Source organism: Carex rostrata, chromosome 6, assembly GCF_964058835.1.
Source record: "Carex rostrata chromosome 6, lpCarRost1.2, whole genome shotgun sequence".
NCBI lineage: Eukaryota > Viridiplantae > Streptophyta > Magnoliopsida > Poales > Cyperaceae > Carex > Carex rostrata.
The window spans coordinates 214787-286875 of record NC_135923.1 but is presented as its reverse complement, the minus strand read 5'-3'; the positions used below and the strand labels follow the sequence as shown (position 1 = coordinate 286875).

The window sequence follows — 72089 nt, the reverse complement described above, 5'->3', positions numbered from 1 at the left end:
TTATGCTTAATGTTTTTTTTTTGTTATGCAGAGTAATATACAACATATGGAGTTGGTTGATATTGCTCGAAATGTACCGTATTTGTTTACCAAATATATCAAAGTTTGTAGATGGATATTTTTTCCAATTTGTGTTCATGACCACTGGGTTATTTATGCTGTAGACAAAAACGAGAAAGCAATTAAGTATTACAACTCACTTTTACCACTAGATAAAAAGGATAGGTTGAAAGATGCGTTCAGTCATACTTTTTGTTGGATTAAAGAATTCATGGCTTGGCGTTTCGGTAAGAATTGATTTTTACATATTCATAGTTGTTATTTTTACAGAAAATCATTTATCTAGAGCTCGTTACTAATACATTTTTGAACACAGAGGATGATTCATGGTTAAAATCTCCGAAGATTGAGGAATGTCCTCAGCAAAATGGCAGTGGTAATGATTGTGCAATTTTTATTTTGCACTATGTCTACTGCTTGATAACCAAACAACATTTCTTTTTCAATCAGGGGAGCTATATTTTTATTTTTATTTATTAGGTTTATAGTGTAAATTTTACTTTTTATTGTTAACTTTTTTTTTCAGGACGATATAAGTAAGGAACGTCTTAATCTGGTGTATCGGTTGTTAACTCATCATGATAATAAATGTAGTATAACCGCGAGTACTTCTAATTAAGTTGATAGTTCAAAAACGTGTTGTGTTTTAATATAGGTTTTAATGTTTTAACTGAATGTATTGTTCTTATCTAGTTGTTGTGATATGTTAATAGATATTGAGTGTTTTGTTTTGAAGAATTATGGTGATATGTTAATAGATATGGAGCGATATGTTCACAGAATATTGCTAATATATTTATAGAATTTAGGAGTTGTTTTTATAGAATCACATGGTATTTTATTGAAGTTTATATAATTGAATGTTTTTTGTGTGATGATAGCAGTTGATTTGGATAATATCGAATTCAGAAAATTCAGAAGTACCATGTAAATATCTATGATTGTATGAATTATATTTGTATGTAAACATAATTTTTTTAAAATGTGTACGTTTCAACTAGAATGAACCTGTAGGGCGCAGAAAGTTGCACGGCGTCAGGTTAGCTAACGGTGCGGGATGTCTTAAGTGTGGGTGAGTGGAAATATTCCCAGCTGGGTTCAATGCTCTGTTTCTTTGAATGTGAGCAGGTCACCAAACTCAGGGGAAGGGATTCACTCGGAATTTGCTTCCTGCATTCCTCCTGGTTCACCCCTTGTGACGAACTTACGTTCATGATCGGTTGTCGGAGGTTTTATTATTTTCGATTGTGGGGACGTTTTACTCCCGACGGGCGCAAGCCCCCGCCGTTAATTACATCAGAAAGACCTTTCGGGTCTATCTAAAGACCTCATGCATTCCAGGATTTGTGCCTATTTAGGTTGAATTGAATAACGGGGCTAAAAGGGCTCATGTATAGTTTGTTTTGGTCATGTGGTTGGTTCTCATTCAATTTATAGGCATGTTTTGATTGATTGTCATGATGTATGCATGAAGACATGGATTTCATATGTTTAAAATGTGAGAAAGTTATTGAGAAATATCATTTATGTGTTTTTAATATGAAAAGAGCATTTGGATGTCATTTTTATATTTTTATTTATAAAGATATGTCGAGAGAGGGGCATTTTGGTCATTTCAGATTATTTGTGGGACATGAATATGTTCAAATATCATTTAAGATTATAGAAAATTGAATTTGGGTTCATTTGGGACTGATTTGAGTTGATTTGGAGTTAGTATGAAAAAGTTATGGTCAAAAAGGACTTAAAAGGACTTATTTGTGAGGATTTTATACTTCCAGGGACTTGTTTGTAAATTTCCAGGGACCTGAGGCTGTGATTTGGGCTTTTAACAGGGTCTGGAATGAAATTTGGGCCTTCAAGGGCTTGTTTGAGAAGTTTTTATTCTGACAGGTGCCTCTTTGTAAATTTATAGGGGCTTCTCTGCATATTTTAAATAAACAGAGGGGTTTATATGTAAAAGAAGTTTGTTTAATCATTTCTGGGCTTTGAGATTGGTGTTGGGCCTTCAAGATTCGGGCTTTGGGCCTTTGAGATGTGCACTAGGCTATCAATTAATGTACAGGGCTTTAGATTGATCCATTTGGGCTTTGAGATTAGTGCCATGTCATTTTAATTCACTTGAGCCACTGACAGAGGGGTCCCATGCTGTCAGGAGCCGTTTGATTTATCAATTTGAACATGGGCCGTTAATCACAGAGATTGCTTCAAGATTCGTGCAGAAGGGTTTCTCAGCTAGGGTTCTTCCCCGATGAATTCCTTCCGGCTGATCTAGGCCACGGCGGCGCCGGCCAAAGACATGGTTGTGATCGTGAGGCTGTCAGGAGTCTATTGGTACCATTGTCGGCCGTCGGCGACCATCGGAGGCGGCGGAATAGGCATCTACAGTACCAATCGGTACCGATTGAGTCCCAGATCGATTTCTATCGATTTCTTTGCGATTCCTTTCAATCAATTGGTTGTTTAAGATCGTATGAGACTATAGAAGGCTCTAGAGGCATCAATTTCCCATTTAAATAGGTTTTGGGTATGATTTAGGTTTTGTCACTTCGGTTCCAGTACCGAATTGGTACCAATAGCAGGTACAATGGATTTCAAGTCAAATTGGACATTCAGAGATGCCTTTTATGTCATTTAGATTGTATTGGAAGAATTTGGGAGCTTTGGTTTGCATTAGATCAGAATCTGGATCAAGTTGGCATAAAGAACATATATATTTTGATATTTCTAAATCATTTTCTCTTGAATCTTGTACAGGACATGTGGTTTTTATTTCACAGATTCAAAGATATACATGTTAGGGATTTTTGTTCCAAATTTGGGGTTTTTTCTGAGCTCACTTACTCAGTCAAATGGCTTGATCAAGTTCAGGGGTATTCATGGTAATTTTACCATTTTAAATACAGAATTTCCATTTTAAAAAAGATGAACTTTGAAACCTCATAACTTTTCATAGGAATGTCCAAATGAGATGAAGTTTATATCAATTTTGTGTGTTTTTATGTGTTCTATCTAGCTGTGAAGTCCAATTTTCATTTTGACTTTTGTACTGATCTGAGCTGTCAGATTTATCAGCAGGGGTCATTTTACTGTTTTTTTTTATGCTTATGTTGTACCAGTTGTGCTTCTAATGCAATTAAGTGCTGAAGCTAGGTTTGCCATGGTACCAGGGACTGGTACAAGTTCATTCAAGGTCTGGTTTGGTTCAATACAAGTTTTCAAGGGCATTTAGCCACTGTTCTCATACCAGAAAAGTGAAAAATAGAGATCAAAGGGTTCAAAGTTTATAAAATCATCATTTTAATGTACTTTTAACATGTCAGAACTTGTAATTTTGCAGGGAAGTCCCTGATTGTTTTAAAACCATGTTTTTATACCTTCTCACTTGATTTCAAGAGGCATTATCACCAAAACTTCATGGATTCATAGATGTAAATGACATATGGCAATACAATTGCTGTCTTTTTACACTTTGAACCTCAGTTTCTCACTATTTGCAAATAAACCCTTGGAAATAATGAAATTAGCCATTTTTGGTAGCATAACCTCACTATTTATCTAGTTTTATTTGCAATTAGGCCTTCTCAAGTGATCATTAGGTTGAGAGTTGCAAAGGATGCCTGTGGCTCACTTTAAACAACCCTTGTGTATTTATCTTTTATTCAAAGTCACTTTATTCCCTTATTTTGATTATTTTTGTAAAGAGATCAAAGGGTCAGATGAGCAAGGATGCCTGTGGCTCACTACACTCATCTTTACCTCTAATTAATTTACAAAAAGAATCAAGGGAGGCAGAGAAGAAGAAAATGAAAGAAAATAGAGAAAAGTGTACAAAAATGTAACTTTTTATGAAAGGTTTGTGTCAAAACAATACATTTTATGGTTTTAATGTTTAAATACATTATTTAAGTATTTTTAAAGAAGATCATTGCATCAGAACAGAAAAGAAGCAAGTGCTATAAGAAAAGAAGATCAAATGGCTAGAAATAAAGCTTTATTAATGAAAATAATGTACAAACAAGGTCCCTAGGGACTTTACATTGCATCCAAGCCCTAATTACCTATGAATTAGACTTGTACTCACAGAGGAAGCTTATGGTGTGTGTGTGCACCACTTGTATGTGTGTAAATGTGTGTAATGTGTAGTTGTATGCTCAGAGCTCAATGTGTGTGTTTTCTCTCTAGCTGTGGGGTGTCTTGAACTTCATTTGGGGTGCCCTTTTATAGGCTAAGAGCTCAGCTCAGGATTTGGTAGGGCTGAGGTGGTCTCATCTTGGCCAGAGGTGCTTGATCAAATGCCTCTGGTTGATTTATGTTTATTTGAATGCCATCAAGGCAGGGGATCACCCAATTATACTTTGCCATGTCATTTGAGTGTGTTGGATGCATTTGAGCCCTTAGATTGCATTAACAACAGCTCTGGGCATCAATAGCCCTTGATTTACTGCCATATGGATGAGGTATGAGGGAATGCGTGCTCTCAGCCTCCAGGAGTATATTCTCCTATTTTTTCATGACCTTAGGCCTATTTGCCATGTGTCCAGGGGACCAGGAAAGGTGTTAACAGCTGCATCGGCTATGTTGTGTTGGACCCGAGCCATTTCAATGCTTAACATGGTCATTTCTCGATTATTGAGCTTTATAGTATGTAAGAGTGACAGAGAGCATCGTGTTTCCTCCCTTATCATGTACTAAGGTCCAATTTATCATCTGCGTAACCAATTTGATGCTCTCAGCCATGGCAGAAGCTGAGCTGGCATTCTTTGTTCAATTCACCTTTCTAAGTCCATTGAACCTCAAATTGAGCACACAGGTAGTGTCGTCTATGATTAGTTGGCATCCCTGTTGAGTTTCAAAGCTTGATTGCATCTCTGGCTCAAGTTCACAACTTCACCCTTCTTCTCTTCTCGGTTCAAATTGAAGCTTGTGAGAGAGAGACAATCCTTGAGGTTTGGGCAGAGAGAAGAGGGAAGGTAGCTCTTTCAATCTTATATAAGCTTTGCTTCAATCCCTTCTTAATTTAGGCGAATTTAGAGCTCAAAAACCAGCTCAGGCCGCGAGAGGAGGGAAGGAGAAGATGTCAGAGAAAGGGGCCCGCATGTCGGCCTCACTGGCCTGTGCCTTCTCTCTCTTTCATTTCCTTTTCCCTCTGTATAAGCTCGGCGCATTGTAGGCCGCACAAGGGGGCAGTGTTATGGTGTATGGTGCTCTTAGCGCACTCAAAATGAAGGGTTCAAAGGCGCTGAGTTTAAACTCAGCGCTCCCTTGCTCATTTTGGCTGGTCTGGGCGCATGGTGCACCATTCCGCTGTCAGCTTGGTGTATGGAGTTCATTCTTCATGCACTGAGTTCACCCATATCCGAGTTTCAGCGAAAATAGCCATGTGAGGCTGACAATGGGTCCCAGGGGTTAGGTTTAGGTTTGGTATACCCCATATTGCACCCAGAGAAGCCAGGTTTAATGCTAGGGGTACCCTGTGCCATGTGGCACCAATCAGGAGCTGCCATGTCAGCATTTCCTTTGAAAATTCATAACTCTTTAACCATTTGGAGTTAGAATCTGTATAAAATATCAAAATTCATGGTTTTCAATGTAGAATATTACCATGAACTTTAATATGTCATTTCCCTTCATCTTGGGAAGATTTTATGCACATTTAGCATTGTTCAAGCATTTAAATTGGTGCCAATTTCCATTTATTTAAATTGGCAACTTTCTAGGGTACAACAGAACCAAATACATAAATATTAGAATATCTATTACAATATGTAGGTTCAAAGGATAATATGTGAATTTTCACAGGATTAGGACAATATGTTTATAGAATTTAACACATGTTATTATAGTTTTTTATATGTCAATTTCAACTATTCCAAATCCACGATGTAGATCCTATGACCATCTATATCTGGTTTATATGTTCACAAAATCTTTTCAAGTATATTATGGAATTTAGGAGTTCTTCTTATAGAATTATATGGTACTTTATTGAAGTTTATAAAATTGAATGTTTTTTGTTAGACGACAACAGTTGATTTCAATAATATCGAATATGTACATATATACTAAGGAATTTCATAATTTAAACAACTGACAATGTAATCAATTAGAAATGTACATTTTGCTTTTCAAATTGTAAAAAAAAATTTACAAAAGAAGAAAATAAATAAAAGTTTTTTTTGTTTTTTTACATTTTGCTGTAGTCATAGAGTTATATGTGGACCATCAATACATATTTTTTTTAATTAATGAGTGCATTACAAGTTGCATGTTAAGTAAGTGAAATGGAGATCTAAGTAGCTAGAGACGATCTTCTAATTAAACCACCCTCGTATAAGAAGCGGGAATTGAATTGTTTCCACATTTGCGCGACCTACTCTTCTCTCTCTCATTTTTTCTCTGTGAATTATTTCTTTCCGCACTGCTACCTTCTCGCTTATCTCATCATCCCTGATCATTTTTTTCGATGAAGAAAGCGAAAGTTCATTCCATGACAGCTGTCAGTCGAGCTGGCGTAGAACCTTCTCACGACATTTCGCAGAGAACTTTATCTGAAGGTTTTTTCATAACTTTTCGTTTGCAAACGAATTTATTCGCCATTATTGTATTTATTCGCTGTGATTGATCTAATCTTGATTCGCCAGAATCAATCTAAATGCCAATTTGTTTTATCGAAGTTTATTCAGAATATTGTTATTGATTGATTCATGACAGGATCGATTTAATTTTTGCTTACAGCATCATCCGTGTTAGATCCAGTAATTTTTTTTTTTTAATTTTCGTAGAATTGACCGGATTAGATTCAATAATTTTCTTCTCGAATTTATACACTAATTGAATGATTTACAGGATACGTTACAAACTGTTATTTGATTAATATGCGTAGTTCACAGGATCTATAATGTTGCTGGATTCAGCTTATCAGAATCCATTTTTATATCTATACAATTTGTTTTGAAAGATTTTTTTTTTAAACTTTTTTCACAACTGACAGTGTCAGATCTTCACATTTATAGGATCATATATAAATATTTAATTGATTTGTATATGTAGATTACATGATCAAATCTATATTATAGTCTTATGTTGTTTATTATGTAGTGAAAATGTATTGTTCATTTTACATAACACATGATTCATCTTATTGATAGGGAATGTGAAAGCTAAGAAGCCGGCAAAGTATACAATAATCAACAACAAATGTAAAGTTGATGTGGCAATGAAGTGGTTCCACACAAAAGTGATGCACCTACTAAATGTGGAGCATCGCAAGTTGTTGATTAAAACACCCTTCCTTCATCTGTTTGTTATTCCAAGGGGAGTTACCGCCCGAAATGCTATTCTGCATCACATTCTGTGTCTCTGGGATATTGAGAAGAGCTTGTTCCGATTCCATCACAGAAATTTAATGCTTAACTCAAAGGAAATTTCCACGATTATGTGCCTTCCAAGTACTGGAGATATGGTAAATATAGCTAATGTTAGGTCAAGTCCAACAAGGCTACGTCGGAAGTTTTTCCCAGGGATGAGAACAATCACAAGAATTCAACTGAAAAAAGTTATCAAGGCTGCTTTAGATAAGGATTTCCCAGAAATGAATTTCCTGGAAAATGAAGTTGTGAGCTTGTTGGTGTTGTATATATTCACTACCATTCTTTTCCCTAACACAGCTGGGTCTGTCCCGATCCATTTATTTCCTTATGTTGAAAATCTGAATAGATTGTACTCGTACCAACACAGGGAGGTGCTGTGTTTGATATGCTAGCTATGCATATTCCAAATGCTGCACTATGGTGTCATCTACAAGAATCTGACGAGTCAGTAGAATCCGAAGGGATAGAGTCGGGTTACCTTTCAGGATGTGCTCTCGCACTAATTGTAAGCTTCTTTTTGTTGCAGTTTTTATGTTTACAGGATTTATCTGTTTTGTTTATAGGATTCAACACATAGTATTATAGGATTCAAAATCATGTTGTATGAATTTTGCAGCAGAAAAATTAAGATTTCAAGTATAATATATAAGTTCAACGGATAATTCTAGGATTAAATGTGAATGTTCACAGGATTATATTTGGATGTTCACAGGATTAGGATAATATATTTATAGAATTTAACAAATGTTATTATAGTTTTTTATATGTGCATCTCAACTATTCAAAATTGATGATGTATACTCATTAACTTTTTTGAACAGAAAAATTGCGGATTTCATTCTTTCTTCGATATTTTTTCATTCCAATGAACATATGTTGGTAGCTTCAAATTAATCTGTTATGTTTACAGGATTTATCGGTTATGTTTACAAGATTCAACACATACTATTATAGGATTTATCTGGGTTTTTCATCTGTATGTTTTGAACTGAACTGAACTTAATTAAATTTTTTTATTAAGAATCTAACTGGATAGCAGAACCGTATCATCTTCAAAATCTTATCAAATTTCCATTTTACAGGTGTGGTTTTTTGAGAGAATCCAGTTCCAAAAGCTACGCTGGTACACTGGGCACGTACCGCTCTATTTAGACTGGGTTACCACTCTATCAAAGAAATGGTTCAGGAACACTTTCGAAGACGAATTGGTTGGTTGTGCGGTCTCTAGAGCTATGGATTATTTGGATCTTCAACCGTACGATTCTTTGTATCAGATGGAAGGGTTCAAAGCTGGACAATATTTGGAGTTGTTAGGTGATGAGGATAATCTGAGAAAATATCGAAATCAACCACTCTCCAAGTTTATGCTAGAGATGTGTCTTATTTATATGAAATTTGGTGTGGTTCCCTGTGCGTATCTAAAAGATCAGATAGTAGACATCAGTTCGTATGTTTATCTAGAATGTGCACCTTTAGATGACATTCCCCAAGATGTCATGGATAGAATAATTGAAGAAGTGGATCAAATAGAGTTGCAATTTACTGCAAAAAAAAAGAAACATTTGATCAAAACACGTAAGATTTACATTCCATGCTTTGATTAGAAAACCTAATATTGTTTTTTAAATCATCTTGCTTGTATTATGTTTAGCTGAGAATCTGAAAAGTATGTTGTATGAAATTTGCAGCAGAAAAAAAGTTCAAGATAGGAAAATTGGATCCTCTTAGACAAACTACCAATGTCATGGTCAAAACTTCTGTTTCTTTTCTACAAAAAAAAAAATTGGAATTTGGTAGTACTATGTTAGTTTGTAATAATCTAGAAGTCAATAATACGATAAATTATCATAAAACTTTGTTCATGAATTGAATGTTTATTTATATATCATTTTGTTGCCTTGAGTATTATTGAATTTATGGATCATTTCGAGTTCATGACTGAAATTGTGAAACTCCATAATATAGATGATATATACTCTTAAAAGGTCACTGACCAAGGTAATTAGCAGGAACACTAATTACCGCGATAAGGTTAGTATGTGGATTAAAAGATGGTTAAGTTTTACAAACCACCTGACACGAGATGTCATTTTAATCACATAGATACATGTTCTAGAAACATGGTATTTGACAGACCCCGAATGAAACATTAAATAGAATTGTGTTCGTGTCATTTATGTTTTCATTCAGTGTCACGTTCTACAGTATGAGGTATTTATCGTTCCCACTGAGAAATATGTATGTGTGATTGTTATCCACCGCTGTCCGTAAAAAGCAGTCATAACGGTAGCTTTTCCATATGTATAGCTTAGCTGAGGAAGTGATAGTTTACCAAGAATACTATTTGTCCCTCGTATCTCTATACGAGCTATAGCATCACTGGGCCCCTTGGTAGAGTTAGATTATCTGCTAGCGGTATAATTACAAGAGTAATTATATTTGATAATCTGCTCAAGATCAAGAAAAGATTAAGTTAGCAAGGATGACACACATCTACCTTGAAACTGATCTGATAGCTATGAGACAGAAGAACAGACATGTCACACCCCCGGACAACCCGCCGCGCATTTATGCGCTAGGCGTTAAGCACATCACATACATCATCAATAAAAAAACATTCAACAAGCCACTTTATTTAAAAGTAAATGGAGTTCACAAACAAACAAAAAAAGGGACAATATGTCAGACATGGCTAGTCAAACAGTCACTTCCATGTCCACACAAAATATTGTTCATACAAATATAAAATAAACAGATAGTGGCTATCTTATCAACTTCCGCTAATTTCCTCACCTGCGGCCTTCCTCCATGTTTTCTTCTTCGTTTCCTGGAACCCACATAACAGGTGGTACGGTGAGAGATCGAACTAACTCTCAGTGCGGGATTTAGTTCCAGCCCGGTGCTTTTACAAATCAATGCATTTAATTCCCCAAATAACATAAAAAGAAGGTTTTTGAATTTTTCCCCATGTCCCTATCGATTAGGATATGCAAATCACTTTAAAATAACCAGTTTTTATTCCCGCCCCTTTCTAACTCATTTCAAAAGGTTTTAAAATTCCACACTCTAGGAATCCATGCCCGCACATGGAAACCCGGCGAATCGCCACGCAAGGACGACCCGATTATCACACTCTAGATGGGCCATTTCGGGGACCCATCCGGCAAACCGCCGCGAATTTGGCGACCCGTTCTGTTCTGTTCTGTCCTGTTCACACACTGGGCTGCCACACATGGACAGCCCGCTTTTCAAAAAAACACATGCAGAGCCGCCTTACACGGACGGCCCCAATTTAAAACGATTCATTCAAGTTCCCCATTCTCAAATTCCCAATTCAATTCCTGTCAATTCAATTTCATGCATCAAGAGTTCCTATCATGCAATTCTACACAAATTCAAACGATTGTTCGACATTCACAACATGCAGTTTATCCACCAGATTAAGAAAAAGGACTACTTACCTCAATCCATGCATTTTTTGTATTATTTGTAAAAAGACCAGGAACCCGCACCTGTATTTTCAGTGCCTTCGTTTGAGCGGTTGTCAGGATCTCGCGTATTCTCAGCGTCTCCTAAATTCACACGGTTTGCTCCTAAGTTTTAAACGCTTAATTAACTTCTTATTTCTTTTTAAATCCAAAGAATTTACACATAATTAAAACCCTCAATTCAGTTTCCCCCACAGTTCAATTTGGTATTATTAAATTGGTATTAACCTTGATCCTCGTACTAATTTGATTGACTTTAAAGAGGGAAGGGGTTCGGTTCGGATATTGGGTTATTGGGTTTAAGTTTTGGTTTCCTTACCCCGTATATCCAATCGGCGGTTCCGCTGAAGCAAATTTTGGTTCATAGGATCACACTCTAGGGTTAATGGGTTTCGGGTTATTGGGTTTCGGGTCTAGGCTAGGGTTTTTGAATTCAATCTTAGGGTTTTCGGGTCTAGGTCTTGGGTTTTCGGTTTTGGGAGAGAGGGGTTCGGGTCTAGGGTTAGAGGGTTTCGGGTTTGGGTTTTGGGAGAGAGGGGTTCGGGTCTAGGTTAGAGGATTTCGGGTTTGGTTCTTGGGTTGGGGTGGTTCGGCCGGCGGCAGCAGCAAGGGAAGGGGGTCGGCTTTGGGGGGTGCTCGGCCAAGGAGGAGGAGTGGGGAAGGGGTTTCGGCTAAGAGAGAGAGAGAGTTTGGGTGGTGGCTGGCTTGTGGCCGGCGGCAACCAAGAGGAGAGGAGGGGCGGCCAATAGGGAAAAGAGAAAGAAAGAGAGAAAAAGAGAAAGAGAAAGAGAGAAAGAGACTTACAGAAGAAGAGAGGAGGGTTGGCTGTGGAAGGAGAGAGGAGAGGGATAGGTTATATGGGTGGGAATTGGACTTAATTTATATTTGCATTTTTTTCTAATTTGGGCTTTCTAATTGGGCTAAGTATATATATAATTAAAATTTGTATGCAGAATTTGGATATACCTTTCATTAAATAAATAAAACGTTTTTTTTTTTTTTTTTTTCTATTTATTTGATTGTCCTTTTATAATTTATTTTCTGAACTATATATATATTATTCTTACTTATATTTTGTTCTAATTAGGATTCTAAATTTAAAATATACCCGAACTCAGAGGCGTTACAAGACACAAGTAAATTGTTTACTGGATCGTGATATTGTACAGTACAGCATCATCTGTGTAATTGGATGGTCATGATGTGTTGCCAGAGGCCACCCATGATTATAGAAGTTAAAACCGTTTTAACTCTATTTACCAACATAACACAGATCCTATTGGGTCACACCATATAGGAGTTAATCGGAGAATCTTATTGTTATTGATTATAAATTGGTTATGATCAATAGTAAGATGGTTATAATTAATTATACGTGTTATAATTAAATTATAAATGTTATGTAAAAATAACAAGCAAAAACATTGGTTAATTTATAAACGTGTGTGACACGTTGTATAAAAGTTAACCGGTTAATTTATAAATGTGCAGGACACGTTGTATAAATTACCGAAACAACAAACCGCAAGAAAAATATATATATAATTATTCAGAATAATTATACGAATATTATTTGTGTTCGGGCCGAGGGCATTCGGGTCTTTTCAGATTCGTCCTTATCCGCATGACATGTCATTGATCCTATCCAGATGACATGTCATCAATCCTATCCACAAGGGCAAAATGGTCATTTCACACCTATGCCACCTTGCATGTGTAGAAACATGGAGAAGAGTGTGGAAGGGTGTGGAAGGGGTATTTTGGTCATTTCACATATAAAAGGATGAGGTGTCAATGGCATACCTTGTAAATAGGCCGAACTTGGAGGGCATTTTGGTCTTTTGCAACCGACCCTAAACACTATAAATAGGGGTGGAGGGGTAGAGAGAAATTAACTAATTCATTCATACCGGTTTCGTGTCAAAATGGATCGGTATTTTCTCTCTTTCTCGGTTTCTCTCCCAAATAGTGTTTCGATTGAGAAAAGAAAGTTATACGTACTTGACGTATAATCTTGCGAGTTGTTGTGGAGTATATTTACGGGATCGATGAATAGTGTTTTACCGAATTTAGCGGTATGTCAGTTTTGCATATTGATGAAACTGAGCAACCGAAAATTCGTGTTTACGGGTTTTCGTCTTTTTCCCCGTGAATAGTGTTTTTGCAGAATTCCGCGGTTTACGGTATTTCTGGTAGAAGAAATAAACCGCTCTCCGGTTAGTCCTGGTGGATAATCGATAGAGGTATCACACGTGTGATACTCTGAGTCGATTCCTTCCCTGGTGAGGCTCTACTCGCTCGGTCTGCATTCTAACTGTGATTTGGAAACAAGGTATAAATATGCTATATTAATCTATTTAATTGGTAAGTAGATTAAAGTTTTAGAAATCAATCATGGAGTAGATCTGTAAAAGGGATTAAATTGGGTTTTGATGCCAAAGGAATACTGAAGGTGGACCGCCTTGGAAAGTTTCCTGACATACCTTGTTTAATCCTGAGCTTAAGTTGGCCGTAGAAATTTTTGTTCTACGGTCATTCCGCACCTTAAGCCTAAACGAGTTTCCGGTTAGCACTGCGTAAACCCCAACATACTACACCAGAAGATTGTAAGAAATTTACAAAGCTTCAGAAGGGAGTTGTTGATGCATTGCAACCATCATTTAGTTTGGGTTTTACACAAAGCTCACTAGAGTTAGAAGATGAGAAAGTGAATGAGGATTTTGTAACAGCAATGGAAGAACAAGATGTACCAGTTGAAGAGAAATCTGATTTTCCAAAAGATGTTTATGAGGGAAAAATTTCAGTGAAAACTGCTGAGCCGAATAATAAGGTATTGTGTTCTTCTTAATATAGGTTTCTTCTTTCCTTTTTGAGTATTAGTTTTAATTTTATATTACAGAAGTGTTAGCTTTTCTTAGCAGAATCCAATAGTTATGTTTATAGAACTGTTGAATTAATTTCAGGATGGTGATATTGAAGAGATAATTGTGAAAAAAAGAGTTGACAAAGGAAAAAGCCCAGAAGTGGTGGAATTCATTGTGGAGGTAAAGAATACACATTTCTTAGAATTTTAAATTCTTGTATGATGTGTTTGCATAATGTAATTCATTTTTTTCAGGGAAATGATGTGTTTGAAAAGGGTGAGAAAAGGCAGTGCGAAAAAAGAAGGTAACAACAGTTGTTGAAAGAAAGAATCAGGCAAAGGGAAATGATGTTCGTGACAATGGACTACCAACTGAATATTGTAATATTGTTGTCTCAGAACACTACACACCACCTCGTCCAAAGTTGCGATGGTTACAATTTAAAGATCAGTATGTTAGCCCAAGAAAGGTTGGACCGTTTCGGTTCAAAAAATTCGAAGCTGACTGGACTTTTTCAAACTCGTTATTTTGTGATCGAGGTGACCAACTCATTCAGAAACCTCCACTTCCCAAACGGTACATGTACCAACACAGGGAGAAGATGTCCTATGATGTTAAAAGCATTTTGGATGATTGGTGGGTTGAAATCAAACAAAAAAAGCTGACAGACAACGAAACAGCTTTTGAGCACCGAATGGCCCAGCACGTTTATTGTCGGGTTCAATTCTTAAAGGATTTGTTGATGCCTGAGACAGATCTCTCGAGCGAGGTATTTGTTATTTTGGAATTGTTTTATACTTGTTCAATTTAAATGTTAATTTGATTCTTCTCAGTTCAAACATTCTTTTATATTATATGAAGGTTGTCGACGTTGTGTTAAGCATCATGCAAATGGATACTCCGGTCAGAGAACCATGGTTCTTCATATCGCCATATATTGTGGTATGTTTTTTAATTTTTTTTTATTTTAGATACAGAACTTAATTGCATAGGTTTGCATATTTATATTATGTCAGTTTCAATGTTTATGTTTCGGTGTGTAGAACTTCTATGAATGAATCGAATGTGTTTAGCTATATTTTGGTTCTGTATTTGGATATTGCCTTTTCCAAATCACATGTGTGTTAGTTTGCAAAATTTATATATTGTGTTTATAGAATTATCTATATATTGTTATAGGTTTGCATATCTTTCAGTGTTACTTTGCAGAATTTATATATTATGTTTATAGAATTATCTATATGTTGTTATAGGTTTACATATCTTTATTGAAATTCTCAGATAGGTTGTTATAGCACTGTTATAATTACTATTATTTTTTTTGTATGTTATAATGCAGAATATCATGCATACGTATGATCACGAGACTGCTCTGAAAAATATTCCCCAACTTTTCTCAGACCAATTTGAGAAGGTGAGGTGGCTTTTTGTCCCAGTGTGTGCAAAGAGCCATTGGGTACTCTTTGCTTATGACTTGAAACGGAAGCAAGTCCTCTACTTCACTTCTGCCGGGGAAACTAATGGAGCAAACATCAATTGCGCATGGGATTCTTTTGTTGCATGGCGTCTTTGTGAGTGCTTATTATTTAATATTTCCATGGATAAAAAATTATCTAATTAATGGACTGTTGTTATTGGTGTTTATAGACTTATTAGGGTTTTTAGATTGTATAATATATGCACTATATATATATTTTTTGACCTTTTCCAGGTGACCCTTCATGGAAGACACATCTTTATGATTGTCAGGCATGCCCGAAACAAAACCGTTCTCACAACTGTGCAATATTCATGTTGCGTTACATATACTGCCTTATAACAGATACTCCAATGAATTTTACTCAGATAAATTTTATTATCTATTTATATTTGTTTTCTTATTGTAATTTCAATTTTTCAAATCATAAAATCATATTTTTTTTATATGTTTTTGCAGGTGGACATAACTCGAGAGAGGGTTATTCTTGCGATGAGACTTTTGTCTCACTCCCAGAATATATTTCAGAGAATACGTAAATAGAAAAAGGGAGATGTCTGCTGTGAAATTTCTATGTTTTGACACAATTCATGGACAGATTCTAGTTGTTTATAGGATTACAGCGTTTTGTTTACAGGATTACTTTGATATAGTTATAGGATTACAGTGTTTTGTTTACATGATTACTTTGATATAGTTATAGTATTGGGTTACTATTGTGATTAGAGTTTGGACACTTGCAGAATAATTTTTAAAGAGTATGCAAGTAGTGATTTGTATGATGTAAAATTGTTGTAATTTTTTTTTTCTTTCAGTGTTATGTTGTATATGTTTACAAAAATGTTGAAATAATTTCAATTGCTAATAGAATAATTCATATATGTTTACAGAATTTGTCGATAATGTTTACAGTATTTGTATTATTTACATTATCTTGTTTAAGTGATCAACTTTTTTGAAGAAACTTGAATTTTTATTTAAAAAATTTATTTTATTTTATTTTAAAATAAATTTTATTTTAAAATAAATTTTATTTTGAAATATGAAATTTTTTATAATTTTTTCTTAATTTTTTCTTAATTTTTTAATTCACATAAATTGTTCACTAATATTTACAGAAGTATCAAAAATAAAAGAAAATTAGAAAATGGATGTAACGTACAAACTGTTAAACGGAGACATTGTAGAAGGTGTGAAAAAAAAATTAATTTAAATTTGGTCCCGGTTTAATACATATATTCTAGAAGGTTGTCGTTAAATATCTTCTAGAAGGTGGTCCCCATTATAACTGTCAATTGTACTTTCTTAGTTGACCATGCGGTTTGGACTGATTTCACGCGTTTTCATCTGCACAACATCAATTGAAATTGTTTATAGAATTGTTTGCATAACATTACCGGATCTGATGGAGTTGTTTACAGGATTAGTGTTAAAGGTCTGGGAATTTTTGGAGGACCGGTGTCCGAAAACTGTTAGCTGCTTCCTTAATTTATTAAGATTGAGAAATAAATAGGAATCCTTATTGTGGAGTGGACATCTCCAGTGATTTGAAAATGGAGAAGGGGCTGTAGACAGTTCAATTTAGCTGTAGCACACTGACATTGCAGATGCGTAAAGTCATCAATCAGTATTCAAATAACATAAATCTCTTTTCATATTAACTTCAATTTCGTGTTGCGCCGAGAGTACGACAATACATATCATGTGTAGTATATATCTGCATTAAATTAATTTTTATTAAAATTAGGAATACACTTATTTATACACGTGAAATTCCCCTTAAATTAATTTGTATTGGCCTTGTTAATGTTAACCCTTGTATAGTTGTATATCAAATCTTTGAAATGCAATCCATGTCAGCACCCAGTGTTTAAAAAAAGTATTTAATTAATTATGCGTACGGACGCTGAAATGTCAACTAGCTGCTCAATCAAAACTCCAAATTAACATCGGACGATGGATGGATGGATGGATGGATGGATGGATGGATACTTACTGCTGTAGCGTTAGTGCTTCACGTGCGTAGCGCGTGGTTAAGAATCTCAATTGTTGGTCCCTTGCTCCCTTGAGACTTGAGAGCTAAAAATGCTAAATCATGTGATGTTTATTATTCAACTTATATTTTATCTATAACATGATATGTATCCACGTATCGTATTAAATATGTATCATTTCATCGTATATATCTGTATTCTTTTGAAAATTAATTATTATATCACCTTATATATCTATATTCAAGCAACATTTATAGCTTATTAATCTCTTCATATATATATTATATAATGTTTAGTGGTAAGTATTAAACGAACATGTATATGTTTGATAAGACTTTGAAAATTTAATTGAAAACCTTGTTTTAATTTTAGCTTGTCAAGGAGTTATTACTTTAGTTTTGGACTTTAATTACATATGTGAAGTAAGATATTTGGAGAAGGAATTAATTAATCAAGAAAAATTCAACAAGTCACAAACCATTTTAGCATTGTGGGACGCAAAAAAAAAAATAGTTAGAATTTGAATCTCGAATTAGTCAGGATTTGAGCTCATGTGTCACTGATCGATCTTCTTTCACCCGCTGATCAATGAATAAAGAGCAAGGCGAGGATTTTGAGAGAGAGGCGTAGTCTGATGATTGATCTGATGGCCGAATTATTGGGGAAAGGAAAGAAGAAATAATTAAGAGGGGTAGGAGGAAATGGAAGACTAACGAAGGAAGAGGAAGAGGAAGAGGAAGAGGAAGAGGAAGAGGAAGAGAGGATCATCTCGATCGATGGTGGTGCATGAGGGCGATGACAACGACTGAAGAGGCATAGTGGTTTTGGTTGAGGAGGAGAAAGGTTGAAGAAGAGAAGAATTTAAAGAGAGAAAAAAATTCTGACGGGTTCACTTTGCAAATTCCAAAAAATGTAAAATTTGATCTGCAAGCACATTTTATTGTGGATATCATGTTGAACGGTTTGGATCGACGATTTGGACTTTGAAAATGTAAAAAATAGTTGTGGTAACTTTGTCGTAACTCAAAATTGTTGTAACTCGATCCCTCATCTCTCTATATGTATATAGAGGTTGGCTAAGATCAAAATGGTAGTTCTTGAGCTTTGGTGCTACCAATTCGTTTTTCAATTTTTAAAGTTCAAAACGTCGATCCGAACCGTTCAAGCTGTTCTCCATATTAAATTGTGTTTGGAGACCAAATTTTACATTTTTCTGAATTTTTTTACTATTTATTAAGCCACTTTGAAAACAGATGATCCAACAGTGGTTTCTGATTTTACTGTTTTGTTAAGCCACCGTTGGATCAACAATTTTCAAAGTGGCATAATAAATACTAAAAAAATTCAGAAAAATATAAAATTTGGTCTCCAAGCATATTTTAATATAGAGATCAACTTGAACGGTTCGGATCGATGTTTTGAACTTTGAAAATTGAAAAACGAATTAGTAGCACCAAAACTCAGGAACTACCACTTTGATCTTAGCCAACCTATATTCTGGTGCATCATTATCTATTAGTGCACTAGAGTAGATTAGATTTAGTAATATTTAATGAACCCCACAAAGAATCCTTATCCTCCTAGGTACTTGACTCAACAAAATTGAAATGGATGGTTCAGATTTAATATCAGTCGGTGCTTGTTTGGAAAGACAGAGCGACAAAATTGAAATGGACGGTCCAGATTTAATATCAGCCGGTGGCTGTTTGGAAAGAGAGAGAGAGAGAGAGAGAGAGAGAGAGAGGGGGGCAGTATTATTTGTGCCAAGCTAAAAGTTCCAATCTTGAACCGTCAAATTTAATTGTACTCAGTCAGGTAGTCCCTTTGAATTCCAAAGGAAGAATGGCGCATTATTTTATATTTGATTTATTTAATTATTTATGTGGATGATATGATATGATATGATATGATATAATTTGTATATTTAAATTGTTATCTTATCCGTTAAGCTGACGCGATAACAACGGAACGGAACGGACGGAAGGAATAATGAGGCAGAGAGAGAGATTGTGGCAATGTCGCCTTTTGCATTATGAAGCTCCAATTCAAAATTTCAAATACGAGAAAAATGTACGTTACGGCTTGCGACTTCACTTGTCTCTCATTCTCAATTTCTCATTCTCATTCTCTCACTTCACTTGAGGAACGAGGAATGAGGATTGAGGATTGAGGATTGAGGATTGAGGATTGGTCTGTCTGTCTGTCAGTGCGGTCCCACCAATACTCTATTAACTCCGCTGAACTAAAATCAAATCACTCTCCGGTATGCTTACCTCAAAAATCAAATTATCACTCACTCTGCTCCCGAGATTAAGCTCGCATTCACACATTTACGGTTACCACCTCCAACAAATCATCAATTATATATATATATGTATATATTTTTCACATATTTGACTCTATTAATATAATTGTAGATTATTTTAGGGAAAATATTAGAAAGGGGTCTCTTTTGTTCTTTCTCTTCCCTGGGCCTGGGCCCTGATTCAAATGCTTAAAATGCTGAGAGAGGAGAGAGAGAGAGAGAGAGAGAGAGAGAGAAGAGGAAATAATAATTAATTAATTTATTATAAAAAGAGAAAAAGACTAAAAGAGATACCTCGCTCACCTTCACCTTCACCTTCCTTCCGTTCTACTTCTTCAGCAGCACTCAACACAACACAACTCCGCTGCTAAAACGACCAAAATACAAATAAAAATAAATAAATAATCGGCTGGTGAAGAGAAATCTTTGAAAGAGCTGCCTCAGAGAGAGATAGCGAGAGAGAGAGAGAGAGAGATTGTGAGAGAGATGGATAGGAGCACTCCAGTGAGGAAATCCCACACCAACACCGCCGATCTGCTCACATGGCAAGAGGTCCCACCATCTGAAGCCGACCAGACCACACCTCTGAATCGTAGGCCCCACCAGGTCTCTCTTCTTTTCCCCTTTCTTCTTTCCTTTCTATCTTCTTTTTCTTTTCTTTCACTTATTATTTTCTGAATCGTAAATCTAGCCATCTGAGGCAATTAGGAAGGTTGTTTTTGGTGGCCAAGTCACAGAGGAAGAGGCCGAGAGCTTGAACAAAAGGTCAGATCTGCTCTTTTTTCTTGCAATTTCTTTAAATCTGCTTACATTTTATCTCAATCTGTGGATCATGGGAACTAGTGTCAACCAAAAGATCTGTCAGTTTCCATACCTCCATTAAATTTTAACAATCACGCGGTTTGCTCTAATCAATCTTTTTGCATATATACATATATTTATTTCTTCTTAAAACTTTTATAAGTGTCATTTTTTTTACATTAAGCACAACACTGAATTCTGTCTACTTTCACAATGCCATTGGAAATTTCATATATCAAATGGAAGGGATGCACTTGTCACAAAGTAATGCCTCCAATTTGCTTTGGAATCTAATGCTGCAGTGGCTTATTAGCCTATGCTGCAGCAGATAAATATAATGTTAGCCTTTTTTTATTATATTCCTCTTTACCCTGGTCAAAGAACAAAAATAAAAGGAGAACTGCTTGTGATTTGTTGTACCTATACTGTGATTTTTTACTTATTTCTTAGTATCTTTCCGTAAGACCAAAATGTAGATTAATTAAACATTGACCAACCCTCAATTGTGCAACTTTGGTCTCAATTTAATCCTTTCTTACCTTCATCATCCAAGTTATGTGATTATCCTTAATATTATATTTGGTCATCCAAATTAAATGTTTTGATTAAAAAATCTGATGGCTCAGTGACACTGGTATTCTGTATCAGAATCCTTACAGGACCATAACTTTGTTCTAAATTTGAAATTTGAATCTTTTGATCTGATTGATAGTTATTATAAATTGCCTATGGAGAATGATGATACATTTAATACTCGAAACAGTCCGATAGAATGTCAAAATGAATTCAGAGTTGTTCAAATTGTTTGCATGATGTTATTTCAGAAAAGCTTGTTCAGCCCCGAAATGGAAAGAAATGACAGGAAGTGGGATATTTGCTCCTGGCAGTGAAGAAGCACTGGAGGCTGAGGCTGCTGCTGTTACCCCTGTCAGAACTGCTTCACGTGCTTATCAGGTACTGCCAGCCTTGTATACAATAATTTCTTCAAGAAGGTGTTATTTTGGTTCTTGTTTAATCAGGTCCATGGACTGATTAATAGAATACTTGAAGTGTTATTTGAGGTTTTATTTTGTGTTCTAATAGGTAATTTTCTTCAAGAAAGTGTTATATTGGTTCCTTAAAGTCTATTTCGTTTATCAGGTCCAAGGATTAATTACACCTTTTATTTGGGTTCCGTCAAGTGTTATTTGCGGGCAATGTCTTTTTGGTTCTAAACTGATCAATTAGGAGGGCCAATCCTTTGTAGCCCAGGTGGCCTCTGGCATCTATCATGTCATGAAATTGTAAATTCTCTATTTAAAAGTTAAACATGGTCACATTGTTTTACAATGAGACCTTATTTGGACTGGTTTTCACTGTTACTAGTCCATACAAAATCTAAAATGATGCTCTGGTCTCATATAATTAATTTCCAGCAAACGCTGAGCGGCATCAGCCAGATATCTTTTAGTGCGGAGGAGGACAATGTGTCTCCGAAGAAGCCGATCTCCGTTGCTGAGGTGGCGAAGCAGAGAGAGCTCAGCGGTACGCTTCTCAGTGAGGCTGAGCTTGAGGCCAGCATGAAGCGCCAGGTATCTGAAGCTAAGCGCAAAGAGATCACCGGTCATGACATTTTTGCCCCTCCTGATGAACTCCGGCCAAGAAATATTGACCAAGGCCCCACCACCCCTCGTGGATTGCACTCTACAGTAAGTTTCACTTTGGAGGAACCCTCCTCGAATTTTGCTTAGTTGCATATACACATATATTTTGCTGTTACATAATTTGATTTGATTTGTTAATTGTTTTATCCTCAGTCAAGTGGTGGTGCTGGCAGCTTCTTGTTTGGGGAGGAGAGTGATTCAACCCTTAAGACTGCAAAGAAAATCCCAACACGCAAATTTAATGACTTAACAGGTAATGACATTTTCAAAGGGGACACCACTCCGGGCACAGCTGAGAAGTCGCTGAGCAATGCTAAACTGAAGGAGATGACGGGCAGCGACATTTTTGCTGATGGTAAGGCAGGCACACGCCACTATCTTGGTGGGGCCCGCAAGCCACCAGGTGGTGAGAGCAGCATTGCCCTGGTCTGACTGGATGATGCCTTGCCTAGTTTGTGAGCTTTGGTGGTTTGTTTTGGTTATTTGTAAGAGGGGAGAGGGGGGTGGATTTGTTGGTTGTGTTAATTTGGTTTTGTTCAATTACCCTGATTCCTGATTTGGGTGAGGGAGTTGCTTGTGACCTTCTTTCTTTTCTTTGTTGTCTCTAATTTTTTCTTTTCTTTGATGTTTGGTGATGGATGGATGATGAGTGTCAGAGTGTGGTTGCGACTTGTGACGCATCTAATGTAACAAAGGCTCAATGGTAGACTTTTTTTTTTTTCTTTTTTGCCCTCCCTCAGCCCCTCACTCTGATTATGTATTTGCAAATAATTAGCGTGATTGTTTCCAAAAATGCATGCAGTAGCGAGTGAAAAAGAAAGAAATAACGGGACTTGACATAGCAGCAACATGAAATAATGAAAGCGATTGAAGAACAACACACAACTGACTCTAAATCTTTTCAATATCTTTGGTTGGTAACATGAGGTCATGTATAACCCTTGAGCTTGAGGCCTTGATTGTGATTGCTCTACCTCTCTTTTTTTGTTCTTTTTTTTTTATCAAATTATTAAGTTGTCGGCATTTGTAGATTGTTATGAATTTCTAAGAATTTTATGAGGACTGAACTTGTCTTGTATATTCTTAGAAATTTCAAAAAGTTCACCTGGAATAATTTTTTCAAAAAGTAAATCTTTTCCATCTTAATATTTAATTTACGAATTAATGAAAAATATTGAGAGAGTCAAGTGTTCTTAGGATTAGCCCATTTATAGGCATAATATTTCTTGAATTCTCTTTTACAAATTGGTTTTATGCAATTCAAATTCACGATTCCTTAATTTACAATTTGGTCGAGTTATTAAAAGAGATACAAACTTGGATCCTTACTATCTCCTTGCTCAAGATCACGAGAGTTTAATGCCAAAAGGTCAAATTTCTTCGCTTTCCTCCCTTTTCTTTTTTCCTACTTTTTCTGCGCGAATGCGATAGGTAGAAGGGGGAGCTGACAGCGTGGGCCCCGCTGGTCAGCTCCAGAGGGATAGCGATTCACGCCTCACGCCTCACCTCGTGTCTGGATATTTGGGTAGGCTAGGTCTTGGTAGACTATGTATCGTCGTGAACAGTGGCTCATGTGAACCGGGTGTACAGAATAATTTAATGAAAGACTACACTATATAAACCACCGACCATCTTTCCTTTTTCTTTTCTTTCTCTGTCTCTTGCACGTGGGTCCCACCGGTTAGCTATGTTAGGCATCCCCAACGCGCATCCATCTGTTTGTTTTGCTTAATTCCTCTGTTTTGTGCACCCAGAATATTATCCACCAACTTTTTTTTTTTGTTTACTTACAAACCTTTTAGGTTCATGGGGTTTCTTTTCACCAAAATTCATGATTTTCTATGTAGAATTTTATCATAAAATTTATTTATTTCATGAAGATCATTATTTTTTGGTGATTTCCAAGACTTTGATTCTTTTAGGGGCTTCTCCACCAAACTTGATGGAATATTTACTGCTCATTTTTATTACAATTGGCTAGGTTTTGGCGATAGATAACGTTCTGTCCGATTTTGATATCACTGCCTTAAAACTCTTTAATTTCTTTTATTCTGATCAACTTTATTTGATTAAATTGAACTTGACTTTCATTTGCTTAATATAAAAAAAAAGGCAGATGCTTCCTCTATCACTAATTATTGGCCAATTAGTTTTTAAAAAGTAGTTTTAAATTGATTACTAAATTACTTGCAGATAGGTTAGCTAAATAAATGTAATTTTTATTGCTAATATACAAACAACATGTATTAAAGGTAGGCTTATTATGGACAACATTGTAGTATCTCATGAGATTTTACATCAACTTAGACTTAATAAAACTAAAAGAGTTTAATTCCAACTTGATTTATAAAAAATACATTTATTGTGTAAATGAGATTTTCTTTTAGAAGTACTTGAAGCTAGAGGGTTTGGATTTAAATTTCAAACATGGATTAAAAATATTTTACAAAATGGTAGGCCTTGCATAAACTTTAAAGAGACTCTAGCTAATTAATTTTCTTTTAAGAGGAAATTGAGATGGGGAATCCTTTATCCCCCTTTCTGCTTGACCTTGTAGGTTGTAGCTGCTGCATTAAATCAGATTTTGCTAAAAGCTCAAGAGCTGGTTACTTCAAAGGTTTACAAAAATTTAAAGTAAGCGAAGGTATATTAAACCTGGTGCATAGCTTGATCAACAATATGGCTATGAAGATTATTCTCTGGACGAGTTCCAGTTGAAGAGGAGGAATTTTAATTATTAGGGCCTTGTATAAACTTTTCTTTCTTTATCAATACATTTGTTGGCATTATGCCAACCATAAAAAAAAAAAAAAAGGTTAAGAGTAATAGAGTAAGAACTAAGAATAGATAAATTAAGAAAAAAAATTCAGTTAAGAAAAAATATTCATTAATATCATGGAAGGTACATGCAGGATAGGAGTAATTAATCGAGAGATAATGAATAAGTCATTATTAGTCAAGTGGTTGATGAGGTTTAATGAAATATTAGCTACAGGTAAATGAAAGAAGGTTCTACAGGCCAAATAATTTGTTGTCTTCTAAATTTTGATCTTTTTGGAAGTCCCCTTGTTCTGGTTTGATAGGTGGACGGTTGAGTGTGCATCAGAAAGTAAGTATACATCTTCATCTTTTTTCTATTGCTTCTCAACCTTTTATAACAGTAGCTAAGACTTTTGCTACTGACATATTAACTATTTCTCTTTATAGACAAATAGTTGGCATTTTCCTTATAGAATGAAATAAATTAGTTGTTCAATTTACCAACTTTAAAATTATCTTTTACTGTAGACTTAAATAGGAAGAGATGGACCACTGAGGCACTGATGAATATTTACTGCTCATTTTATAACAATTGGCTAGGTTTTGGTGGTGTGCCCAATAATAAATTTACTGTCCTTTGGTAATCTAAGTTAAAAGTGAAAAATCTGTCTAGGGCCGGTAAAAAAAAAAAAAAAAAAGTAATAGAAAGAGACCCCAAATTGGCACTTTATATTTCATTTATTTGTTCTATGCCCATTTGTTGCCCAAATTTGGAATTGGGTGGCACATTTCAATAACTTTTTACCTTTACTTGTAATATCATAATCTCTAGGTTTGGTTCCCAGTTTGATACCAGATGCTAGGTATCTTATCTCAAAAAACATTTTTGATTTCAATAGAAATCGGTGAGGTGTTTTTTTTTCCTTACCTCACTTTAAAAAGATTAAAAACAAACATATTAGCAAGTACTAATCCAACTTAAGTAATTTTCCACACCTTGTATTAATAAGAATAAATCAGTTGGGTCTAAAAAAATAAGCATATTAACCTTCAACAAATAAGCATCAATACAATTTATAGCAAATTTCGTAGGACAAGCCTCTTTAAACTCCATACACAGCATTTTGTGATAAACAAATGACCATAAGGCGAAATATTCCTACACAATAATTATTTGGTCTCTAAAACAAAAAGAGAAATTAGGGTTTGGAACAGAAAATTCGAATCTCCCTGTCAAATATCTCGCGATCCTGAGTTCCACATTTTAGCCCCACACTAGGAAATTCTAAGCATGTCATAACAAACAAAATTCTTTCCTACGAAGAAATTAAATTGATTATTTTCTACAATCAAAGACAAGTATCATCAGTTTGACTGTCTCTACCAAAAAAAATGATTCAGCAAAAGATCAACAAAATTTTACCTTTCGAGAGCCAATTTTGATTCCAATAACAGCAACCTCCATTCTTTATGGAAATATAAAATTTAACAAGTTGCTACTACTAATATACTTGTCAAAGATTACACGACTCTACCTATCGACTGACAAAAGATAATTGTTTACAGAAAAAAGAAATCTTGCCAAAAGATTGCATCTACAAAAATTTTCTGGTATTTACACCATCTTAGTTCAGTTTTTTCTTTGATATTCCCTATAGTACAACCTCATAGATTAAAGCGCAATTGAACCTTAAAAGATACATAGACCAAACATTCAGTAGAGAAAATCAATCGCCCCAGGAAGAAGAGAAATTTTGGTGGAAAGAAATCCCCAATGCTCCCCGTCAGACTGAACATAGATATCACCACATGGAACCTTCTCTTTTACTTCAATCGACTTAACACTGCACCATATAATATATAATAACTGTCATAACCAAAGTAAAATAGATCATTCATTCTGATAATAAAGCTTCATGATCTCACTTCACTTTCACCAAAAGATGAAATGAGTACCAACTTAATAATGTCTTCAGATAACAAAAGGCACGAGCATACATGAATAGGTCATCAAAATAGCACCAACACATTTGCCAACTATATTTGCTCGGATGAAAGACTAAACATGAGATGTATCTGCAAATTTTCTAGTCATCTATATCAAAAGCTCCAAGCACCTAAGCAATATATAGGCTATATACCACTGCAGACATGAGACACCTTACCCCGAAGTCTTCTGACTTTGTCAGTCATAACTACTCACTAGTATCTCATTCTACATACTTCATTTGGTAGAATTCATTGATTCAGTAAACTTAGTCAACTCTCTTACCTTCTGGAAGATACACCTTTCACAGACAGATGGGTCCCGCCATAAAGCCTGTGCAGATTAATAAGAAAATCGTGCCATTTGAAATTCTGGAGAATCACAAGCTGGATGGCACAAGTGAATTTATGTGTTAAAGCTAGTGTAAGACAACAAATGGCAAAAACAGAAAAAAAATAATTTACCTCCAAGTGGCCATTAGTGGGGTCAGCCGTTGGAGTTATCTTCATACCACCACCAAAATATTTGGCATTTCCTATACACATAGCAGTGACTTTTGTAACTGATTCCCACTTTCCCCCATCTACCTATAAAATTTACAGGCAAAATCATTAAAACAATAAAATTAACATGGTATTTAAAAAAATATATTGATTAAGTACTACATCAACTTTCATCCAATTTTTCTGAGATTGAGTGCAGATATGTTCCAGGCTTTTAGTCCCATGAACATTTTGAATACAGTTTGGTTATTCATTTTTTTTAATTCCTATTTGTTTTTTTTTGGCTTGCATTGTGTGTAATAGATACACAAGAGTATTAATGACAATGAATCTAAAACATTTGTACTTCAACTGAGGCAACAGTACTTGCTTATAATCTAATTGAGGTCGCTTTAGCTACTTTTTAGGCTTAATTTTTTAGCTTTATTGGGGCTTAACAGTTCTCTAATAACAGATATGCAAGAACTGGTAAAATTACTGTAATAATATCAAATTGAGGCAATTTTTATTATTCTTGATGCTTAGTAACCTAATTTAGGGTTATTAGGCTTAATTGGGGCTAGTAAGTTCCTAACAGCAATTTAGGAAACTCGTATGATACTGTAATAGTATAAAACTGATTCGCCCTTCACCAGTAAACATTAACTGAAATAGCAGGAAACCATCCTTACAACAGTCCCAAGCAAATCACCTTGATTGCCAGGTCACGGTTTTCATGTCCATTGAAGGCTTTTAAAGCCCCGATAATATAACATAGGTTACCAAACTTCTTATACTGCGAAGAGAAGTAACCAGCCTTTGCACTCCTGCAAGGGTTTAGCCAAGCAAAATAAATTGACTACTTTCATTTCTGGCAATGCGACAGAAAATATTATTCAAATAAAAAGAAAAATTATAGAAATTTTCATTTCTTACAAGTGTATGTCAGCAACATTTACAAAGAAATGCTTGTCCCCAGTAGGTCCCTCTATTGAACCAACATCTAGTTTTGATTTATTTCCTTGAAATATATTATACAGACAGTCAGAATACAAAAATATATAGCTCTTTGAAAGAAAAAAAATATGACAAGAATAGAAAGGAACCTTTTGCAATTCGTTCAACTGCATCATATGGATCATTTTTCCTGAATATAAAAAAGATAGGACCATTTTAAAATAGGCAATTTTATCAAGGAAAGTAAGATGAAAGCATGAAACTCACCATCCAAAGGTTCTAGCAAAATCTGAACCAGTACCAAGTGGAATAAGCTGTGAAAAACAGAAGCGGGAAAAAGGAATTTAATAGAGAAAAGGAAATAAAGCTTAATATGAAAGAGATTTAATTATGTATGTGGATCCTGACCCCAAGTGCAGTTGTAGAAACCAAGGGATTTCCATCCCAGAAGAAGCCATTTACGACCTATTAGGATTAGCAGCAAAATAAGCACTTATAAATTGAATATGAATACATGCATGATCTAGAGCCAACATTTTGTTTTGTTTCTTGTGAAAAATGGTTATAAATTTACCTCATGAAGTGTGCCATCACCTCCAACAGCTATGACGGCTTGAGCTCCTTCCCTAATGGCCTGCAATAAAGAGATTGGCAAGCTAATTGTTTGTTTACTTTGGAGTGTGCATCGATCCTTTTGCTGACGAACTAACTAACCAACTAACTAGTTATAAATCATAAATATAAATAAAAGAATAAAAGTGGTTTGTTTACCTCTCTTGTTATGTGTATAGCATGAGAAGGGCCGGATGTAACAGATTCGCACACCTACCCATGGTAAAAAGCTAATATGAGAAATGAATGTAATGTGGGTAATAATAAGAAGAAGAATAAAATGAACTAACATTGCAGTGATGAGCAAGGCGAGTGCGGAGGTAAGGCAGGAGCTTCTTCCACTCCTTTCCCGTCCGACCGTTGGCGCCTACAATTAGATTAGATGATGAAATAGGAGCAAGATGATGAAATGCATGCAAGTACCTAGTACCTAGTACCTAGTACCTAGTACCTAGTACCTACCCTTACCCTTAGGATTAACAACAAAGACGAAATCTCTCCTCCTCCGGTGAGATGCAGCGGGTGTGGTGCGTTCGGCTGTGAGATCCGCCGAGCCCAACTGCAACTGCTCCGCGCGCAGCGAGAGAGACGAATTGGGAAGTAACGCCATTGATAATTGATTCTCGCTCTCAGTCTCACCGTCTCACCCAACCCAACCTGCCTGTAGCCTGTAGCCTGTCACTGTTAATCAAGTACAACAAAGTACGACTGTCTTTCTTTCTTGGCATCGACTGGCGTGGCCGTGGCGACTCTCTTCTCTTGTCTTATTAGTCTTGACTTTTCTTTGACTCCTTTTCCCGGCCTAATTTTTATTATGGGCCAACGGAACTTGGGCCTCGGTCCATTATTTGTTTGTATTTGGGTCGGTCCATTATTTGGTCAAACCAAAAGGATATAATTGTATTGTAGCTAGTCTCACCATTTCCAATTGCTCATTGTGTACGTACGTAGGCACATTGCAAAGCCATGACGGATAATATATATATGTTAGTCTTTGTCTAAAGTCTAAACGCGTTATTAACTATATATATATATTAATTACTTCGAAGAGAGGTTCAACTGAATCTGTATCCTCTCCATAATATTGACAACTTAAATCTAATTATACTCGATCGGTCAGCTATTGCACCGGATCTGATCGAATTCGGTTGAGATCACCCTTTTGAGACTTAAGCTAATATTATCGACAACCCAATTATCTATTTTGAAGAGAGATCAGATTAATCGTCTTTCCAACTTCCCAAGCCCGAATCAGAAAACAAACATATATATATTATATATCCATCAAAATTACCAAACTGTAAACCTTAATTTGGATCTCACTTCATAATGATTGTGATTTTACTTATATTTTGTTGATGTATTAAGTATAATTTAACATGCATGTATATTTATTGGTCTACGACTATCTGCAAAAAGTTTGCGAATATTTCCTAATTAAAAAAATATATATAGTATTACAACAGATTACACATAAATTAGAACTATTAATATTATAAACAAACAAAAAATCTTTTAACAAAGAAATATAGGAAGCAATTAAAATTAAATTAAAGTTATGTGGTACAACTCATGAATTAGAAATACTATCGTCACAATCTTTTCTAAAGACTATTTAAGAAAATAACGAAATTTTGTATCTTAAAGTAATAAATAAAATTTCCATGCATTGATTTTGAACTATAAAATCAAACAAATTCAGAAAAAAAAAATGTACATTTGTTCTAAAAAATACTTAGATTTACAGAAATAATAAAAACAATGGAAGTATAAAAAATGATCAAGAAACTAGCACAAAATGTACTCAAATACTAAAAATATAAACTTAACTAATTTTTTAATACGATCAAGATATACATATTTCTTATAAAAGATATCGTGTTTTATCAAAAATTAATTGATACATCACATTAATATCCTACAATAAGTATATAATATGTGTTTGTGTCAAATAATCAATTCATTTTATAGTACTTGGTCTAGGGCTCCGTGTGGAAGGTTTTAGGTTTGAAACCATATAAATGATCTTTTGTGGATATAAAATAGTTTGGTGGCTTGACATCCAATCTTTATGACAAAAAAAATCTTCTAAAGCGCATGCACATCGTATTATGTGTTTGTTGGTCTCATTTATGATTCAAAGACCACCAAAATTGTCAAATAACATCCCGTGCATGACCGATTTCCTTGGTTCATCACATACACTTGGTCTACCATTGAACAAATGGGACTAACAAAGTTTTGTTGCCACTGATTTTTTTGTTATCCTAGTTACCACTAAATTATAAATTATGTATCAAGAACGATTAGCAAAAAGATATACATTGTCGTATTATATTTTTAGGATATAGTTAATCATGAATTATAAATATTGTGTGACGAGAGATCTGTAAATAGATATACATTGTTGTATTATATTTTTCTAATATATCAGTATATCATTAATTATAGATAGCGTGGGTAGAATGATCAGCAAAAATATATACATTGTCGTATTAATTATTTATGTTGAATTGATGGTTGTTTATTATTAAATTATAGATGATGTGTGATGAATGATTGGCAAAAAGATATACATATGTTGTCGTATTTTTTTTTTAAATATTAGTTTATGGATGGCATGTGATAGATTAACAAAAAAAGATATACAATATCATATTACTTTCTTTAAAAATACATGTTTATCATGAATTAAAATACATGTCATATATTTTCTTCAAAAAAGATATATGTCATGTTAATTTCTTATAAGATACTTTTTAATTATTAATTATGTAATCATAGTAATTCATAATTTCATATATGCTAATGTAAATGAGAAATTTAATTTGTTTCTTCATTATGATTATTTTATTTAACAAATAAAGACCATTGTTTTTTTTTTCTTCAAATAAAGACTATTGTAGTGTACAAGATTATTCCAATGTGAATGATTATTGAGTTTCACTAAATTTTAAGTAATATAAAAATGCTTCTTTAAGTTATGATTAATTTTTGAACTATTACAATTGCCTTTAAGATTGTTCTCTCAAAACACAATTAACTAATTAACTAAAATAACTAATGAAGTAAACTTTGAGAAGGAAAAAAATATATATAATTGTTGCAATAACATATGGTACTCTTGGCCCACAGAGTTAATATAAACCAAGTCTGCATAATTTCTCAATTGTTGAAAATAGACCAAGTCCAAGGAGCCTGCGACGAAATTTAAAAAAAAAAAAAAATGGAAAGATTAGGATCAAGAAATGTCTTTCACTTTGCTAGTGAGATTTACCAAAAGAAAATATGACCCAACACTCTTTCCTCGGATTTTTCCAGTTTAAGGCCGTAAAACTAGAAAAGAATTTTCCGGTTTCTAATCAAGAAACCGGAAATTTTTTTTTGCTGGTTTGGGTACTTTTGAAAATTCAGATGATGTTTGGTTATTTTTTTAAATTTTTTTTCTTTTGGATATAAATAAAAACATCGGTAGATATGAATGAGGGGCTTCCCGTTCCTTTTCTGGTTTCTTTTTATTTCTAATAATTTTCTTTGCAATTTGTGGAAAGGGAACGGGGGGTTTTATGAATTACAGTTTTGATGAATGAGCAAGGACAGTTTCAAAATATTTGTCGTTCATATGGGAAACTAAACCAATATTTATGAGGAAATTAGATCTAATTAAACAAATATTAATTCAACTACTTGTCAATTGAATTGAAATGAGGTCTGAAATTTACATGCCTTATTTCTTAGAATAATAAAAATAAAACAAAGATATATATATTCTGTAGACACAACAGTTAATATATTATGTTGGTTCCATGGTGATCCTAACTAGGCAGAGCTCATGCTGAGTTCTACCAAAGATGCATAGGCCCCATTTCTATGGCAGATAAGCTCCTCATGCCTTCCTTTCTCCACCACTGTTCCATTTTTTATTACCGCAATTATGTCAGAGCCTTTTATTGTGGATAAACGGTGAGCAACCACCACAGTTGTCCGACCAACCATCACTCGATCCAGTGCTTCTTGTACTGCATGCTCTGACTCTGCGTCCAGTGCACTTGTTGCCTCGTCAAGTAACAACACCTTTGGGTCCTTCAAAATGGCCCTTGCTATGGCCACACGTTGCTTCTGACCGCCTGATAGTTGTATGCCTGAAAACCTCCACAATTAGGTTCATGTGTTTTTGTGTGTTCGAGTGTGAATGCATATGCGGAGTATGCTATGAAAAAACAAATCTTCAAACTTGTGGACTTGGTAGAATTCTCTATAAAACTTCAGACCAAAATAAAAAATAAAATGCTAAGATCGATAATTAGTTTACTCTTAAGATTTATCAAATCATACAGATAGATTTTCACTTGTATGCCTATATAACAAGATGCGAATTTTGAAATATTAGATTTTCCTTGCAGTGCATGCTGGAATGCATGCGGTTTTCTACCACAAAAGCATTGCATACTGTATATGCAGACAACATATATAAGCGGTATGCAATTCGCATTTTAAAACAATGGATATAAGTGTGAAGATCATTTTATGCAAAATTGTAACTAGGTTATGTAAGGTAAAAGTTATTACAGTACCTCTCTCTCCAACAATTGTATTGTACCCGTCAGGTAACCCCGAGACAAACTGATGTGCATTGGCTGCCTTGGCAACTGCTATGATCTCTTCTTCTGTCACCTCTCCCTGTTTACCATATGCTATATTTGCATGTATTGTGTCATTGAATAGTACAGGTTCCTGGGCTACTAGCCCAACTTGCTGTCTCAGCCAGCGGACTTGCAGATTCTGTAGCTCGATTCCATCAAATAAGACTTTCCCCGAGTCGGGATCATAGAATCGTTCAAGGAGTGCTATCACAGTGGACTTACCACTACCACTCTCTCCAACAAGCGCGACACTCTATATTTAATTAAAAATATGGTAAGTAACTTTGTGTCTATGTAATACATTTAAATTGTAGTCCTGGTACGTGGGATAACATGCATTGCATGTTGATAAATATACATGTATGTATGGGAATGTGCCAGTCAATATTAATTAATTTCAGATTATTGGGTGCTTGGTTTGGGTCTCATGACTTCAAAATCCAAATGGGCCAGAGTTTATTGAGGCTCTAATCCAAGATTATACAGTCCTCGCATGCATAATGTGATACCTTTTAGGTTCTAACTATTCTTTTAAATCCTGCTAGGTAATATATAGTCCTTGCAACAACAGAGAGATAAAAAATAATGAAGCAATATTTTTGTAATTGCACAAAATTAATGTGATATATATACCTTTCCAGAGGGGATAAGGAGAGACAAATCTTTAAATATAGGTGACTCAGGTCGTGCAGGGTAAGTGAATACAATGCTTTTTAGTTCAATTTCACCCCTAACATTTTTCAAAACTATACCCTCTTCACTGCTTGAATCAATCTTCGATTTTCTATCAAGGATTTCAAATATGGAAGTGGTAGAATCTTTTGCCTTAGTGGTATCAGACCCCATTGCACTGGTTCTTGAAACTCCAGTTGTAGATAATACCAAAGCAAAAAAAACCTATAAACATTAGGAAAAAAAAAAATGTTAGAAAAGAAGTAAAGAACATCATATGGAATTAAGGAATATGAGGAAGCTGCATGTCTATGGAAAGATCTCGATGCACACGACATAAATAAATTCTACTTACTATTTTTTCTTTTGAGGAGAAAGCCCTTAGGCGTAATAAATTCTACTTTTGCTGCTTCCTTCAAAGGCATGGCCGTCCTTGGGTGTGTATTCTTTGTGGTTTTTGTTTATTTACTAAACTTTATATGTAATTAAATTTTTGTCAAGGGAAGCATATTTTACCGCCCCATTCATGTAAGTCTTTAGTAAAAAATTGACTCAACCACAAAGGCAATACAGGTTGACATAAAGTGCATGAATAACATAATTAACCATAATAGTAAAAGTGTTATTAAAACACAGATAAAATAGCAATTAAGGTGCTAATATCTTAATACTTACCCGGAATACTTCAGTAAATGTGGCTTCTCCATTGTGCACAAGCTTTGCTCCAACATAGAAACAAAGTGCATACGCAAAATAGAACAACAAAAAGGACAATCCATATCCCAATCCACCAATTAATCCTGCTCTAATCCCCTGTTTCATCGGTCCATCACACTTTTTATTGTATGCATCAATCACTTTTTGCTCCACACAAAATGATGCTACCGTGCGGATTCCACTAACTGCGTCATTGGCAATCTGACTTGCATCCTCATACATCATCTGCTTAGAAAAGATACATATAAGTTAAACTTTCTTCTTAGTTTAATAATTTTATCAAGTATAACTGCTAACCAATATTTTAGGTAAACTTGTACTGGACCTTCTGGCAAGATAAAAATTTGGAGATGTCCTCATTGTCAATCACCTAAATGGTCCAATCATCATTTAACAAGGCCAGTTCAAATTAAGTGTAAATAAATTATACCAGAGTTGTTGTAAATAACTGTTTTTACTTTATTAATCAAATTGTTGTGGGGGCTAAACAGCCTCCGACCTTAAGAAAAACAAGGCCAGTTATTCAACTCAGATTGGGTTTGGTTGTGTGAGATCATCCTGAGTCAAATTTGAGGGATGCAATAATGAATTAATATCAATTTATCTAATTCAAATACGAATCATATATTACCTTTGCATTTGCACTAAATCCCTTCAAAAATTTCACTTGAAAGTAACCCTGTAAACCGACCAAAGGAATCACCACCAGTATTATAAGTGTTAGCTTCCAATTTGCAATAATGGCCACAAGAAATCCGGCAATGATGGTTGCTAAAGTTTGTACATTTAATGCTAGATTGTCTCCTACAAGCCTCTTTATATTTACAGCATCTGTAGATAGCCGTGCGCTAATTGACCCACTACATGCAAAGAGAAAAGAATAACAGGTTGAAGTTTCTGTTTACACAGGTTAGTTTGCATGAGAATGAAAACACACATGCTCTTAATTACACAAATTAAAAAGGCAAAAAAAAAAAAAAGAACCTTGAATTCTTAGGGTCATCAAACCAATTGATCTCCTGATGAACCACGCTTTTAAAAGTCAATGATCGAATCCGTTCAATCAGCTTCCCGCCAGCCATGCCAAATAGAAAGTACTCAACTGGCATGACGAATAAAGAAACACTACCCATAACTACATACATTGAGGCCCAAAATCTTGAATCTTTCAATAGTCGATGTGGTGGTTCATAAAACACCTGGACAGAGTTAGACCTGGATATTTCATTATTACTGCACTTTCATAAAGCAATTAAAGACTTCATATTTATTTATAACAAAATGCACCTTAATGGAGCTAGATATTAATATGCTTAATATTGGAAACATAACACCATGCACCATTGCTGCAATGGACCCAAAAAGTAACACTAAAGCCTCTGGTTTGTTCAGAGCAAAGAGGCGTCGCATTGGTACAGTCTTTGTAGCAGCATCTGGATCTTGATTAGTACCTTCGGTTTCTTTCACCACTGTAGCATCAGGGAAATCTTGAGCATGTGTTACTGCAAAGGCATTCATTGAACGCCTGCTGCTGTTCCCAAGTGAGGAGATGCTTCGACTTTGTCTGTTGATTAGGGATCTTGAGACATGAGCAGAGTTTGTGCCAGGGGTTGCTTGTAAGGGAAGGTCTATGTCTCCTTCAGGTGGTGACGGTGCATACTTGTCTTGGTGCATCTCTTGTAGATGTATTAATTGTGAGTAAGCTCCGTCTCTGTTTTTTATCAACTCGGCATGTGATCCTGTAAATATTATTTGCCTTTGAGTTGTAACAATAGTCATACAATAAAATTAAATTGAAATATCTAGAAATACGAATCTAGTGTTGTTTTTTCCAATATATATATATATATATATATATGAATTTGGAATAGTGACCTTGTTCAACTAATTTTCCTTGGTGTATAACCGCAATGGCATCAGCATTTCTAACTGTGCTTAGTCGATGCGCAACAATTATGGTGGTTCTCTCTAACATAATCCTGTTTAAGGCTTCTTGTACCACCCTCTCCGATTCTAGGTCCAAAGCACTTGTTGCTTCATCTAAAAGTAAAATTTTGGGGTTTTTTATTATGGCCCTTGCAATTGCAATCCTTTGCTTTTGGCCCCCTGAAAGCTGTATTCCTCTCTCTCCAACCATTGTATCAATCCCCTAAAAAAACATAATGAAAATTTAATTAGATCACTTCAAACCTATGATGAATTGGTCATTTTCTTCCATTCTATGCATTTATTGGTAGAGGAATTACATATATTGCATTTGGTTAAAAATGATGAACATAATATTTCGGGGAATTATATACCTAATTGTTTCAAGCAAACTGTCGGAAATTTTAAATATTTCAAAAATATAAGTTGTTGTTTTCCACTGGAAAATCACAACATCTCGATCGGTATCTCACACTCCCCTACAGAAAGTGAATTACTGGGCAGACGCTAAGAAATTAAAGATCATGAACCCAGAAAATATATATTTGCCATTAAACTTAAGATTGAATTAGGAAATGTTATTAAATTAAGCAATACATTTGGCAACTTGTCGACAAATTTAGCAGCATTAGCAAGCTCGATTGCTGTCTTGATCTCTTCAATAGTGGCATCTTCTTTACCGTAAGTTATATTTTGCTTGATAGTTGTAGCAAAGAGCAAGGGTTCTTGGCTAACCAAACCAACCTTTCTCCTTATCCACCCCAGCTTCATCGTTTTTAAATCAACCCCGTCTATCAATACTTGCCCAGATTGAGGATCATAGAACCTGCATTTAATTAATTAGTTCATAAAATTAATCACAAAAATATAATTAAGTAGGTACATATATATTCCATGCAAACTTTAACTAATTAATATCTCACTGGCGCTTCAATTTAATTACCTCTGTACCAAGTTGACAACAGTTGATTTGCCACTGCCGCTTTCTCCGACTATGGCCATAGTGGCGGCACTTGATACTTTTAAGGAAAAGCCATTAAATATCAAATGATCAGGCCTTGTGGGGTAACTGAAGTAGACATCCTTTAACTCCACATCACCCTTTAAGTCGTTGAGTACAATACCAGTAGTATCACTGGCATCAATATCTGGTTTTCTTTTGATAGTCTCAAACATTCGGTAGGCTGCTGCTTGGCCTTGAGCAAAGGCTGTGATGCATGGAGTCGCCTGGCCTAAGGACCTGCATGCATGGTACAAGTAATTAATTCACAAGTAAGTAATTAAAATCCCATCCCAATTAATAAATTAATTAAGTAACTTAATTACGTACATTGCCCCAATCATGACTGACATGAGGATATTGATAACGATTCCTCCATTGTATCCTTTGTTCACTATGAGTTGTGAGCCGTACCATACTGCCAGCCCATAGCTACAGAACAAAATCATGAAAACTGATCCCATACCGAGCCCGGTCACTGTTCCTTCCCGTACAAAGGATTTGTAGGCATTGTGTATCAGCTGGTTGTATGTTGTAACAGCTTGGCTCTCACCGTTGAATGATGCCACCTATTAATTAAGTATATATCAGCTGGTTGTATGTTGTAACAGCTTGACTCATCAAATGAAGCAACTACACATATAAATTAATAAATATACGTACCGTTCGGATTGAACCAATGGTTTGTTCAGCCACATTACCGGCCTCGCCATATTTTGCTTGTGCACGTGTAGACAGCGTAGACAGCAATCGAGAGACTACAGCACCAGCCAGGACAGATGGAGGGATGCAAGAGAGCAACACCAGTGCTAGAAGCCATCCTCTTACAAATGCCACGATGAAACCCCCGAAAAATGTGGTGATCAACTGCAAAAATTTTCCTACCTTCTCACCAATGGAATCTTGAATTAGTAATGTATCACCAGACATTCGCTCCACGACTTGGCCACTAGTCAGTTCTTTATCAAAGAAGGCTATATCTTGTCTCAAAATTGATTTCAGGTACAATGCCCTGATCCGTGCCGCTTGCCTCTCTCCGGTTATTGTCCAGCACGTCACCGCTGCATGTCATACAATTCATTTTTAATTAATTAGTCTCATTACGTACTCTGCATATCTCTAGATCTCTCTCTATATAATATATATGTAAGTGAATTAATTAATAGACTAACCAAGAAGAGAAGCAACTCCTGCTGCAATTCCCAGATATATGAAGTTCATAATAACCTAAAGTAAAATTAATCAATATTAATAAATAATGCAATTTTTTATTACAATTATCAACATTATATAATTCTTGTAATAATAAGATCGATAATAAAGATTTAATGTTTTAACTTCCGTTTCAAATTATTAGTGTCAAATCTAAACCGACTTCCCAAATGACTATGAAACTTTAATTAATATAAGCACAACTCATTGTGTCATGGGGGAGCTAGAGACCATCGTTAATTTAACAATATATTGTTATTTTTACTATTTTCATAATAAATTACAAGAAAAATTATAATATCATATTAGGAAAATAGATCGTCGACTAATAATTACATTTTATGAACTTAAGTATTATTTAATATTAAACAAAAATATGATATTAGTCAAATATGGTATTCGACAAAATGGAATAAAAGAGAAAGGAAAGACAATTAGCTTGAGTGAAATTTTGAACTTATATTGTTAAATTTAAATTTTACAAGCTTATATTGTTAAATTTAAATTTTGAACTTTATATGGATAGTAATAAATCAGGCTTATATTGTTAATTTAAAATTTGAACTTTTGAAAAATAATTAAAATTGTCAAAACAAAAAAAAAATTGTCGAATGATCCCCCTTAGATTGGAATTTTTTTTATAAACCGTAATTAATTAAATTAATTTTAGCAAAGCAACATGATTACTTTTATTTTTACAAAAATCACAAGGACCGAATAAGAGATAGTCTCCACATTTTACTTTTTGGAGAGACCGAATTTTCCAAGCATTTTTCATTTTTCGTGTAGTCAACCGTGTACAAAGGTATTTTTCTTGGGACCGAATTGGGAATTCGGTCTCCCATGTTGTTTTTTATAAACCATAATTAATAAAAATAATTTTTTTTGTTTCGTGTAATTTAGGTTTTTGTAGTGTAATTAATAATTAGAATTTTTTAATTTGCATGCAGAGTAATTTACCGATATTTTTATTAATATCCAACTTAATGTAGAGCATTCAAAAAGTGATTACACCAGCATGTAGAGCATTCAAAAATACACAGAATTGACACAAATTTCAATTTGTTTGGATTTTTCTACAATTAGTTATGAATTTTCAAAGTTCAACTTTTGAAAAAGCTTTAAACAGTCTTAACTTTGGCTAGGAAAGTCGGATTTCCGCGTATGACCACTTTTCGGAAAAGGGGGGGGGGGGGGGGGTGGTACGAGATGGATCTGAATTTTTCCTGGGGGAAATCCCCGGGCATTCGAAGCATCATAATTTTAAAAAATAACTTTATATAACAATAAAGAATCATAGACCTAAATTAATTTTAAAATGATGATTATAGAATATCAATGTATTTACTTAAAAATGATAATTTATGCTGCCACTTTCTACAAAAAAAAAAAATATATTACGCAATCATATATTTTATTTTGGGCTTAGATCATTTTTTGGGAGAAGCAAAGAGACATAAAAAGAATGGGTGTAAAACTAAGGGAAGGAAAATGTTTATTTTAGTGGGTCTTACATGGTTATTTTGACAAAGAATTTGAAGAGAGAGTATTTTGACAGACTTTTTTTCAAGATAGGTGATTTTGTAAAATATACCGTTGAGACAGACCACAACGACCGTTGTTATATAGGTTAATTAATTACCATTAATTATTCATAAAGTAATTAATTAAGGCGTCACCATCAACAACAAATGGGGATTGATTGACCAGAACAATGGGTTATGGGATTTGATAATTAATTGCATCTGAGTCCCCGCAATTTTGTATTAATATATGTGTGTGTGTGTGTGTGCAGCTGTCATGTGAAAATTAATAAAATTGTCCTTGAATTCTATGAATCCAAAAAGTGAAGTGTGTAACAAATTAATTAATTGTCATGTTATTTAATTATCATCCTGCTATAAATATTTTGGTTTGCAATTAATCTGAGTTATTTTACATTAATTAGTTGAATGAAAAAATGGAGACATGATTTTCCTTAATTTGTGTTAAGCATGATGACATAAAGAAAGAATGAAAGAAAGAAAGAATATTAATACCTTGGTGACACGATGGAGAACATTTTGATCTGTAGCAGCTCCAAAGGCATCTATAACATCACCAAAAATGAAGGTCATGATTGGTTGCGCCATCCCATTCGCCACCGCTCCTACTGCACCAACCACCATCATTGCCACATCAAATCCATCAGCAAACGCAAACAATTTGTACAGAGCCACCTTCTTTTTCTCCTCCGCCTTAATCTTTCTTCCTTCTTGCTCCATCTCTTCATCATTTTCTAATTCCTTCCTCATTATTAATTAAGACAACTCTCTCTCTCTCTCTCTCTCTCTCTCTCTCTTTATTGTATATATATATATATGTGTTGTTAATTATTAAACTATACATAATCTAATTTATTTATTACACACTCATATGCTAAATGGTCAACGCGCCGATCTGTCGAATCTCTGATTTTGATTTTGATTTTGATTTTGATTTTGTTCTTTGTTCTTTTTCTTTCTTTATATAAATTAATTAATATTATTAATTGTCAAGGTGTCAACTGTGCATGACGTTCACGTTGGAAAAATAATCCACAAGTGACAACTCCCTTTTAAATTTTCAAATTCTTGGATTTAACCCACTCTACATTCAAATAATGAAATCTCATACGGTCAAGTATATATTAATATATATGTTCTATATATTCAGAAACAATAATATAAATCAATGACCTTAATTAATAAACAAGTATAAGAACATAACTAACTAAAAAATATATATATATATATATATTTTTATATAATATTTAATAAGCAAAAGATACCTTAAGGGGAATTAATTGTAGAAAAATCTCATACAATCTTTATATAATCTTTATCTGATGGCTGATGAGAAGAAACGGAATGAAAATTTATGGCGCTCCGTTAATTTCTTTTCTTTTCCTCCAGCCTCTCTCTCGGTCTCTTCTCCTCCGGCCAGAGAACGAGAAAGCTTCCATCCCGATTCCTTCCTCCAGCCTCTCTCTCTCGGTCTCTTCTCCTCCGGCCAGAGAACGAGAAAGCTTCCATCCCGATTCCCGACCTCGCGCGTCTCCCTCTTTCTTTTCCTCCAGCCTCTCTCTCGGTCTCTTCTCCTCCGCCCAGTCAGTCCAGCTTCAGCTCCGCCCAACTCCGACGACTCAGCTTCCCCAGCCGCACGAGCTCCTCCAGGATAGGTACTCTCTCTCAGTCACCTTTAATATATATATATATATATATATATATATATATTTTTTGGGTATCAAGGTTTAATCAATTAGTTGATTTAGAGTAGTATGTATGGTTTAATCAAAAGTTCAGATGTGAATTTTATAGCAATTTTTGGTTCAGATAGTAAAAGAAAGAACGGTGATACAGCTTTAATTGAAACTTAGAGGTTTAATTGAAGTTAATTGGGTTGAGTACAGCTTTCGCATTACTGAGGTTGTATTAGAGATTATATGATCGGAAAAATGAGTGACATAAACATATCTCGGAAACAAAATCTGAGGTGCTAAATAACGCAAATCCTGACTCGAATAAATGGTACTGGCCAATGCTGATAAACTTTGACCTCATACCAGTTGCCTTTTGCAATGGTATGAACTAGAAAACAAATATGCAAGAATACATGCTTGTTCTTTTCTTCAAGATCAACTTAGAGATGGAGACTTTTACAAGTTGGTACACTCGGCTGTGAGGTTGTACGGATTCTCATGGTCAGTATTCTAAATCCTCGCACATTTTAAATTAATTCACTGCTTATAGCATTGCTTTACTGCTACTTGACCTAACAGTGCATACTAGACTGTATTATACCTTCAAATGTGAACTTGGTGTTAGTTATTACTGAAACTCTTAAATCTTTTGCGGTTTAATAACTTTAGTGAGACACTTAATCAGCCTGTAACAGCCTCATTGCTTGGAAATTTGATTACTGTAGTTGCATGCATGAATCTTAATTCTTAACGACTTACAATTGCTTTACCCAATAATTTAAATTTGATACTATGAGCCTTTCTTTCTATTCTTCGTTTATATATGTTGCTCGTATTATCCAAATGGTAACCTTCATCTTCTAAACTTCATTTTTTTTTTTACTTGCAGGTGGTAGGTACTAAAGGAATGCTAACTCCAGAATGTGCATATTTGGGCATTCTTAGAAGTGATATTTTGTGTATACTGATACTTGTATAAGGATAGAAGCAATATTTTATGTATACTGATACTTGTATAAGGATAGAAGCAATATTTTGTGTATACTGATACTTTGATTTATTTTGTTTTTTTTTTTATTGAGAAGTTTATGTTACTGTAACTGATTCTCGCTAATTAATAAGTGTATTTTTTTCCTGAAAAGATCTTTTTGTACTACTTAACTACTTCTAAAGAATAATTATAGTGGATTTATTTTGTTTTTTTGTATCCGAGTACAATTTGATGTTAGGGTACATTACTAGTTCAATACAGGGATGTCAGAACAAAATGCACAAGAAAATGCAGCTAAGTCCCTACACTTTACATTATTGTATTTTATTTTAGAAAAAGCTTGCTGTAGATAATAATCACACAAAAATCATAGAATATTTGTGGAGTAGATTAGTCTTTTCGATGTTCATGAATCAAGGTATTCTCATTTCATAAAGGATGAATTTGACTTGAAGAAAAACTGAAATCACGAGATGCAATTCATACAATTAACCCCACAATCTCAAGTAATGCTTTAAATAGACTAATCAGACAATTAAAAAAAATAAAAAATGGGGCTAGAAAAATTAAACAAAGTACACATGTTTACACTTTTCCATCTTTGAGGTTGCTCCATTTGACAACAATTGGGGATCTCCATCAGAAAAGGGCCAACCAGGAAAAAAAAAAGTCAGACTCAAACTGTATGATTTTAGCAGCTGAAGGACTTGATTAGCAACATAGTTCATTCATAGAAGCAGAGAGAAGAATAACAAAACAGAAACAAATGCAAAAATCAATGCCAATGCCAGTAGCAATGAATTTCAAATTTGATCACATTATTTGCTAGTATGTACCAGTAGTGAAGAATAAAAGCAATTAATAATCTATATCAAAATTTCAAGAGTTGCACAATTGAGTATTGACTAGGCGGAGGAGAAGAGGCGCGGGGTCGGGATGGAAGAGTTCTCGTTCTCTGGGCAGAGGAGGAGACAACACGAGAGAACGATAGGAAAAGAAAGAGGCTGGTTGACAGGTTGAGACGGTAAAAGAAAAGAAACTTTCTTTTAAATTTCCGTTCCGTTAATTCTCATCAGCCGAGCCGAGCCGATCAGATGAAGCACAAATCTAAAAACAATCCAACGATTATGGACTTATTAAAACATTAAATTTTTAGATATGGAGAATTATAAGTATAGAGCTTGCTTTACAATTTAAGTTTTACATTTTAATATTCCAAATAGCTGCAAAAATAAAGCTTCAGAATATTGCAAAAATTATGAAATGTCACACATTTCTTCGCGAAAAAAATAATAATTCAAAATTTAAATGAATGATATATATCAACTCAAATTTATCATAAATGGATTCATCGTATTAATTAAGGACAAATTAAGTAATTGACCGAATTAATTTAGGGAGATAAATAAAAACCAGTTATGTTTAGATCAAATGATTATATCAAATCATATCAAACAAACAAATTAGCTGATAATTAATCCAACCTAACAAATGAAACAAGGACCAAAATATTGAGACTTTAATTTGAAAAATCAAAACTTGATTATATAATTTTATTTGACTGATAGTTTTGTAAATATATTTTAAGATTATTTTATATTATTACTTATAATTATTAACATTGGAGAGCAACTAACAATTCATATCTTATTCGATTATTTTGCTTGGCAACTTTTCGCAAATAACATCTGGAAATCGGGTGCTAATATTGACAACACTAATTCTTTTATTAACACAATATCTTCAAATATTTTTATTGTTTAGACAAATTTACCGTTCTATTTCCTTTTAAAATTAAATCTTTCACTTATATTGATGTCTATCAATATTTCCTTCTCTGTTTATTTTTCTTTTGTAAAAGTATAAATTATAGATGCATCATCATATATATGATTTTATAGTAAAAATTAAATGATAAGACACGACATCATACTGACTTAAAAATAAAATTATACGATAAGGCACAACATCATACTGACTTAAAAAATATATATATGAGATGATAGGGTTTTGTCGACAACAAAAAAAATTGTTTAAAACCGTAACAACAAATACATACAAATGGTAGCCAAAGTTAAAAAAAAAAAAAAAAAAAAAAAAAAAAAAAAAAAAAAAAAAAAAAAAAAACTGATGTTTTCTTTGTGGTTTTTGAATTCAATTAGTCAGTCATTAATTATCTGTATCCGACCGTTTACATTCCTAAACCATAAAAAAAATAATCTATGGTTATGTTTGGTTGTGGACTAAACAGAGGAATAAGGACTTTAGGACTTACTTATTCCACCAAATCTGGTTTAATTGAGCCGGACTAAGAGAAAATAAGCTGATTTTTAGACCGGACTAAATTGGCCTAAACTAAACCACCTCTCTAGATGGTTTAATTTTAATTGAGTATAAGGCTTAACTTTTCATTATTTTTATTATTTTTAATCACTTTTTAAGAAATATAAAATAAACAATTACTTTTTTTTTCATTTAGGTATAATGAAACTTATAAGTTATAACTTTATCAATTATTGAATCAATAAATTTTTTAAATGACATAACTTTTTAAATCAACAAAATATGCAATATAGAAAATAATTAAATAAAATATTTTTTAAATTGTACTACAAAATAATAAATTTTTTGTTCATCAACCTAACATATTTTTGACAAATAAATTATTACACATATAACTTTAATTAAATAAGATTCGTTAAATACAATCTGCTTCTCTAAGATATAGAATTAATTTATACATAACTTGTTTTCTTGTACAATTTATTTCAATCAAAATGAAAAGAAAAAAAATACAAAGAATAGTTTTATTATTGTTATTACAAATTTTGTAGGACAAAATAATTTGTAATATCAAATCATGCCTTAAGCCATCAAATTCTTATCAAACAAGGAATAATTTAAGTCAAGGTATAACTTTAGATATCAATCAAACGTGAATAATTTAGATCGACCTAAGTTGAAATAACCAAATTAGACCTCATTAACTTTAGTCCACAACCAAACGTGACCTATGTTCTTAAATTGATTTATTAAATTACATATATATACGAATGATTTATTAAACTGCACATGCATATATACATATATATTATAATGAACATAACACTATGACATGATTAGTGACTAATTTTGATTTAACAAATATATTTAGATGTTATTCTTTACTAGAATATATATATTAGTAATTTATTATTAATTATCCGAATTATATTCATATGCGTATTCGTATCCGTCCAATATCCAATTTTTATATGTACCTGTATACGAGACTATCCGTATTCGTATTCATATATGAAGAGTTATAACAAATAAGAATACGAAACTGATAAAAATTGTTATTTATGAAGATATCGCTATTGCCGAGATGAATATCTGCAATGATATTAATATTATATATAACTTGATAGTGGATGATTGTTGTAGTATATATAACTTGATAGCAGTTTTGATTTGTGACTTTTAACATGCTATTATTAGTTCATACAATTACATTAATTCATATTTAATTTATAGTAAAATATTATATTCTCGTACGTCATATATAATTAAATGGTTTTGTTGGGTAAAGCTATAGCTTACATATAGTTATTTAGGCTTAATTAAAGAATATATATATATATAGAGAGAGAGAGAGATAGAGATAGGCTAATATCAAAACGTTTGCACCACGCATCCCGTGCAACCAAGTCATTTTCTGATTTTTAAAATCCAAATGATAAATCTAAACCGTTAGATGTGTTCTCCATATTAAAATGTGCTTGGAGACCAAATTTTACATTTTTTGGAATTTTTTTACTATTTATTAAGCCATTTTGAAAATCGCTGATCCAACGGTGACTTCTGATTTTACTGTTCCAAACAGTCACCGTTGAATCAGCGATTTTCAAAGTGGCTTAATAAATAGTAAAAAAAATTCCAAAAAATGTAAAATTTGGTCTCCAAGCACATTTTAATATGGAGAACACATCTAACGGTTTAGATTTATCATTTGGACTTTAAAAATCGGAAAATGACTTGGTTGCACGAGAGGCGTGGTGCAAACGTCTTGATATTAGCCTATATATATATTCCTAACGAAACAATATCTTAATTAATTAGTAAATTACGCTTTTTGTTACTTGTTACTTGTAGTCCAAATTAATTAACTTATTGATTTTCCAGAAGTTATATATATATTAAACATTTAATTTGTTTCTCCTTTTCGATTACTTAACGTTGGTACGGACGTACGTAGTTTCTTAATTGTGAAGTAACCTAATTAATTAATTAACTTGTTTGTTACATTAATTGATGTATTACTTTTTTGATTTCTTTGGTCTATTGATCATTAATTATATATTCTTTATTTTTTATTTTGAAAAGTAGCTGCCGTTGGGCGATTGAGATCATTGCATTGACTCGATTAACAATTATTGTTAATTATTCTGACTTATATATATATATATATATATATATATATTGTTACCTAACGAGGTTGGATAGTATAGTACGTAAAATAGGAACATATTATATATATATATATGCATGTGTTTAAAAAATAATTAGCTTGGAGAATGAGATAACAGTAACACCCATTGAATTTGATTTGAATGACAATTGGGGAGCAAGATCACATGCACATTAAATCATTAATACACTTTTAATTATTATTCTAATTTCTTATTATATTATCACTGCGCTACTCTATCTTTACCGTGTCATTTTCATGTGTTGCTAGCTAGAACAATATATATATAATTAATTGTTAATGGCACAGCATCAACAGTGCATACATATAACAACTCTTTCGATCGATTATTTGACAGTAATTATTGAGTAAAAGACTAAAAGTTAATACGTTGTAAGTCAAGTCATTACTTGAATTATTTAATATTTACAAAAAAAAGAAAAAGTTCGAACATGCATGTAACCTTTTGCACGAAGAGCCAGTATATATATATATATATTATCTTTACCACTACATTAATTATTAAAGATTGATTTTCAATTAGTTGACAATAATTGTGTTTTTTTGTGTGTTGGAAATTAATGAAAGATATAAATGTTTAAAACAAAGTTACAGCTAGCTAGTAACCAGGAAAAAAAAAAACAGAGGATGTAGATTAACCCCCATACTATTTGCCACCCAATCTACAGGAAATTTTTTATTCATAGAAATTATTAATAATTTCTAAGAAATATATTAATTTTTCTTACATCCACAAAAAATCCGGCATGAAAAATGTTGATCCGAATTATTTGTAGCAGTCTTTCTAGTAAATCAAATTATATACTATTTCATCTATTTTCAAAGAAATATATTATATATTTTTAATATTTCAATATAAAAAAATAAAAAAATTATAAATATTTCTATTTAAATATAAAAAATCTGAAAAAAAAAATTAAAACCGCAAAAATTAAGGTTATGTCTTGACTGCCTGGTCCCACGTTGTAAGGTGCAATTGAGGTCTATTCAATAAGATATATGCATAGAAGGACAACAAAATGACCCGAAAAAAGATAAAAATTAGCTAACTAAAAAATTACGATTTTTTTTTTAATTATGAGTATTTTTTTTTAATAAAAGTGATATATACCACCAATTTCATATTGAAATCACAACAGCATATGATTTAGTACCAAATCAAATGCCAAGTATTACATATGTTCTTACAACCATAATAACAAAAATATTAACAAAACATAAAATGACTATCACTACAAGTATATAATAGATATTTGCATATAAGACCCTAAACAATTTCATCTCAGTTCACTGTATCATCTTAATTCATCCCTTCCTTCTCCGGACATTGGAGAGGAAGGGTTAATTATGAGTAAATTAATTAATTAATTAATTAATTATATGAATATTGAATGTTTAATTTGCAGAAAAAGACGGTTGCTACGCGCTATTTTCAGTCTTAACACCGAATTAAGTTTAATATAAATTAAAATCCGCGTTTCGGTGTTTATGCTAGTTTATAAATATTAATTACGTTCACGATTCCATGTAGATATTTAATTCATTTATTTTTCTAACGCCGTAAAAAAAAAAATGGGGATAAATTAGAGAGTCAGACGATCCAGGCATCCATTCTCAAGTTACCTGACAAGTGGTCTCTCTATTTGCGCCAGCTGGGCATGCGGACCTGTTCATTGGCAATCAAGATTTCTATATGAGATTTGTTGTTCCATGCTCAAAATTACATTGAGCTGCATTACATTCTTTTAAACCCGATCATGTTTGGTTGCTACTTAAAGTTAAGTAAGAATTTTTCCTTGTTTTTTTTAGTTGAAAGTCATAAGCAATTGCATTCATCTAACCATTTACAAAGCAACTATTACATATATTTTCTTTGTTTAAATAAAAACTAATACATTGAACTACTTGTAAAATTATCTAATTTGTTATGTCTTGAAATAACAGATATGTAAAGTCAGGAAATGCAAATTAGTCTATTCGCCCCCAATTAGTAACACTAGTACAAAAAAACCCCTTTATTGACTGTTAAAAAAACTCTTTACTGACTGTTATTGGGGCGTCAGTGATGGCGCCGCCAGTATAGATACTCAACACTGACGGGTAAAAAACAGTCAGTATAAATAACCTACACTGACGGTTTAAAAAACAGTCAGTGTAGGATGCCTACAGTGACTGTTTTTTTTTTTTAAAACAATCAGTGTTGGGTGCCTACAGTGACTGTTTTTTTTTTTTTTTAAAACAGTCACTAATGGTTAAAAAATAGTCAGTGTTGGCGTAAAATTTTGGTATGATTCTGCCTGTATCGGGGCTAGCCTCCATATTTTTACTATATTCATTGACTGTTAAATAGAAGATCATGCAAATAATGTACACAACATAAACAAAAGACAACACAATTTAATAACATAACATATTCATTCACAAAAAAACCACACTATAGTGAAATTTACATAACACATAATAACTAAATATACATTTGAAATTAACAACATTGCATTTGTTATAACTAGTTTAGAAGTTATCCAAGAAAAGTGCACACCATTGTCGTGTTATTGCATGAAGTTGCGTTGTTGTATATTTTTCTGTTAGTAAATCACACTACATGAATACAGATTAAGAAGTTAATTTTATTCAAGTTATATGAAAAATGAATCAAATTCAATCATAAAATACATACATTAGGAAAAACATCAAATTGCGTAGTGACTAGGTCTTGCATGTGTTTCATGACAGAAAATCCACACGCCTTGCCACCTTTTTGCCTAGGGCTCTGAAATGTTCAATGCAAGTAAAAATAACAATTATATCTCATCTCATGTCCCACAATAGTACCACAAAACTCAAAATTTTAAGTTAAGTAAAATGAATAAGCAAAATCACAAGCACCAGACAGTAACCAGCCCCATATCAGGACAAAACAAGGAACAAGAAAAAGGGCAGAGGCAACACAATTGGACTTGGAACAAAGAAAAAGGGCTAGGTAGCTCAGCCAACACAAAAGCAACACAGCAGGACTGGTACCAGCACAGGTACCAGTACAACTAGCACAAAGAAACAACAAGGATGGTACCAGCACAGAACCAGTTGAATTAATCTTCTTCTTGGATAAACCTTTGACATTGCATGAGAGAGTGAGAATCCCAAATTGTTTCATCCTCTCCGTATTCAAGTTGATCCTCTCTTCTCTAGCCTTTTCGATGCCCAATGGAGTTTTTCCCATTTTGACCTATTGATCTTTTCAGATTTGTCAAAACAGTTCAAATCAATGTTATCAGACACAATTATCAATTTTAAACATGATTTCGAAATTAGATATGCATGAGACATACTCATTTTGAAAAATCATCAAATGCTCTTTTGAGACGTACTCATTTTGATCCTTGCATTCTTATTTCAAAATATTTACATATTAATCCCTTTCTTTGATTTATTTACAAAATTATAGTGTGAATGTACTGAAACAGTGGGCTATTCCCATAATAATTTTGTAAAGTAGTTTTTTTTATATATATTTCACATGTATGACCAATGTTTCATCAACTCAATTTACTTACATGTATGTGCATAGTTACTAATAAGATCTTATGAAATATAATAGACATATTAGTCGAAGAACAGACTATTGTCATTTTTCTAACCTCCATCCCCGTGTCTCATATCAAAACTGAAAATTTGTTTGCATAAAAATGAAAATGCACTCCTATTCTAACAGCACAATCTTACTAGATCAATGCTGTGGAACGAGATAGAAAAAAATATTGACTGACTTATATTGAAAATAAAAATAAAAGGTCATAATTGAAGACAAACCTTGAAAAAATGATACCACAGTCACAGTGGTATGCCCTAGTACCACAACCCTTCACATGCTCCTTCCAATCAGACTGCACTGCATACCACTTCTTTTCATCGTGCTTTCTCAAGTAGTGTTTCTTTATACCGGTCAAGTCACCCAGATTTCCCACACATACTGGATTGTTGTCACAAGGGTTTTTGGAGACAAGGCTACTACTTCAGCAACAGATACAAAGTGTTAAGGCTGAATTCAATGCTCTTTTTCATTTTTTATCTTCTCTCTTACCGAACACAAGTGCAATACATTGAACACAAGTGCTCTTTTTCATTTTGCTGAATTGCATGATCACTGGTTAAAGGCGGATAAACCTTTTAACCAAAAAATCTTAAAGCAAAGTGAGGTACTAATTAATGCAACACAAATAAGCAACAAAATAACTAGAAGAGTTTGACTCAAATCTGATTCATTCAAGTTGAGGACCTAACTTTCTCTTCTGTATAATCTCATTTGTTGTTTCCTTTCACGACAAAATTTTGATTTACTATCTTATAACATGATGTTGATATTTACATAAAACAAGACTCGGTAGTCGGTACATATCATGCATTTCATCGAACACTTTTAATGCATTAATGTATTCAATAAAATCATCTAAAAAATCCAAGCTTTTCATCAAACACCTTTAATGCATTAATGTATTCAATAAAATCATCTAAAAAATCCAAGTTTTTCAAGTGCATGGACTACTAAATCGAATTAAATGATGAAATGGATTAATTACGGTATTTGTGCTCGGTGCTCGGTTTATGCTCAGAGAGAACGAGAGAGCAAGGCGGAGGTGTGCTTGTGGAGAGAGACAACAAGGCGGAGGTGGAGGTGTGCTCGTCGAGAGTCAGCGGGATTTGCAAGACAGCAGGGAAATGAAATTTTGGTCTCTTTGAGAGATTTGGAAGACAGCGGGGTTTGCCTCTCCTAGAAGAGGGAAATAAAATTTTTTTAGCGGCTGATCGAAAGGAATAAGATCTTATGAAAATTTTGGCGAGTGAGAGTGAAAGGGTAGGGTTATGAAATTATGATTTCGGCGAGTTGAGAGCGAAATTTTTATTTTGGAGGGAAACAAAATTCTGAAGCTAGATTTGGACTCATGTGTACAGTCAGAGAGGGAAATGAAAATTTTGGAGGGAGACGGAAGGACTTAGTTTTGAAAATTTCAATAGGTAAAATGACTAACACTGGCGGTTCCGAAATAAAAACAGTTAGTATAGGATATCAACACCGACGATTTCGAAATAAAAACAGTCAGTATACCACTTCAACACTGATGGTTTCTAAATAAAAACAGTCAGTATTGTGTATCAACACTGACGGTTTTGAAATAAAAAACAGTCAGTAAAGTTATTAACACTGACGGTTCTAAAATAAAAACAGTCAGTGAATGAAAAATTACAAAAAAATTGACAATAAAATAAACATGAAAGGAAGTTTGGAATCAGACCGTTCATTTTCAAGCAGAAAATCAACGGTCGATTTGCAGTAAAATCATTCCAAATCTGTTTTAAAATGATCCAGGAAGAACATTGAACATAACCAACATAAAAGTTTGGAAGTTTTATTATGTATGAGTTTCGATCTAACACGAAGTGTTTATGGCCATACGATGCTTCAATTTTCGGTTAACTAGATGGATGGGTTAATAAGAACAAATTTTGATCAAACTTGGATATAAGACAATGAATGCAGTGCTCTTTAATTTAAATGGTTCCGATCGACCCACATATGATATATTCTCGTGCGTCTTCATTAACTCACGAAATAAGAGTTTATGTTTCATGTTCATGCATAGAAAGATGTGAGTCATATATTCAACATGGATGTAATAGTATATAATTTAATTTGTCAAAATCATTTAGTTAAGCAATAAACATGTTATAATATTAATTATTGAATAAATATTACTAATATAAATTCCATTAAAAATATTTTTTAAATAGAATATGTTAAATTTTACTAACCACGTAGAGTATACTATCAACACTGACCCTTTTATTAAAAAAAATAGTCACTGTAGGGTTAGGCAACACTGACCCTTTTATTAGAAAAATAGTCACTGTAAAGTATACTATCAACACTGACCCTTTTATTAAAAAAACAGTCACTGTAGGGTGAGGCAACATTGACTCTTCCTTTAACACAACAGTCAGTGTTGGTGTACAGCTCAACACCGATGGTTTTTTTGAAAAAACAGTCACTGTAGGGTGAGGCAACACTGACGCTTCCCTTAATACAACAGTCAGTGTTGGTGTACAGCTCAACACTGACTGTTTTTTAATAAAAGGGTCGGTGTAGGTGGTAATCAACACTGACGGTTAACAAAAAAAACAGTCAGTGTTGATTCACTGACGGTTGTTTACAATTGAACAGTCAGTGTTGAAATTCTTCTTATTTACGATTTTGCCACGCAGTCTCTACACTGACTGTTACACGTTAAAACAGTTGGTGATTGAGGGTCAGTGAAAGGGTTTTTTTGTACTAGTGTAAATACGTAGATGGGCCTTTCGATTTGCTTTTCTGTAAATGTAGATACAATAGTAATTTTTTCGAATTGCATGACTGGCGGACTATGTCGCATCATCACTTGGTTTGATTTTTTTTTTATAATTGTGGAATTGCTAATTATAGTCACTCAATTTTGTAAGGACTTTTCTGCAATATGTTAAAGAGGGTGGAGTGCAAAGCACGGGCAAGCAAAGAAATAAAATGCAAGGGAAGTGGTTGGAGGTGAGCACACTATAATTTTATAATTTCATATTTTTGGGTTCAAAAATTTATTGTCATTCTGACATAGGCTGCTGAATGTAAATTTCAGTGTCCGCAACAGATTGGCGGTTGGGAATGCGGTTATTACACGATGATTTTTATGTTTCACTTTGTTGAGCGCATACAATTCCAATGGCCATCATATCCGGTATGTAATTCATATGTTTAGCCTTGACTTGTCCATACAATTAATATTGATTTTCTCTAAACTTGTTTTATTAGTTGCATTGTTATAATTGCAATAATTTATTTCTATAAAGCAAAACAGAGATGTAGTTGCTATATTTTTGTAACTTGCATGTTTTGAATTTTTTGTAGTATTCATCAGAGTCAAAGAGTTACTCCAAGAAGCAGTTAGATCAGTGTAGATGTATGTGGGCATAGTTTTTTATAACACAATTTTGTAAACCAGAATATGGATTTGTACGATCTTTGTATAATTTAGTGTACATGAATTTTGTATTAATTTTTTATATAATTTGAAAATTTCCAAAATTTAGGGGTTTTGGCATTCTTATTTTGGAAATTCTCTGTTCTGGAATTGATCTGATTTTAAATGGCTAGCAAAACTGGAGGCTAGCAAAAAAAAAACAAAAAATGTAAAAAAAAAGTAGCTCAATTATACACGGACATTTAAAAATATCCATGTAGAAAGGTTTTTCACCATTAAAAAAATATTAAAAAATAAGAGAGCTACACGGATATTTAATTAAATATCCGTGTAGAAAGATTTTTTCACATTAAAAAATAAGAGAGCTACACGGAAATGTAGCTAGATATCCGTGTAGAAAGGTTTTTCAACATGAAAAAATTAAAGAAAAAAATTAATACATAAAATTAAATATTAAAAAATATTAAAAAATAAGAGAGCTACACGGATATTTAATTATATATCAGTGTAGAAAGGTTTTTCCACATTTAGAAATATTAAAAAATAAGAGAGCTACACCGAAATGTAGCTAGATGTCCGTGTAGAAAGGTTTTTCAACATGAAAAAAATAAATACATAAAATTAAATATTTAAAAAATATTAAAAAATAAGAGAGCTGCACGGATATTTAGTTATATATCCGTGTAGAAAAGTTTTTCCACATTAAAAAAATATTAAAAAATAAGAGAGCTACATGGAAATGTAGCTAAATGTCTGTGTAGAAAGGTTTTTCAACATTAAAAAAAAATTCAAAAAAATTAATACATAAAAAAATAAGAGAGCTACACGGACTTTTAGCTAAATAACAGTGTAGAAATATAGTTGTACACGATTTTTTATGTAATAATCCGTGAAGCTCGGTTATGGAGAGCGCCAGTGTCAAGGATTTGTAAACGGTTGTTTATGTAATAATCCGTGTAGCTATCAGTAATTGTACACGGTAAATATCCGTGTGTATATATACAATGATTTCTACACCGTGGCATCCAACGCGGCAGGAAATCTGTGTAGCTTGCTTGTTTATGTCCGTGTATAATTACTTATTCTGTAGTAGTGTTTGGTCTCCAAACACATATTAATATGGAGAACAAGATGAACGGTTCAGATCGACCGTTAGGATTTGAAAACTCGAATATAGAACCGCAGCACGGTAACAAATCGTAATATGCATAGTACCATAGACTCACTCATATTTTATTATATATCCAACATTAATCATATGTGTGTTGGAACCTTATTGTTACACATAAACAATACAATTCTATATGCCACTATTGATCTACCTATGCCAAAATGTCCATCACGCAAAATTCATCAATTCTTAGGGAGCAGACTCAATACCTGACTCCATTAGCGTATTTATGCAAAACTTCTCTCAAAAGCGGTTGATGAACTTGTAAGACAGCGGCAAGAAAAACTTCGTGCTGATGTAGAGGTTGAAGCGTCGGCGGCCTCCTTAGTGGTAGGATAAAGCCTTCCAAAGCTACAAGACTGCCCTTGTGAGATCGTGTTTACAATTCCTTAATGATATCACCTCTCTATTCTTTAATGATGAGAAGTAGAGAAGACCACATAATTGACTAGATGACGGCTAGAAAATTATGTAACTTTTTGTATATTCTTGTGCTTTGGGGACCAACCTATTTATAGAGATGTAGGGTCGACATATTGCCAAACTCTAATCCTAAACCAACTTTCTGGCCATATGCCAACTTAAAAAAGGTATTTTGTGCTATTGCATCAAGAACTGTGCAGTCACATCAAAATCCGTGCAGCTGCTGGAAAATTGGTTTCCTTAATTGCAAATTTCAGAATTAGTCCATCAATGATTTGACCTTTGCCTAAATTGTTCTACACATTTGTGGACCACATCCTAATGAATATATTGATCGTCTATTTCCTTATTTGATCACTTTAATTGACAATCATATATGGCAGTAAACAATGCATAATTAGATTATATATATGCTCAATGTTGACATTAAATCCAACGAAATTGACAATAAATCCAACAAGATATATCTTCCAGAGGTCCATCTGGGTTGAGATTATGCCTCTATAATGCATTTCCCTATAAAGTATAAACCGAAGCACAGGAAAATATATAACTAAGATAAAGAGATATATAATTTAATTTACTCAGCCGAAACTTAGTTCTTAATTAATTATTTCATTTTTTTTAGGTAATTAAGAATATATATAAATATCTTATATATTCCTCTACTCAAAAGCTACAATCAAGCCTTTGAAATTAATACAGCCCATTACACAATATATAAGATAAGATAAGATGCACTGATTCTTTGCCAGCTAGTTGCGACATGAAAAAGGTAAAATTGAAGCCCAATCAATCAATCAGTCGGGTATCGGATGGATTTCAGATGCAGTCAAGTGAAGTAAAGTAACCCGTCCCAAAAGGCAAAAGTTGAGTTTTAGTTTAGATCATCCCGTCTGCTAGCTGTGATTCTTCCAAATCTAACCTTTTATTTTTTGAAATGCACAAATCTTAACACTTACTTTTTATGCACCAATTTCTAAACGACAGATAAATAGATGGATTTGGAATAACAGAGTCCCCGAAGAATCACCCGAATTTTTTATTAATAGAAAAAAATAATTAAAATATCGAAATACGAGATAGAATTTACGTTTTATCGAGAAATAGGTAGAACGGGTTGAATTAACTCGTCCAACCGGACGGGTCTAATTATCCCGTCCGGATTACGTCTCCCTAAACACTTAACGACTTAACGATCTTAGCGGTATATAAAAAAAAAAGACAAGACGGTTTAAGAAGACCCGTCCAGGGTAATTAAAAAAAAAACGGGACGGTTTATTGAGCCCCGTCCAGGGTAAGTAAAAAAAAAGCCGGGACGGTACCACATAACCCATCCCCCAGCGTATTTACCCTGAGCGGTCCGTCCCTTTCGCCCCTTTCACTCTTCCCTTCTCTTTCGCTCTCTTCTTTGCTTCTCACGGTCTTCACACGGTAGAAGGAAGGATTGAACAAAGCAACCCGTTCAGATCCGCATTTCCCTCCTCTCTTGTCCGATCCGTCCCTCTCATCTCTCCATCCAGGTTTTTTTTCTATATATGAAATTAAAATTAATTAGTGTAGAAATAAGTTAATTGATAATAAATTATAATTGAATTTATTATCAAACTATTGATTATATTAAATTTCATGATTATATTAAATTTCATTAACTTGTTACTCTTAATTTTAAAATAATTGATAAATTAGGGTTTAGGATTTAGAAAAATTTATTTATTTTTAGACTCATTTGTTTGATGTGGTATAATTAGTTTCATTTAGTTAATTTATTTAAATTTGTCCATAGAATAAAATTAAGAGTATTGATAGCATTATTTTAATTATTGTTGAGATTAACTATCTAATCTCAATTATCAGTTGCAATTTATTAGATATGAATAATTCATAGTATTATTTTGACAATATTTTAGCCTAAAGTTCTTCAAACAAAATGAAGTAGATAGTTTATTCTTTTTGGATTTTTGGTAATGCAAGTAATTTAGGTAATGTATGTACTTATTTTTTTAATCTATTATGAAAATGAATTGAATTAATTAGATTTCATTTTATTAGTTTGGTAAGTGTATTTTGAAATAAGTGATCAATTAGATAATTTATTCATCTCATATTTTATTTATTTATTCTTGTGAGTTTTATAGTTCATAGATAATTGATTAATTTAGTAATTTATAGTGCAAATGTGAGTGGTTAGTAAATTTAGATTGTTATTAAGTTTTTTAAAATATTATGCATGCAGAATGTCAAGCAGTCGTGATCCAGGTGGTTCTTCACATGCTGCAGCTGCACATGATGATTTTGGTTTTGAATCGGCATGGTCAGCAAATAATTTTAGCAATTTATTATGGATGCCGCATGACCAACATAAGGTCTCACGAATCCATGATAATGTAAGTTACTCCATGAATCATATAATTTTGTTTTTTTTATAAAATGATATAACTATTTGAATTACAATATTTTATTTTAATCAAAATGCATAACATTGACATGATTACAGAAATGTAGGAGTGGACCCTCGAGGTCTCTCGACTGGGATTGCGTACCACGACTTTTGCAAACCATTCTTGCTTAGACTCGGTTTGTATCAGGTTTCTCGAATGGATCACATAAAAATTGACCAAGTACTCCTCGCTAGTCTTGTGGAGTGATGGAGACCAGAGACCCACAGTTTTCATCTTCCCGTGGGAGAGATGACAATTACGCTGCAGGATGTTTCTTGTCTCTGGGCGCTGCCGATCATAGGGTTACCGATGACAGGTCCTTCAGACCGTACTTGGTCTATCTTAGTGGATCAACTTCTTGAAAATAGGACCGCAAGTGCAGTGCTTAAAATAAAAAGAGATCGGGGCCAAATGACACGCAAGAGGTTTGAACGACTTCTGGGTATGCTATAAGTTTGAAGGAGTTGCGTATTCGATTTGCTGCAATGCCAAATATAGAACCGTGTAGCCGACAAAGGAGCAGATACGCCAGTACACAAGGGCGTATGTACTCGATTTGTTCGGGTCTATGTTTTTTGCTGATTCATCGGGAGATTCGGTTCCGGCAATGTATTTACAATTTCTACAAGATCTTGATTCCCCGGAACAGTACAACTGGGGTGGGGCTGTTCTAGCTTATCTCTACAGAAGCCTTTGTGTTGCGGTTCAGCGTAAAACAAAGCTTATGTCAGGGCCAACTGTGCTTCTACAACATTGGTGTTGGTCTCGTTTACCGACCGGCTGTCCTCGTTCCTTAAATGATTGGAGTCCAAATTGGGGCAGTCCAAATGAACAAGAGTATACAGCATTCAGAGATAAGTGGTGTTGCCTTCATGATTATCGCCAATGTCACAATCGGAGTGGAGTTAGTTACTTCCGCAACGAACTGCAGAAGCTCAAAGATTACATGGTAAAATGGGAGCCCTACAACGCATTGTTAAATCAAATACCGTGTAAGCTGTCATCACGAGTTATTGACGAAAGGGATGTATGGCTAGCTCGTGTGCCACTTGTGCACTTTTGGATAATTGAGCATTATTATCCATCAGGTAATAATTTCATCACTTATAATGTTTAATTTTAATGATCGTTGATATGGTTTATTAAGTATTAAAATAATTATTATAGGAATCAAAGGTTCCTATCACGTTCACACAAGACAACACAGGACTTAGTCAGGTCTACCAGGTAATAATTTCAAAATTGAAATAAATTTTATATAATCATTTATTATGTTTGTTACAAATAATAAAATAATTATTACAGGGAGTGAATGCGTTTGTAAATTGGGACCAGACATACGAGCAGGCCTATCCTCATGATGCGCAATACATGGGTCACACAGGACCTAATCCGGTCTACCAGGTAATAATTTCAAAATTGTAAGTTTTATTTAAATAATAGTCGATTATGTTTATTAAATACTAAAATGATTGTTGTAGGATTTGGATCATATCGAGTTGGCCCCGATAGATGTCATCGATGCACAAGACAACATAGGACCTACTCAAGATGTTACGCTTCGTACACAAACAGTGCAGGACTTTTTCCCGTCATACAATAATATTTATGTCAGGCGTAAGAGTGTGGACAAACAAAAAGCTAGATCAGAACGAAGATACCCAGAGCGAAATTGCTGAGCACCAGAGGTGTTCACTTTTGATTAGGTATTTAAATGGACTACTAGTGAAAATGTATTTAAATGGACTGTTAATTTGTGTTACTTATTTTAGTTATGTTACTGGAGAATGGTTTTACTTTGTTGCTATTTTGATTTTATTTTGTATGAATGCTATTTTGTTTTTATTTTGTTCTTATGTTAGTTGAGAGTGATGTTTAATTTAAATTTTAGCTTATGTTAACTTTTCATTTAGGTTATGAAAAATAGAATCAATCTAAAGAGGCTTGATTAAGAATAAATAACACAAATATCAAATGAAAGAATAAATAACAAACTCCACGACAAACTTGAAAGCAACTACAAACATAATCTCTAATGACAATACAATTTTAAAAAATGGACTACTTAAAAAGAATCTTGAACGTACGACTTCATCTTCGACTGTAACCAGAAGATGTTCCTGATTTAAAAGCATTAATTAGAATACACATTTTTTTGAATAAAGGAAAAAAAAATAATCAATATTAAAATATTAAGAAACCTGCTGCATATATGTCAGACGTAGAACGTCTAGCTTGCTGTCCCATTGTCCTACTAGAGGAAGCCTCTACATAAATAACACAACAACGAGGGCATTAATATATTATGTACATTTATTTCAAATGAGAATGACACAAAAATAATGCAACCAACATGCCGCACGTCAGTCCGACGTCGAACGTCTAGCTTGGTGTCCCACTCTCCTTCCTTGCATTTCGTCCATTGTCATTACTATACGAGCGTGCTTTCTCCTACCCTTCTTGATTTTATTTTTATCTGGAACAATAGTTAGACCATCATAACGTGGCCATTCACATTGGTTGGCAAAGCCGTGAAATTGGCCACTCTAAATTTCGACAAGTGTCTTCGCGGAATACAAATGATTCACGAATATATTATGGTTGAATCTCCGATCCCGACACATGGCAAGTACATGAGCACACGGTATATCGGTAAGCTGTGGTTTGAGACATGCATATTGTGCTATGTTTCCATCGCTTATGATGACCTTATACCGGAAAATTTATTTTTTATAAGTAAAATTTCCATCTCGTTCTTTGTATACGACTCGCTTATCATTCACCCTGACCTCGTGTTCACCATGCACACCGAGTGGCATGGAATTCATTTTCAGGTACTTTTTGATTCTTTTTGCCAATAGCTCTTCAACTCGCGCTGACCAAAGTTGTTGACTAGCTAGGCGAGCCATTGCTTTCTCTCGTCTATCCCTAAACCAAGCGAGACACTTGTAATATGTGTCTTCCACCAGTGCAACGATTGGTAGTCTCTGGCTATATTTGAATACTGCATTCAACGATTCAGATCTGTTAGTAGTCATAATTCCCTAACGAGCGCCGTTGTCCATGCATTGATACACCTTCCATGGTTTAAGGATCTCATTATGATTGATATCTTGATATTTACCGACATTATTTAAGTACGCAACTACATCTGGATTTTTCTTTCGTAATATTTTGAAGAACTCCTCAAACCTCCATGGCTTCTTTTTTTCACAAGTATTTTAAATAGTCACAAAGTTTCTTATTGTGTACTTTTTTATCAAATTCTGGGTAATGTGTTGTGAGCACAATCTGTGAACGCACTCGCCACCATCCTCGTACCAACCACCGTATCTATCGGTGAATACTTTCTTGATCCCTATGCACGGACCGTAAGCCCACGTAGCTGCCTGAAACAACCTTTCTATTGGATCTCTTATGGGTTCATGCGCAACTCCGTATTTTGTTCCTGGATGCCACGCCACAATTGTTATATTTGGGAGTGATTCCCTTATAGGCTTTACAGACTAGCCCTGTAACGCTTTTAATGGTTAAGACAACATTTTTCCTAATATCTTCTCGTATAACATCGGCAACCATTTCTGCAGTTAATTGTGCATGATCAGTACGAGAAGCATTGGCATGGCATGTATGTGGTCCTGAAATTGTTCTAATTTAATAATCCAGACTTAGCATACAAACGCCACGTACACATCGTGTCCTTGCAATTGACTACCATGCTAGTTCTATTGCTCCCCGTAATTTTTACTTCAATATTCTTTCTGATGTGATAATCATTTATTTTCAATCGTAGAGCCTCTTTCGAAGAGAACTCATTACCTACAGTAAGTGTATCATGGACATGTTTCGGCCTAGTGAAGAAGTTGACATCTGTGGGTTGAAATATATGCTGAGGTGTCATTAAAGCTTGCCACGGGGTGACTTATACCGCGGTCAGATATAGGAAAACATTCAGCCTGAACGCGTGGTGTTTGGTGTGATTGTGTCGAGGTATCATTCCGAACATCCCCTTCTGAATCAGCTTCATTATCCCAGTCGGCGTCATCCTCACATGAGTCAGCGTCTTCTTCGTCATCGTTTTCAGACACATCATCAAAAATCAGTATTAGGATCAGCTACCTCCGGTGGATCGATCCATGGGCTATTCTGATTATTGTATTCTGTCTGAACAGACGGTGACAACTCATTCACATTGGGATAATGATGCAGATAAAGGTCTTGCCTCGGTTTTTGTTGTGTCTGATAGGGTTCGAACAAACTGGGGCCTGCATAGTTATCACTATGTTGGGTCTGTCGAGGGTCTTGCCTCGATGTTTGTTGTGTCCGATATGGTTCGAAGAAACTGGGACCAACATAGTAATCACTATATTGGGTCTGTCGAGGTTCTGGATGTGTTTTCGGTACCATACTATCAACGAATAACTGCGATTGCATTTCACCGATGATTGGAACCAACTCAATGTATAAATCGAGAAAAGTATATTGGGTTTGGGCACGCATACTTTGGATATAAATACCTCTCCAACTTTGATCGCACACGATTTCAATTTTCTCATAATAACGTCGGGCTGTTGTACCAACATTAACCCGTGCATGTGCTTTTAGATTATACTCATTTTCAGAATATCCAAGTTGGCGACAGTGTCGTATACTCATTTTCGGAATATCCAAGTTGGCAACCGTGTCGTATTTCTCACCAGTCACACTCAAAGAGAATCGAGGACTAATACTATACTCTACTCCTTTACGACCGTGTCGTATTTCACCACCAAAATAAATCCTCAGCATCAACATGATTAATTATTTTTATAAATTAACTTACACAATAATGAATAAATCACATATTATAATTATTACAATAATAAAAACTAATATTAATTAAATTATTACACAATAGTTACTAAATGACACAACATGAAATATAATTAAGAAGTTACATATTTGAAATTCAACAATAATTATTTCTGCCTCTGTCTGAATTTTCAGATAAACTTCTATCTCTGAGCGTTCTTCTCTCTGGTCTGAGCGTTCTCTGGGTTTGAGCCTTCTCTGAGCATTTTCTCTGTGATTTAACGCTGGGATGGTATATAACATTGTAGGACGGATTAGATTATACCGTCCGATCTTTCCCTTTTTTTCACCAAATGCCGGACGGGTTATGTGGTACCGTCCTGGCTTTTTATTTTTTATTTTTACTTACCCTGGACGGGGCTTAATAAACCGTCCCGTTTTTTGGTTTTTTAATTACCCTGGACGGGTCTTCTTAAACCGTCCCGTCTTTTTTTTTTAATTACCCTGGACGGGATAATTAGACCTATTCGGTTGGACGGGTTATCTCAACCCGTTCTACCTATTTCTCGATAAAACGTAAATTCTATCACGTATTTCGATATTTTAATTATTTTTTTTTCTATTAATAAAAAAATCGGAAAGAATCACAGCAGATTTATATATAGTAAAATTAATAATATAATTAATGACACATGCTGACATGCATATGCATAAAGAGAAAGAGAAGTCGATTGAAAACAAAAAAGTAAAGAAAAAAAAAAAGTAGACACCCACATACTCTCTCTCTCTCTCTTTCTTTCTTTCAAGTCTGATTGTCTTTAATTAGAGTGCTTTATTAGTGCTTTAGAGTGCTTTATGGCTCCAGTCTCCACACAGTAACACAGACATAGAGATGGAGGAGAGCATAAAGCAAAAAATAAAATAAAAAAGCAAACCCCACTGCGGCCGTATTCCTTCCTTGCTTCCCTCACTCACTTCTCCTTTTTCCATCTCCAAATATTATTATACCTTTACCAATTACCATGCCTTGCTCTCACAATTACAATCACAACCTCACCAAAATAACCACAACCTCACCACCAAAACAAGAAGAAGAAGAAGAAGAAGAAGAAGAGAGACAAGTCATATGGCAAGTAGCAGTAGTGGCGCCGGTGGACCTGGAATGGACAGGCAGCTGTCGAGGAGGCTGACACGTGTCCATACCATGCTTGACGTACCTGATGAAGTTGATCCAGCCGATAGCGAGCTTGTACCGTCGTCTCTCGCCTCCATTGCTCCCATTTTGCGTGTCGCCAATGAGATTGAGCAGGAAAACCCCCGTGTAGCATATCTCTGTACGTTAGATACTTCATTATTCATTCATTTTCTCTTTTCATATATGATATATATGATATATGTATATATGGTCGATCATAAGGTGCTCGACAATATGTTTCAATGACTACGTACTAACATATATATATGCATGCATTCATTCTCTTTAATTTTAATATATTCTTTCTCTTGTTGATATAATATGATATGATGCATGCATATATCATATATACACAAATATATATAGGTCGATTTCATGCTTTTGAGAAGGCACACAAGTTGGACGCCAACTCAACTGGTCGTGGTGTGAAGCAGTTTAAGACGTATCTGTTACATCGGCTTGAAAAGGATGAAAAGGAAACAGAGCCCACGCTAGCAAGAACAGATCCAAGGGAGATGCAAAAGTTCTATCAGCATTATTATGAGAAATACTTGAGAGAGGGTTCAGTCAAGAGATCACCGTCAGTCACATTTTCTATTTTCAATTTTAATTTCTATCATTCAATCAATCTTACCTAGCTATTAATTAATTCTTTACTTACTTACTTACTTACTGCATGCTACTTAATTAATTACCTACTAGAGATGAGATGGCTAAGCATTACCAGATTGCATCCATTTTATATGACGTGCTTAAAGCTGTGGTTCCAGATGAGAAGGTCGAGCCACAGGTATATATAACTTTTTCATCTGCTTGTTATTTTTTTTTTTATAATTAGTTAATAACCCTTTAATTTCTTTCTTTCATGCATGTGTTGTACGTAGGTGCAAAACTATGCGAGAGATGTAGAAAGAAAGAAGCCCCATTTTGCACAGTACAACATTCTCCCTCTCCAAGTATCGGGGCCTCCACCTCCTATTATGCAATTTCCAGGGATAAGAGCAGCTGTAAATGCATTGTCTAACCTAGGCGACTTGCCTTTGACAAGAGCAGCAGATCAAACAACAGTACATGTAGAGGCCAACCATGGCCATGGCCATGGCCAAGAGGTCAGTCAAAGTCAAACAGCGGCCCTACCTTCTGACAAGGAGAGGAAACCCAGATCCATACGTGATTTGCTCGACTGGCTTGGCCTTGCATTTGGTTTTCAGAGAGGAAATGTCGAGAATCAAAGAGAACACTTGATTTTGCTATTAGCAAATATTGATGCAAGGAGCAAGCACCACCTTGAAGAATATTCCTTGGTAACTATATCTCTTAATTTCTCTCTTTCTCTTTTTCGACACCCTGCTTCATATTGCTCTTTTTTCGGTTTAATTGTTCATGTGATTTTGCAGCTGGACACAGGTACAGTAAGGCACTTGATGAAGAAAATTTTCAAGAACTACATTTCCTGGTGTGACTATTTACATCTCCGTACTAACCTCAGGTAGTTTCATAAATAAACCCAATTAAGTACCATTTACTTTAATTATTACTGAATGCAGTATTTGTCATTCAGACCTTAATCAATCGTCTTTCCTTCTGATATCTCCAAAAACAATTTTATTTTCAGATTGCCAAATAATGCCGAGACACAACAACTAGAACTACTCTACATAGGTCTGTACCTGTTGATATGGGGTGAAGCTTCAAATGTTCGGTTTATGCCCGAGTGTTTATGCTACATTTTCCACAATGTAAGTTTTACTAACTTCTCTGCATAGCCAGTACCAGTATGTATGTAAACCTCATATAACTACTAACTAACTTATCTGTCAGATGGCACTTGAGCTCCATGGGTATGTAGCTGGCAATGTACCATTAAGAGATGAAGAGCATTTTCTAAATGTGGTTATTCATCCCATATATGATGTCTTGTACAAGGTAGCTCTTTCTCTTTCACTTTTTTCTTGTAAAATTTAGAAGTAAATTATAGACTCTGATGAAGACAACTTTTTTGTTTTTGTTTTTGTTTTTTTTTTTGCGTTTAAAGGAAGTTTTAAGAAATAAAAAAGGTACGGCGAGCCATTCGAGATGGAGAAATTATGATGATTTGAACGAGTATTTCTGGTAAAATAAACCCCTTGTTCCATTGACTCTAATAATATTATATTGGCAGGACTAATTATTTAATAATAATTGAATTTGTTTTGAAAAAAGGTCGAAAGAATGCTTTAAGCTGGGATGGCCAATGGACCCAAACTCAGACTTTTTCATCCATACAGAAAGCATGACGTCAAGAAGTGAGCATAATCGTGACCAAGTAGTTTCTGGGAGGAGAAAGCCTAAAACAAACTTTGTGGAAGTACGTACGTATTGGCACCTTTTCAGGAGTTTTGATAGAATGTGGACCTTCTTCATTCTGGCATTCCAGGCAGGCATTAATTATTTTAAAGATTAGATTTGAAGCATAATAATTAATGCATGAGAGTATAATTAATTGAATTGTTTTGTATTATTGATTCAGACGATGCTGATAATTGCATGGAGTCCATCTGGTTCTCTGTCAGCAATCTTTGATGCAGATGTGTTTAGGGAAGTGTTGAGTATTTTCATAACAGCTTCTTTACTCAACTTGTTGCAAGCTTCATTGGACGTAATCCTGAGCTGGAAGGCATGGGGGACGATGGAATACACTCAGATAATCCGCTACTTGTTAAAATTTGGTGTTGCAACTGCATGGGTAATAATACTGGTAGTGAGTTACTCGGGCTGGGTGCAAAATCCAAGTGGTCCCATCAGGTACTTCAGCAACTGGATTGGCAACTGGAGGAACCAGTCTCTGTATAGCTTTGCCATAGCCATCTATCTCATACCCAATATCCTCGCTGCAGTTCTCTTTCTCCTGCCCCCACTGCGCCGCTTCATGGAGAGATCCAATTGGAGACTCATTGTACTCCTCATGTGGTGGGCCCAGGTATGAAATCATTTACCTACCTTCCTTCTATATCAAATATCCATCTTATTTGATATATTTATTTCTTTCCTGTTATTTTTTAGCCGAAACTTTATGTGGCACGAGGCATGCATGAGAGCTTGTGCTCTCTCTTGAGGTAAGCACTACTCCTTTGCTGTTCTTTTGCAAGTGAACTGTAACTTTTTGATGCATCTTAAATTAAAATTTTTTCTGTAATGAATCATCTCATCAGGTATACTATGTTCTGGATTTTGTTGCTTATATGCAAGCTTGCTTTCAGCTTCTATGTTGAGGTATATATGCTCTATAAAGTAACTAGACAGAATACCAGTTGGTCACATCCCAAGTGCCTTTATATGTGCATCATATTTTCATCTGCAATTTTAACTATCATCTTTCATAACCCTGTTTTAGATATCTCCTCTGGTGGATCCCACCAAAACAATTATGAAGCTGGGAACTGCAAGCTATGAGTGGCATGAATTTTTTCCATACTGTAAGTGTCTTGTCTTGTGCAAATTTGAATTACCACGCTTTTCCTGATTTTTGATAACAAGGTAAAGGTATCATATGACTGTTTAGATTTGTGCAAGTGTGAGTTACTATGCTTACTTTTTCAACTTCAGCCTTATATTTTCATCTTTATTGATGACAAGATAAAGAGAGTATTTTTGAGGAAGATTTAGCAACTGTTTTGATTAGATCAGAAAAATAGTGCAAGGATGGTAGTTTTCTTTCAAAGATAATATATGTAGTTTTTAAAAATTTCAATACTAGAGGTATTGAATTGAATCTGTTCTTTTGAGCTTCTGGAAGTTGCTGATATTTTTTTTGGTGCAGTGCAGCACAACCTCGGGGTGGTCATAACCATATGGGCTCCGGTTGTCATGGTATGTCCCATAAGCATCTTTTTTATCTCTTAACATCGAATTTTATGTTTGTTGGTGAAAATGTGTCTATGTTTCTTAATGTTGCAAACCTTTAGGCTGTATTCTTTTTTTTTTTGGAAGGTTAGCGGCAAAGACCGACTAACGATTGATTTTACTAATGAAAAGTTATTTACAAGGCCCTGGGTACCTGGATTAACCGCAATTAATCCATGATTAAAGTAATCTACTTACAAGATACCCTATATTCTCACAAGGTCTCAACTAGTTATTTCCCTAGCTATACCCGATCGTCTAAGTGCCGGTTGACCAGATATGTATGTCGAGAGTTGTCTCATAGATGAGTACCTGCACCACTTTTCTCTTGTTTGTGAAGTGCCTCCTATTCCTCTCCCGCCATAACGCCCAAAAACCCGCCGCCCATATAGTATCCCACTTACCTCTTTGTTCTCGTTGCATTGGCCTACCACCCTCCCACCAAATTTGTGGTAAGTGTTGGTTTGAGGTAGAAGGGTACTGGAGGTCATAATGGGCAAAAATACCCCTCCAAAATCTCGCGGAGAAAGGACAACTCCAAAACAGGTGTCGCGCCTTCTCCAATAGATTATTTGCGCACAACTTGCAACCCGGTACCACCACACAGCCCCTTCTTGCCAAAATGTGTTGAGTAAGAATTCTATTCCTGATAAGCAACCAGAAAAAAATCTTTACCTTCGGCGGAGCTTTGACCTCCCACAGTCTTTTCCAGTAAATATCAAAAATTCCCGTGTCATGCATGATTTTGTATGCCGAAGCAGTGGTAAAAGAACCCCTTGTTGAGAACCCCCACCTGGTAATGGCGGGACTATCTACCACGGTTCCGGCTTTGATCAGATCACTGAGTGACCGAAGGGATTTAATGAAGGAGTGAGAATCATCAGTACCTAGTTGATCCGGGTCCGAAGTCCCATATAGGCGCATCACTGTTTGTGACCAGTACCCGTTTATCTCCTGCTTTGCTTTCCATTGCCACTTAGCCAGGAGTGCCTCATTCTGAATTTGAATATTAATGATGCCCATTCCTCCATTCTGTCTCAACATGCAAACTTTTGCCAATTGACTAAACAATTTAGGCTGTATTCTAAATATGATAAAAATACAAAATCATTAAACTTCTCAATGATCAACTAGTAGATAGAAAGGTGTTTTATTTGGCATCTAATTCATTCTGTTAATGAAGGTATACTTCATGGATACACAAATATGGTATGCAATTTTCTCTACAATATTTGGTGGAATTAATGGCGCTTTCAGCCACTTGGGTGAGGTAAATTACTTGTTAACGATTATCTAATTTTTAACAAACTTTCTCTCAAAAATGCAAGGGCTTTATACCCACGTATAAGTTAATACCCATGTAATGTGTCTCTGGCATCTTATTTTTTTTGGTAGATAGTTCTATTAGAGTAACGACTTAAATGTTAACCTTTTCACTATCTATAAACTCAGCATAAAACTTACAGTGTCAAATAACAAGTACATACACTTATATCTAGAAAAAGAATTTGAAGTTCAGTGTGCTGTTGCTACAATATAACTAAAGTGTTTTGACATGTATTTGTAGATACGAACATTGGGTATGTTAAGATCAAGATTTCAAGCTGTACCAGATCAATTTAGTAAAAGGCTGGTACCAAACAATGAAGGTGGGCATCATAAGTCTAACCAGGACAAGGTACGTGCTATATTGGATTTTCCTTTATGTGCTAAAATTTACACTTTCATTAAGGTTACTCATGAATATGAATGATGTTGAGATGTTTTATAAGATGAAAAATTAAGATTATACCTCTATCAGTTTTAATATGACAGTACTGCTTTATTTGACAGGGAGAGATAGAGAGAACGAACATAGCCAAGTTTTCTCAAATATGGAATGAATTCATCAATTCTTTACGGGACGAAGACTTGATTAACAATATGTGTGTATTTCTAGACCCAATAGTCTATTTTTTTGGGAAATTTGTTAAAAGAGCAATATGTTTATTGTTTGTTTCTTGAATCTTTGCATTGCTTCTTGTTTACCCTGATGTACATACAAGTTGAAGTTTTTTGTATTCTTGTATTTTATTTTATAGGGAGAAGAATCTGTTGTTGGTACCATCATCTTTACCATCATCTTCAAATGACAGTGAAATATCAGTTGTTCAGTGGCCTCCTTTTCTCCTTGCAAGCAAGGTAATCTCTCAAATAGATAGATGATAGTGATAGTGATTATTAAGTAGTAATCCCTTTATTTTGATTTTGGAAATGACAGATACCAATAGCAGTTGACATAGCAAAAGACTTCAACAAGAAGAAGAACCAGAGCGAGCTGGTAAAGAAAATAGAGCATGATAATTACATGTACCATGCCGTGATAGAGTGCTATGAGACGCTACGGGATATCCTCTACAGCCTTCTCAAGAACGAGGATGACAGGCAGTAAGTGGCATGATCTGAATCTGAACCTGAGAGTACAAATACTTTCCTATTGACTGCCATTGTACTTTGTTTTCTTTCTTAATTGAAGGGTGGTACGGGATGTTTGTAGAGCAGTGGATGATAGCATAATAACCAAGCAACTTCTTGCGAATTTCAGAATGAGTGAACTTCCCCAGCTAAGCACTAAAGTCGAGAAATTTCTATCTCTGCTGGTATGTATGTTCAATGTTTAATTTTTTTTTTGCTCTACTTGTCAGCTCATGTACTATGGCGATAAAACTTTGTCTATTTGTTTAATTTTCCAGAAAAGCACGCAAGACATGGCAAACCGAGACTCTGTCAAAACACAGATCACGAATGTGCTTCAAGATACCATGGATATTATTTTACAGGACATCATGATCAATGAAAACAGGTATTTTATGGTATCAGAACAGCAAGTAGTATTTCAGGATCTCATCTATCTCAGTGATGGTTAATTAAGATGTTTTTTTTTTATAGCAGGGTTCAGCGAACAACAGGGACAGAGGCAGCGACTCATCCACAGCAGTTCTCTGAGCTCCATTTGGAATTAATGAACAATAAAGATTGGATGGAGAAGGTATAGTTCGTGCATGTATGTATGTTTTGAACATTTTATGTCTCATATGTTCATCTTGTTCTAATTTTAGCCATCTTTATTTATGTGCCAGGTAACCAGGCTTCATTTATTGGTTACGGTGAAGGAATCAGCATCTAGCGTACCAGCTAACCTGGATGCAAGACGCAGAATGACCTTCTTTACAAATTCTCTCTTTATGACCATGCCTAATGCTCCCAAAATTCACAACATGACATCCTTTAGGTGCGCATATATTCATTTCATTTTTCACAATTTCCATTTAGTTGCCCTGCCCTAAAAAAATGAGTATTTGAGTAATTTTTCTTCCTGTTCAGTGTAATGACTCCATATTACAAAGAAGATGTGATGTACTCAGAGGACGAAATTAATCGCGTAAATGAGGATGGCATCTCTATTCTCTTCTATCTTCAGAAAATATATCCTGGTAAAAATAATAAATAATTTTCTCCATTCAGATTTCACAGCTACAAATCCATTA

At 34.3% G+C, this 72089-nt stretch overlaps 4 protein-coding genes and 1 long non-coding RNA gene across 10 annotated transcripts in view; 2 read left to right on the top strand and 3 right to left on the bottom strand.

Annotated features, from left to right (window-relative positions):
- The first annotated feature begins 19828 nt into the window (after positions 1–19828).
- Positions 19829–22724, top strand: LOC144555359 (uncharacterized). The gene is made up of 5 exons (XM_078303656.1): positions 19829–20167; positions 20253–20326; positions 21187–21316; positions 21778–22050; positions 22159–22724. The coding sequence occupies exons 1-5, from the start codon at positions 20048–20050 to the stop codon at positions 22435–22437; spliced, it is 876 nt and encodes a 291-aa protein (XP_078159782.1). The 5' UTR covers positions 19829–20047; the 3' UTR covers positions 22438–22724.
- Positions 22725–26393: 3669 nt separating this feature from the next.
- LCBK2 (Diacylglycerol kinase family protein) lies at positions 26394–29540 on the bottom strand. Of its 3 annotated transcripts, none has more exons than XR_013512043.1 (12): positions 29272–29540; positions 29094–29170; positions 28963–29016; positions 28766–28825; positions 28600–28656; positions 28459–28505; positions 28341–28381; positions 28171–28255; positions 27947–28061; positions 27217–27339; positions 26726–27138; positions 26394–26665 (listed from the first exon to the last, which is right to left on the bottom strand). XR_013512043.1 is itself a non-coding variant. In XM_078303735.1 (12 exons), exons 1-12 carry the CDS (start codon positions 29411–29413, stop codon positions 26480–26482), a joined length of 1032 nt encoding a protein of 343 aa, XP_078159861.1. In that variant the 5' UTR covers positions 29414–29540; the 3' UTR covers positions 26394–26479. The 3 variants fall into 3 exon arrangements, 2 of the variants coding, with proteins under 2 accessions (XP_078159861.1, XP_078159862.1); XM_078303735.1 differs by having other exon boundaries at positions 26394–26609; positions 27038–27138; XM_078303736.1 differs by having other exon boundaries at positions 26394–26609; positions 27038–27085.
- Positions 29541–32420: 2880 nt separating this feature from the next.
- Positions 32421–41252, bottom strand: LOC144555814 (ABC transporter B family member 11-like). Its single transcript, XM_078304243.1, has 14 exons — positions 41013–41252; positions 38934–38988; positions 38425–38822; positions 38092–38330; positions 37705–38001; positions 37359–37587; positions 36711–36984; positions 36123–36574; positions 35820–36034; positions 35467–35695; positions 34794–35060; positions 34080–34343; positions 33378–33699; positions 32421–32945 (listed from the first exon to the last, which is right to left on the bottom strand). The coding sequence occupies exons 1-14, from the start codon at positions 41235–41237 to the stop codon at positions 32623–32625; spliced, it is 3789 nt and encodes a 1262-aa protein (XP_078160369.1). The 5' UTR covers positions 41238–41252; the 3' UTR covers positions 32421–32622.
- Positions 41253–60784: 19532 nt separating this feature from the next.
- On the bottom strand, positions 60785–61139 carry LOC144555411 (uncharacterized). The gene is made up of 3 exons (XR_013512040.1): positions 61048–61139; positions 60896–60961; positions 60785–60814 (listed from the first exon to the last, which is right to left on the bottom strand). It is a non-coding gene; the product is annotated as an uncharacterized LOC144555411 (long non-coding RNA).
- Positions 61140–64334: 3195 nt separating this feature from the next.
- The window catches only part of LOC144555149 (callose synthase 7-like), an 11554-nt gene continuing 3799 nt past the window's right edge, over positions 64335–72089 (top strand). Inside the window, exons 1-24 of one of the 4 annotated variants that reach the window (XM_078303388.1) lie at positions 64335–64819; positions 65047–65260; positions 65383–65470; positions 65565–65984; positions 66078–66169; positions 66296–66419; positions 66502–66606; positions 66716–66792; positions 66883–67096; positions 67190–67639; positions 67723–67775; positions 67872–67932; positions 68054–68135; positions 68480–68529; positions 69746–69832; positions 70130–70240; positions 70396–70487; positions 70644–70743; positions 70823–70989; positions 71078–71201; positions 71295–71404; positions 71494–71590; positions 71682–71833; positions 71926–72035. In XM_078303388.1, coding sequence (XP_078159514.1) covers positions 64612–64819; positions 65047–65260; positions 65383–65470; positions 65565–65984; positions 66078–66169; positions 66296–66419; positions 66502–66606; positions 66716–66792; positions 66883–67096; positions 67190–67639; positions 67723–67775; positions 67872–67932; positions 68054–68135; positions 68480–68529; positions 69746–69832; positions 70130–70240; positions 70396–70487; positions 70644–70743; positions 70823–70989; positions 71078–71201; positions 71295–71404; positions 71494–71590; positions 71682–71833; positions 71926–72035 — 3388 coding nt within the window. In that variant the 5' untranslated portion in view covers positions 64335–64611. Of the gene's footprint in view, positions 64820–65046; positions 65261–65382; positions 65471–65564; positions 65985–66077; positions 66170–66295; positions 66420–66501; positions 66607–66715; positions 66793–66882; positions 67097–67189; positions 67640–67722; positions 67776–67871; positions 67933–68053; positions 68136–68479; positions 68530–69745; positions 69833–70129; positions 70241–70395; positions 70488–70643; positions 70744–70822; positions 70990–71077; positions 71210–71294; positions 71405–71490; positions 71591–71681; positions 71834–71925; positions 72036–72089 lie in introns of all 4 variants that reach the window. The other 3 variants (XM_078303386.1, XM_078303387.1, XM_078303384.1) reach the window with 3 other exon arrangements.

Excerpts from the sequence above, each read along its gene's own strand:
- LCBK2 (XM_078303735.1), bottom strand. The coding sequence starts at position 29,413 with ATGGCGTTACTTCCCAATTCGTCTCTCTCGCTGCGCGCGGAGCAGTTG. Across the intron at positions 29,171-29,271 it reads CTTTGTTGTTAATCCTAAGG|GCGCCAACGGTCGGACGGGA; the intron begins GTAAGGGTAGGT and ends ATCTAATTGTAG. Across the intron at positions 27,340-27,946 it reads ACCGTGACCTGGCAATCAAG|GTAGATGGGGGAAAGTGGGA; the intron begins GTGATTTGCTTG and ends TAAATTTTATAG.
- LOC144555814 (XM_078304243.1), bottom strand. The coding sequence starts at position 41,237 with ATGGAGCAAGAAGGAAGAAAGATTAAGGCGGAGGAGAAAAAGAAGGTG. Across the intron at positions 38,002-38,091 it reads TCAGTCATGATTGGGGCAAT|GTCCTTAGGCCAGGCGACTC; the intron begins GTACGTAATTAA and ends CCATGCATGCAG. Across the intron at positions 36,575-36,710 it reads AGGAAAATTAGTTGAACAAG|GATCACATGCCGAGTTGATA; the intron begins GTCACTATTCCA and ends TAATATTTACAG.
- LOC144555359 (XM_078303656.1), top strand. The coding sequence starts at position 20,048 with ATGGATAGGAGCACTCCAGTGAGGAAATCCCACACCAACACCGCCGAT. Across the intron at positions 21,317-21,777 it reads CTGCTTCACGTGCTTATCAG|CAAACGCTGAGCGGCATCAG; the intron begins GTACTGCCAGCC and ends ATTAATTTCCAG. Across the intron at positions 22,051-22,158 it reads CTCGTGGATTGCACTCTACA|TCAAGTGGTGGTGCTGGCAG; the intron begins GTAAGTTTCACT and ends TTTTATCCTCAG.